A 69,511-nucleotide genomic window follows, 5' to 3' on the forward strand; every position below is an offset into this window, starting at 1 on the left:
CAGGACAGGGGAGAGAGAGGCTTGCGACGAGAGTTATGCAGGATATTAGAAAGAGTCCTGGGACGAGAGTCAGACAGGACAGGAGAGAGAGGGTTTGTACGAGAGTCAGGTATGAGAGGAGATAGAGGCTTGAGGTGAGAGTCAGTCAGGACTGGAGAGAAATGCTTGGAACGAGAGTCAGGCTGGAGAGGAGAGAGGGGCTTAGGACGAGATTCAGGCTAGACAGGAGAGAGAGGCTTGGGACTATAGTCAGGCAGGACAGAAGAGAGAAACTTGGGACGAGAGTCAGGCAGGATAGGTGAGAGAGGCTTGAGGAGAGAGTCAGGCACGACAGGAGAGAGAGACTTGGGACGAGAATCAGGCAGGAGAGGAGAGAGAAACTGAGACGAGAATCAGGCTGGAGAGGAGAGAGGGGCTTTGGATAAAAGTCAGGCTAGACAGGAGAGAAAGGCTTGCGACGAGAGTCAGGCAAAACAGGTAAGAAAGGCTTGGGACGAGAGTCAGGGAGGGTAGGAGAGAAGGGCTTTGGACGAGAGTCAGGCAAGTAGTAGAAAGAGGCTTAGGATGAGAGTCAAGCAGGGCAGGAGGGAGAGGCTTGGGACGAGATTCAGGCAGGAAAGAGAGAGAGGCTTCGGACGAGAATCAGGCTCGACAGGAGAGACACACTTGGGACGAGAGTCAGGCAAGGCAGTAGATAAAGGCTTGAGGAGATAGTCAGCCAGGATTGGAGAGAGAGGCTTGAGACGAGAGTCAGGCAGGGTAGGAGAGAGAGGCTTGCGCCGAGATTCAAGGAAGGCAGGAGAGAGAGGCTTAGGACGAGACTCAGGAAGGACAGGAGAGAGAGTCTTGGGACAAGAGTCAGGCAGGACAGGAAAGAAAAACCTGGGACGAGAGTCAGGCAGGACAGTAGAGAGAGGCTTAGGACTAGAGTCAGGTAGGAAAGGAGAGAGAGGCCTAGGACGAGAATCAGGCAGCAGAGGAGAGAGAAGTTTTGGAGGAGAGTCAGGAAGGACAAGAGAGAGAGGCTTGGGACGAGAGTCAGGCAAGGCAGTAGATAAAGGCTTGAGGAGAGAGTCAGGCAGGATTGTAGAGAGAGGCTTGAGACGGGAGTCAGGCAGGATAGGAGAGAAAGGCTTTCGACGATATTCAAGGAAGGCAGGAGAGAGAGGCTTAGGGTGAGACTGAGTAAGGACAGGAGAGAGAGGCTTGGGACAAGAGTCAGGCAGGACAGGACAGAGAGCCCTGGGACGAGAGTCAGGCAGGACAGTACAGAGAGGCTTTGGACGAGAGTCAGGCAGGAAAGGAGAGAGAGGTCTACGACGAGAATCAGGCAGGAGAGGAGAGAGAAGTTTCGGAGGAGGGTCAGGCAGGACAGTAGAGAGAGGCTTGGAATGAGAGTCAGGTAGGACCGGAGAGAAAGACTTTGGACGAGAATCAGGCAGGAGAGGAGATAGAGGCTTGGGACGAGAGTCAGGAAGGACAGGAGTGTTGGTACGACAGTCAGGCAGGACAGGAGAGAGAAGCTTGGGACGAAAATCAGAGAAGGGATTGGAACGAGAGTCAGTCAATTAGGAGAAAGATGTTTAGGGCGAGAGTCAGGCAGGACAGGAGAGAGAGGCTTGGGACGAGAATCAGGAAGGAGAGGAGAGAGAGGCTTGGGACGAAAGTCTGACTCGACAGGAGAGAGCCTTTTGACGAGAGTCAGGCAGAGTAGGAGAGAGGGGCTTCGGACGAGAGTCAGGCAGGACAGGTGAGAGAGGCCTGGAACGAGAATCATACAGGGTAGGAGAGAGGGTATTCGGGCGAGATTCAGGCAGGACAGGAGAGAGTGGCTTGGGACGACAATCACGCAGGACAGGAGATAGAGGCTTCGGTTGAGAACCAATCAAGACAAAAGAGGGAGTCATGGGACGAAAGTCAGTCAGGACAGGAGAGAGAGGCTTGGGAGGAGATTCAGGCAATACAGGAGAGAGATGCTGGGGACGAGAGTCAGGCAGGACAGGATATATAGGCTTTGTACGAGAGTCAGACAGGAGAGGAGAGAGAGGCTTTGGAAGAGAGTTAGGCAGGACAGGAGAGAGAGGCTTGTTACGACGGTTAGGCAGGGTAGGAGAGAGAGGCTTGGGAAGAGAGTCACGCAGGACAGGAGAGTGAGGGTTAGGCCGAGAGAAAGGCAGGACAGGAGATAGAGGCCTAGGAAGAATGTCAGGCGAGATAGGAGAGGGAAACTTGGGACGAGAGTCAGGCAAGATAGGAAAGAGAGGCTTATAACGAGAGTCATGCAGGACCAGAGAGAGAGTCTTGGGAAGAGAGTCATTTAGGACAGGCGAGAGAGGCTTGGGACGGAAGTTAGGACAGACAGGAGATAGAGGCTTTTCATAAGAGTCAGGCAGGAAAGGAGCGAGAGACATGGGACGAAATTCAGGCAGGACAGGAGAGAGAGGCTTCCCACAAGAGTCAGGCAGGAGAGGAGAGATAGGGTTGGGACAAGAGTCAGGCAGTTCGAGAGAGAGAGAGGCTTGGTATGAGAGTCAGACAAGACTGGAGAGAGAGCTGAGGACGAGAGTAAGGGTGGTTACGAGAAAGGGGCTTGGGACGAAAGACATGCAGGGCAGGAGAGAGAGGCTTGGGAACAGAGTCAGGCAGTACAGAACAGAGAGGCTTAAGACGAGAGTCAGGCCGGACGGGAGAGAGAGGCATGGGACGAGAGTCAGGCAGGACAGGAGAGAGAGGCTTGGGACGAGAGTCAGGCAGGAGAGGAGAGAGAGGCTTGGGACGAAAGTCAGACTCGATAGGAGAGAGTCAGGCAGGGTAGGAGAGAGGGGCTTGGGACGAGAGTCAGGCAGGACAGGTAAGAGAGGCCTGGAACGAGAATCATACAGGGTAGCAGAGAGGGGATTCGGGCGAGATTCAGGCAGGAGAGGAGAGAGTGGCTTGGGACGACAATCACGCAGGACAGGAGAGAGAGGCTTCGGATGAGAACCAATCAGGACAAAAGAGAGAGGCATGGGACGAAAGTCAGTCAGGACAGGAGAGAGAGGCTTGTGACGAGATTCAGGCAATACAGGAGAGAGAGGCCGGGGGACGAGAGTCAGGCAGGACAGGATAGATAGGCTTTGGACGAGAGTCAGACAGGAGAGGAGAGAGAGGCTTTGGACGAGAGTTAGGCAGGAAAAGAGAGAGAGGCTTAACGACAAAGTCATGCAGGACAGGAGAGAGAGGCTTGGGATGACGGTCAGGCAGGGTAGGAGAGAGAGGCTTGGGAAGAGAGTCAGGAAGGACAAGAGAGAGAGGGTTAGGCCGAGAGAAAGGCAGGACAGGAGATAGATTCCTGGGAAGAGTGTCAGGCGGGATAGGAGAGGGAAACTTGGGACGAGAGTCAGGGAAGACAGGAAAGAGAGGCTTGTGACGAGAGTCATGCAGGACCAGAGAGAGACGCTTGGGTAGAGTCAGGTAGGACAGGAGAGAGAGGCTTGGGACGGCAGTTAGGACAGACAGGAGAGAGAAGCTTTTGATAAGAGTCAGGCAGGACAGGAGAGAGTGGTATGGGACGAGATTCAGGGAGGACAGGAGAGAGAGGCTTACGAAAAGAGTCAGGTAGGACAGGATAGAGAGGGTTGGGACAAGAGTCAGGCAGTTTGAGAGAGAGAGAGGCTTTGTATGAGAGTCAGACAAGACTGTAGAGAGAGCTTAGGACGAGAGTAATGGTGGGTAGGAGAAAGGGGCTTGGGACGAAGACAAGCAGGGCAGGAGAGAGAGGCTTGGGACCAGAGTCAGGCAGTACAGTACAGAGATGCTTGGGACGAGAGTCAGGCCGGACGGGAGAGAGAGGCATGGGACGAGAGTCATGGAAGAAAGGAGAAAGAGACTTGGGACGATAGTCAGGGAGGACAGGAGAGAGAGGTTTGGGACGAGAGTCAGGCAGGACGGGAGAGATAGACTTGGGATGAGAGTCAGGCAAGACAGAAGAGAGGCATGGGATGAGAATCAGGCAGAACAGGAGAGAGAGGCTTGGGACGAGAGTCAGGTAGGGCAAGGTATAGAGGCTTGGGACGAGAGTCAGACAGGACAGGAGAGAGATGCTTGACGAGAGAGTCAGGCAGGACATGAGAGAGATGCTTGGGACGATGGTCATTCAGGGTAGGAGAGAGAGGCTTGGGAAGAGAGTCAGACAGGACATGAGAAAGAGGGTTAGGACGAGAGACAGATAGGACAAGAGATAGAGGCCTGGGACGAGTGTCAGGCAGGACAAGAGAGAGGAGCTTCGGACGAGAGTCAGGCAGGACAGGAAAGAGAGGTTTGTGACGAGAGTCAGCCAGGACCGGAGTTAGAGTCTTGGACGAGGGTCAGGCAGGAGAGGAGAGAGAGGCTTGGGACGAGAGTCGGGCTCGACAGGAGAGAGTATTTGGACGAGATTCAGGCAGGGTAGGAGGGAGGGGCTTGGGACGATATTCAGGCAGGGCAGGAGAGACAGCCTTTGGACGAGAATAATACAGGGTAGGAGAGAGAAGATTCGGACGAGAGTCACGCAAGACAGGAGTGAGAGTCTTTGGCCGAGAGTCAGGCAGAACAGGAGAGAGAGGCTGGTGCCGAAAGTCAGGCAGGACAGGAGAGCGATGTATAGGAGAGAGTCAGGCAGTACAGGAGAGAAAGGCTTTTGGCGACAGTCAGGCAGGAGAGGACAGAGAAACTTGGAACGAGAGTCAGGCAGGACAGGGGAGAGAGAGGCTTGCAACGAGAGTTATGCAGGACAGGAGAAAGAGGCCTGGGACGAGAGTCAGGGAGGACAGGAGAGAGAGGGTTTGTACGAGAGTCAGGTATAAGAGGAGATAGAGGCTTGAGGTGAGAGTCAGTCAGGACAGGAGAGAAATGCTTGGAACGAGAGTCAGGCAGGAGAGGAGAGAGGGGCTTGGGACGAGAGTCAGGCTAGACAGGAGAGAGAGGCTTGGGACTATAGTCAGGCAGGACAGAAGAGAGAGACTTGGGACGAGAGTCAGTCAGGATAGGAGAGAGAGGCTTGAGGAGAGATTCAGACACGACAGGAGAGAGAGACTTCCGACGAAAATCAGGCAGGAGAAGATAGAGAGCCTGGGACGAGAGTCAGACTGGAGAGGAGAGAGGGGCTTAGGATGAATGTCAGGCTAGACAGGAGAGAAAGTCTTGCGACGAAAGTCAGGCAAGACAGGTGAGAAAAGCTTGGGACGAGAGTCAGGCAGCGTAGGAGAGAAGGGCTTGGGACGAGAGTCAGACAAGTAGTAGAAAGAGGCTTAGGATGAGAGTCAGGCAGGACAGGAGAGAGAGGCTTGGGACGAAAGTCAGGCAGGAAAGAGAGAGAGGCTTCGGACGAGAGTCAGGCTCGACAGGAGAGAGACACTTGGGACGAGAGTCAGGCAAGGCAGTAGATAAAAGCTTTAGGAGAGAGTCAGGCAGGATTGGAGAGAGAGGCTTGAGACGAGAGTCAGGCAGGGTAGGAGAGAGAGGCTTGCGCCGAGATTCAAGGAAGGCAGGAAAGAGAGGCTTAGGACGAGACTCAGGAAGGACAGGAGAGAGAGGCTTGCGACAAGAGTCAGGCAGGACAGGACAGAGAGCCCTGGGACTAGAGTTAGGCAGGACAGTAGAGAGAGGCTTAGGACGAGAGTCAGGTAGGAAAGGAGAGAGAGGCCTAGGACGAGAATCAGGCAGGAGAGGAGAGAGAAGTTTCGGAGGAGAGTCAGGCAGGACAGCAGAGAGAGGCTTGGGACGAGAATCAGGCAGTACCGGAGAGAAAGACTTTGGACGAGAATCAGGAAGGAGAGGAGATAGAGGCTTGGGACAAGAGTCAGGCAGGACAGGAGAGAGAAGCTTGGGACAAAAATCAAAGAAGGGACTGGAACGAGAGTCAGGCAATTAGGAGAAAGATGTTTAGGACGAGAGTCAGGCAGGACAGGAGAGAGAGGCTTGGGATACGAGTCAGGCAGGAGAGGAGAGAGAGGCTTGGGACGAAAGTCAGACTCGACAGTAGAGAGCCTTGGGACGAGAGTCAGGCAGGGTAGGAGAGAGGCAGGGTAGGAGAGAGTGTCTTGGGACGAGAGTCAGGCAGGACAGGTGAGAGATGCCTTGAACGAGAATCATACAGGGTAGGAGAGAGGGGATTCGGGCGAGATTCAGGCAGGACAGGAAAGAGTGGCTTTGGATGACAATCGGGCAGGACAGGAGAGAGAGGATTCGGATGAGAACCAATTAGGACAAAAGAGAGAGGCATGGGAAGAAAGTCAGTCAGGACAGGAGAGAGAGGCTTGGGACGAGATTCAGGCAATACAGGAGAGAGAGGCTGGGGACGAGAGTCAGGCAGGACAGGATAGATAGGCTTTGGACGAGAGTCAGACAGGAGAGGAGAGAGAGGCTTAGAACGAGAGTCATGCAGGACAGGAGAGAGAGGCCTGGGACTAGAGTCAATCAGGACAGGAGAGAGAAGCTTGGGACGAGATCCAAGCATGACAGGAGAGAGAGTCATGGAACGGGAGTCATGCAGGACAGGAGAGAGAGGCTTGGGACTAGAGTCAGGCATGACAGGATATAGAGGCTTGGGATGAGATTCAGGCAGATTAGGAGAGAGAGGCTTTGGACGAGAGTCAGGCAGGATAGGAGAGAGGGGATTAGGATGAGAGTCAGGCAAGACAGGAGAGAAAAGCTTGGGACGATAGTCAGGCAGGACAGGAGACAGAGGCTTGGGACGAGAGTCAGGCAGGACAGGAGAGAGAGGTTTACGACAAGAGTCAGGCAGGACTGGAGCGAGAGGCTTGGGGCGAGAGTCAAGGAGGACAGCGGAGAGAGGCTTTGGACGAGAGTTAGGCAGGACAGGAGAGAGAGGCTTGACGAGCGAGTAATGCAGGACAGGAGAGAGAGGCTTGGGACGACGGTCACTCAGGGCAGGAGAGAGAGGCTTGGGAAGAGAGTCAGGCATGACAGGAGAGAGAGCTTTAGGAAGAGAGAAAGGCAGGACGGGAGATAGAGGTCTTGGGAAGAGTGTCAGGCGGTATAGGAGAGAGAAACTTGGGACGAGAGTCAGGCAAGACAGGAAAGAGAGGCTTGTGACAAGAGTCATAGAGGACCAGAGAGAGAGTCTTGGGAAGAGAGTCAGGCAGGACAAGAGAGAGAGGCTTGGGACGGCAGTTACGACGGAGAGGAGAGAGAGGCTTTTGATGTGAGTCAGGCAGGACAGGAGAGAGAGGTATTGGACGAGAGTCAAGCAGGACAGGAGAGAGAGGCTTATGACGAGAGTCAGGCAGGACAGGAGAGAGAGGGTTGGGGCAAGAGTCAGGCAGTTTGAGAGAGAGAGAGAGAGGCTTGGGGTGAGAGTCAGACAAAACTGGAAAGAGAGCTTAGGACGAGAGTAAGGGTGGGTAGGAAAGAGGGGCTTGGGACGAGAGACAAGCAGGGCAGGAGAGAGAGGCTTATGACCAGAGTCAGGCAGTACAGAACAGAGAGGCTTGGGACGAGAGTCAGGCCGGACGGGAGAGAGAGGCATGGGACGAGAGTCAGGGAGGACAGGAGAAAGAGACTTGGGACGATAGTCAGGGAGGACAGGAGAGAGAAACTTGGGACGAGGGTCAGGCAGGGTAGGAGAGAGAGGCTTGGGATGAGAGTCAATCAGGACATGAGAAAAAGGGTTAGGACGAGAGACAGGCAGGACTAGAGATAGAGGCCTGGGACGAGTGTCAGGCAGGGCAGGAGAGAGGAGCTTCGGACGAGAGCCAGGCAGGACAGGAGAGAGAGGCTTGTGACGAGAGTCAGCCAGGACCGGAGTTAGAGTCTTGGGACGAGAGTCAGGCATGAGAGGAGAGAGAGGTTGTGGACGAAAGTCAGGCAGGACAGGAGAGAGATGGATAAGGAGAGAGTCAGGCAGAACAGGAGAGAGAGGCTTTTGACGACAGTCAGGCAGGAAAGGACAGAGAGGCTTGGGACGAGAGTCATGCAGGACAGGGGAGAGAGAGGCTTTCGACGAGACTTATGCAGGACAGGAGAAAGAGGCCTAGGACGAGAGTCAGGCAGGACAGGAGAGAGAGGGTTTGTACGAGAGTCAGGTATGAGAGGAGATAGAGGCTTAAGGTGAGGGCCAGTCAGGACAGGAGAGAAATGCGTGGAACGAGAGTCAGGAAGGAGAGGAGAGAAAGGCTTGGGACTAGAGTCAGGCTAGACAGGAGAGAGAGGTTTGGGACTATGGTCAGGCAGGACAGAAGAGAGAGACTTGGGACGAGAGTCAGACAGGATAGGAGAGAGAGGCTTGAGGAGAGAGTCAGGCACGACAGGAGAGAGAGACTTGGGTCGAGAATCAGGCCTTAGAGGAGAGAGAAACTGGGACGAGAATCAGGCTTTAGAGGAGAGATTGGTTTTGGATGAAAGTCAGGCTAGACAGGAGAGAAAGGCTTGCGACGAGAGTCAGGCAAGACAGGTGAGAAAGGCTTGGGACGAGAGTCAGGCAGGGTAGGAGAGAAGGGCTTGGGACGAGAGTCAGGCAAGTAGTAGAAAGAGGCTTAGGATGAGAGTCAGGAAGGACAGTAGAGAGAGGCTTGGGACGAGAGTCAGGCAGGAAAGAGAGAGAGGCCTGGGACGACAGTCAGGCTCGACAGGAGAGAGACACTTGGGACGAGAGTCAGGCAAGGCAGTAGATAAAGGCTTGAGGATAGAGTCAGGCAGGATTGGAGGGAGAGGCTTGAGACGAGAGTCAGGCAGGTTAGGAGAGAGAGGCTTGCGCCGAGATTCAAGAAAGGCAGGAGAGAGAGGCTTAGCACGAGACTCAGGAAGGACAGGATAGAGAGACTTGGGACAAGAGTCAGGCAGGATAGGACAGAGAGCCCTGGGACGAGAGTCAGGCAGGACAGTAGAGAGAGGCTTAGGACGAGAGTCAGGCAGGAAAGGAGAGAGAGGCCTAGGACGAGAATCAGGCAGGAGAGGAGAGAGAAGTTTCGGAGGAGAGTCAGGCCGGACAGGAGAGAAAGGCTTTGGACGAGAATCAGGCAGGAACGGAGAGAAAGACTTTGGACGAGAATCAGGCAGGAGAGGAGATAGAGGCTTGGGACGAGAGCCAGACAGGACAGAAGAGAGTGTTGGTACGACAGTCAGTCAGGACAGGAGAGAGAAGCTTGGGACGAAAATCAGAGATGGGATTGGAACGAGTGTCAGGCAATTAGGAGAAAGATGTTTAGGACGAGAGTCAGGCAGGACAGGAGAGAGAGGTTTGGGACGAGAGTCATGTAGGAGGGGAGAGAGAGTCTTGTGACGAAAGTCAGATTCGACAGGAGAGAGCCTTGGGACGAGAGAGAGGCTTGGGACGAGATTCAAGCAATACTTGAGAGAGAGGCTGGGGACGAGAGTCAGGCAGGACAGGATAGATATCCTTTGGACGACAGTCAAACAGGAGAGGAGAGAGAGGCTTTGGACGAGAGTTAGGCAGGACAGGAGAGAGAGGCTTGACGAGAGAGTCATGCAGGACAGGAGAGAGAGTCTTGGGACGATGGTCATTAAGGGTAGGAGAGAGAGGCTTGGGAAGAGAGTCATGCAGGACAGGAGAGAGAGGGTTAGGCCGAGAGAAAGGCAGGACAGTAGATAGAGGCCTGGGAAGAGTGTCAGGCTTGATAGGAGAGGGAAACTTGGGGCGAGAGTCAGGCAAGACAGGAAAGAGAGGCTTGTAACGAGAGTCATGCAGGACCAGAGAGAGAGGTCTCGTAAGAGAGTCAGGCAGGACAGGAGAGAGAGGCTTGGGACGTCAGTTAGGACGGACAGGAGAGAGAGGCTTTTGATAAGAGTCAGGCAGGACAGGAGAGAGACGCATGGGACGAGAGTTAGGCAGGACAGGAGAGAGAGGTTTACGACAAGAGTCAGGCAGGACAGGAGAGAGAGGGTTGGGACAAGAGTCGGGCAGTTTGAGAGAGAGAAAGGCTTGGTATGAGAGTCAGACAAGACTAGAGAGAGAGCTTAGGACGAGAGTAAGGGTGGGTACGAGAAAGGGGCTTGGGACGAAAGACAAGCAGGGCAGGAGAAAGAGGCTTGGGACCAGAGTCAGGCAGTACAGAACAGAGAGGCTTGGGACGAGAGTCAGGCCGGACCTGAGAGAGAGGCATATGTCGAGAGTTAGGGAGGACAGGAGAAAGAGATTTGGGACGATAGTCAGGCAGGACAGTCAGGCAGGATAGGGGAGAGAGAGGCTTGCGACGAGAGTTATGCAGGACAGGAGAAAGATGCTTGGGACGAGAGTCAGGCATGACGGGAGAGAGAGGCTTTGTACGAGAGTCAGGTATGAGAGGAGATAGAGGCTTGAGGTGAGAGTCAGTCAGGACAGGAGAGAAATGCTTGGAACGAGAGTCAGGCAGGAGAGGAGAGAGGGGCTTCGGACGAGAGTCAGGCTAGACAGGAGAGAGAGGGTTGGGATTATAGTCAGGCAGGATAGAAGAGAGAGACTTGGGACGAGAGTCAGGAAGGATAGGTGAGAGAGGCTTGAGGAGAGAGTCAGGCACGACAGGAGAGAGAGACTTGGGATGAGAATCAGGCAGGAAAGAAGAGAGAAACTGGGACGAGAGTCGTGCTGGAGAGGAGAGAAGGGCTTTGGATGAAAGTCAGGGTAGACAGGAGAGAAAGGCTTGCGACGAGAGTCAGGCAAGAGAGGTGAGAAAGGCTTGGGACGAGAGTCAGGGAGGGTAGGAGAGAAGGGCTTGAGACGAGAGTCAGGCAAGTAGCAGAAAGAGGCTTAGGATGAGAGTCAGGCAGGACAGGAGAGAGAGGCTTGGGACGAGAGTCAGGCAGGAAAGACAGAGAGGCTTGGGACGAGAGTCAGGCTCGACAGGAGAGAGACACTTGGGACGAGAGTCAAGCAAGGCAGTAGATAAAGGCTTGAGGAGAGAGTCAGGCAGGATTGGAGAGAGAGGCTTGAGACGAGAGTCAGGCAGGGTAGGAGAGAGAGGCTTGCGACGAGATTCAAGGAAGGGAGGAGAGAGAGTCTTGGGACGAGACTCAGGAAGGACATGAGAGAGAGGCTTGGGACAAGAGTCAGGCAGGACAGGACAGAGAGCCCTGGGACGAGAGTCAGGCAGGAGAGGAGAGAGAGTCTTGTGACGAGAGTCAGGCAGGACCGGAGAGAAAGACTTTGGACGAGAATCAGGCAGGAGAGGAGTTAGAGGCTTGGGACGAGAGTCAGGCAGGACAGGAGAGAGTGTTGGTACGACAGTCAGGCAGGACAGGAGAGAGAAGCTTGGGACAAAATCAGAGAAGGGATTGGAACGAGTCAGGCAATTAGGAGAAAGATGTTTAGGACGAGAGTCAGGCAGGACAGGAGAGAGAGGCTTGGGACGAGAGTCAGGCAGGAGAGGAGAGAGAGGCTTGGGACGAAAGTCAGACTCGATAGGAGAGAGCCTTGGGACGAGAGTCTGGCAGGGTAGGAGAGAGGGGCTTGGGACGAGTGTCAGGAAGGACAGGTGAGAGAGGCTTGGTACGAGAATCATACAGGGTAGGAGAGAGGGGATTCGGGCGAGATTCAGGAAGGACAGGAGAGAGTGGCTTGGGAGGACAATCATGCAGTACAGGAGAGAGAGGCTTCGGATGAGAACTAATCAGGAGAAAAGAGAGAGGAATAGGACGAAAGTCAGTTAGGACAGGAGGGAGAGGCTTGGGACGAGATTCAGGCAACACAGGAGAGAGAGGCTGGGGACGAGAGTCAGGCAAGACAGGATAGATAGGCTTTGGACGAGAGTCAGACAGGAGAGGAGAGAGAGGCTTAGAACGAGAGTCATGCAGGACAGGAGAGAGAGGCCTGGGACTAGAGTCAGTTAGGACAGGAGAGAGAAGCTTGGGACGAGATCCAAGCATGACAGGAGAGAGAGTCATGGAACGGGAGTCATGCAGGGCAGGAGAGAGAGGATAGGGACTAGAGTCAGGCATGACAGGATGTAGAGGATTGGGATGAAATTCAGGAAGGGTAGGAGAGAGAGGCTTTGGACGAGAGTCAGGCAGGACAGGAAAGAGGGGCTTAGGACGAGAGTCAGTCAAGACAGGAGAGAGAAGCTTGGGACGATAGTCAGGCAGGACTGGACAAAGAGGCTTGGGACGAGAGTCAGGCAGGACAGGAGAGAGAAGGAGGGGACAAGAGTCAGGGAGGACAGGAGAGAGAGGCTTGGGACGAGAGTCAAGCAGGACAGCGGAGAGAGGCTTTGGACGAGAGTTAGGCAGGACAGGAGAGAGTTGTTTGACGACAAAGTCATGCAGGACAGGAGAGAGAGGCTTGGGACGACGGTCACGCAGGGTAGGAGAGAGAGACTTGGGAAGAGAGTCAGGCAGGACAGGAGAGAGAGGGTTAGGCCGAGAGAAAGGCAGGACAGGAGATAGAGGACTGGGAAGAGTGTCAGGCGGGATAGGAGAGGGAAACTTGGGACGAGACTCAGGGAAGACAGGAAAGACAGGCTTGTGACGAGATTCATGCAAGACGAGATAAATAGGCTTAGGAAGAGAGTCAGGCAGGACAGGAGAGAGAGGCTTGGGACGGCAGTTAGGACTGACAGGAGAGAAAGGCTTGGGACTTCAGTTAGGACGGACAGGAGAGAGAGGCATGGGACGAGAGTCAGTCAGGACAGGAGAGAGTGGCTTATTACGAGAGTCAGGCAGGACAGGAGAGAGAGGGTTGGGACAAGAGTCAGGCAGTTTGAGAGAGAGAGAGAAAGGCTTGGGATGAGAGTCAGACAAGACTGGAGAGAGAGCTTAAGACGAGAGTATGGGTGGTTAGGAGAGAGGGGCTTGGGACGAAAGACAAGCAGGGCAGGAGAGAGAGGCTTGAGACCAGAGTCAGGCAGTACAGAACAGAGAGGCTTGGGACGAGAGTCAGGCCGGACGGGAGAGAGAGGCATGGGACGAGAGTCAGGGAGGACAGTAGAAAGAGACTTGGGACGATAGTCAGGGAGGACAGGAGAGAGAGACTTGGGACGAGAGTCAGGTAGGACAATGTAAAGAGGCTTGGGACGAGAGTCAGGCAGGACAGGAGAGAGATGCTTGACGAGAGAGTCAGGCAGGACATGAGAGAGATGCTTGGGACGACGGTCAGGCAGGGAAGGAGAGAGAGGCTTGGGAAGAGAGTCAGACAGGACATGAGAAAGAGGGTTAGGACGAGAGTCAGGCAGGACAAGAGATAGAGGCGTGGGACGAGTGTCAGGCAGGACAGGATAGAGGAGCTTCGGACGAGAGTCAGGCAGGACAGGAAAGAGAGGCTTGTGACGAGAGTCAGCCAGGACCGGAGTTAGAGTCTTCTGACGAGGGTCAGGCAGGAAAGGAGAGAGAGGCTTGGGACGAGATTCAGGCTCGAGAGGAGAGAGTATTTGGACGAGAGTCAGGCAGGGTAGGAGAGAGGGGCTTGGGACGATACTCAGGCATTACAGGAGCGAGAGGCTTTTGGACGAGAATCATGCAGGGTAGGAGAGAGAGGCTTCGGACGAGAGTCATGCAAGACAGGTGGGAGAGTATTGGGAGGAGAGTCAAGCAGTACAGGAGAGAGAGGCTGGGGACGAAAGTCAGGCAGGACAGGAGAGAGAGGGATAAGTAGAGAGTCAGGCAGGACAGGAGAGAAAGGCTTTTGACGACAGTCAGGCAGGAAAGTACAGAGAGACTTGGGACGAAAGTCAGGCAGGACAGGGGAGAGAGACTTGGGACGAGAGTCAGGCAGGAGAGCAGAGAGGGGCTTGGGATGAGAGTCAGGCAGGACAGGAGAGAGAGGGCTTGTACGAGTATCAGGTATGAGAGGAGATAGAGGCTTGAGGTGAGAGTTAGTCAGGACAGGAGCGAAAGGCTTGCGACGAGAGTTATTCAGGACAGGAGAAAGAGGCCTGGGACGAGAGTCAGGCAGGACAGGAGAGAAAGGGCTTGTGGGAGAGTCAGGTATGAGAGGAGATAGAGGCTTGAGGTTAGAGTCAGTCAGGACAGGAGAGAAAATCTTGGGACGAGAGTCAAGCGGGAGAGCAGAGAGGGGCTTGGGATGAGAGTCAGGCTAGACAAGAGAGAGAGGCTTGGGACTATAGTCAGGCATAACAGAAGAGAGAGACTTGGGACGAGAGTGAGGCAGGATAGGAGAGAGAGGCTTGAGGAGAGAGTCAGGCACGACAGGAGAGAGAGACTTGGGACGAGAATCAGGCAGGAGAGGAGAGAGAGACTGGGACGAGAGTCAGGCTGGAAAGGAGAGAGGGGCTTTGGATGACAGGGGCTAGACAGGAGAGAAAGGCTTGGGACGAGAGATAGGCAGGACAGGTGAGAGAGGATTGGGACGAGATTCAGACAATGTAGGAGAGAAGTTCTTGGGACGAGAATCAGGCAAGTAGTAGAAAGAGGCGTAGGACGAGAGTCAGGCAGGACAGTGGGGAGTGGCTTGGGACAAGAGTCAGGTAGGAAAGATAGAAAGGCCTAGGGCCTAGGAGAGAGGGGCTTGGGACGATACTCAGGCATTACAGGAGCGAGAGGCTTTTGGACGAGAATCATGCAGGGTAGGAGAGAGACACTTGGGACGAGAGTCAAGCAAGGCAGTAGATAAAGGCTTGAGGAGAAAGTCAGGCAGGATTGGAGAGAGAGGCTTGAGACTAGAGTCAGGCAGGGTAGGAGAGAGAGGCTTGCGACGAGATTCAAGGAGGGCAGGAGAGAGAGGCTTAGGACGTGACTCAGGAAGGACAGGAGAGAGAGGCTTGGGACGAGAGTCAGGCAGGACAGGACAGAGAGCCCTGGGACGAGAGTCAGGCAGGACAGTAGAGAGAGGCTTAGGAGGAGAGTCAGGTAGGAAAGGAGAGAGAGGCCTAGGACGAGAGTCAGGCAGGAGAGGAGAGAGAAGTTTGGAACGAGAGTCAGGCAGGACAGGAGAGAGAGGCTTGGGACGAGAGTCAGGCAGGACAGGAGAAAGAGGCTTGGAACGAGATTCAGGCAGGAGAGGAGAGAGAAGCTTGAGACGAAAGTAAGACTCAACAGCAGAGAGCCTTGAGACGAGAGTCAGGCAGGGTAGGAGAGAGGGGCTTGGGACGAGAGTCAGGCAGGACAGCTGAGAAAAGCCTGGAACGAGATTATACAGGGTAGGAGAGAGGGTATTCGTGCGAGATTCAGGTCTAACAGGAGAGAGTGGCTTGGGACGACGGTTGGGCAGGTTAGGAGAGAGAGGCTTGAGAACAGAGTCAGACGGGACAGGAGAGAGAGGGTTAGGAAGAGAGTCAGGTAAGACAAGAGATAGAGGCTTGGGTCAAGAGTCAGTCAGGACAGGAGAGAGAGGCTTGGGACGAGAGTCAAACAGGACAGCGGAGAGATACTTCGGGCGAGAGTCAGGCAGGAGAGGAGAGAGAGGCTTGGGACGACGGTCAGGCAGGGTTGGAGAGAGAGGCTTGGGAAGCGAGTTACGCAGGAGAGTAGAGAGAGAGGGTTATGCCGAGAGAAGGCAGGACAGGAGATAGAGGCCTGGGAAGAGTGTCAGGCGGGATAGGAGAGGGAAACTTGGGACGACAGTCAAACAAGACAGGAAAGAGAGGCTTGTGACGAGAGTCAAGCAGGACCAGAGAGAGAGGCTTGTGAAGAGAGTCAGGCAGTACAGGAGAGAGAGCCTTAGGACGGCAGTTAGTACGGACACGAGAGAGAGGCTTTTGATAAGAGTCAGGCAGGACAGGAAAGAGAGGCATGGGACGAATGTCAGGCAGGAGAGGAGAAAGAGACTTACGACGAGAGTCAGGCAGGACAGGAGAGAGAGGGTTGGGACTAGAGTCAGGCAGTTTGAGAGAGAGACGCTTGGTATGAGAGTCAGACAAGACTGGAGAGAGAGCTTAGGACGAGAGTAAAGGTGGGTACGAGAGAGGGGCTTGGGACGAAAGACTAGCAGGGCAGGAGAGAGAGGCTTGGGACCAGAGTCAGGCAAGACAGAACAGAGAGGTTTGGGACGAGAGTCAGGCCGGACGGGAGAGAGAGGCATGGCATAAGAGTCAGGCAGTACAAGAGAGAGAGGCTTGGGACGAGTCAGGTAGGACAAGGTAGAGAGGCTTGGGACTAGAGTCAGGCAGGACAGGAGAGAGATGCCTGACGAGAGAGTCAGGTAGGACAGGAGAGAGATGCTTGGGACGACGGTCAGGCGGGGAAGGAGAGAGAGGCTTGGGAAGAGAGTCAGACAGGACATGAGAGAGAGGGTTAGGACGAGAGTCAGGCAGGACAAGAGATAGAGGCCTGGGACGAGAGTCAGGCAGGACAGGAGGGATAAGCTTCGGACGAGAGTCAGGCAGGATATCACAGAGAGGCTTGTGACGAGAGTCAGGCAGGACCGGAGAGAGAGTCTTTGGACGAGGGTCAGGCAGGAGAGGAGAGAGAGGCTTGGGACGAGAGTCAGTCTCGACAGGAGAGAGTATTGGGAAGAGAGTTAGGCAGGGTAGGAGAGAGGGGCTTGGGACGACATTCAGGCAGGACAGGAGAGAGCTTTGGACGAGATTCATGCTGGATAGGAGAGAGAGGTTTCGGACGAGAGTCAGGCAAGACAGAGGGAGAGTCTTGTGAGGTGAGTCAGGCAGGACAGGAAAGAGAGGCTTGGGACGAGAGTCAGGCGGGACCGGAGAAAGAGTCTTCGGACGAGAGTCAGGCAGGGCAGGAGAGAGAGGCTGGGGACAAGAGTCAGGCAAGACATGAAAGAGAGGGATGAGGAGAGAGTCAGGCAGGGCAGGAGAGAAAAGCTTTTTACGATGTCACGCAGGACAGGAGAGAGAGGCTTGGGACGAGAATCTGGCAGGACAGGAGAGAGAGGATTGGGACCGAGTCAGCGAGGATAGGAGAGAGAGGCTTGGGACGAGAATCAGGCAGGACAGGAGAGAGAGGCTTGGGACAAGAGTCAGGCAAGACAGAAGATAGCGGCATGGGACAAGAGTCAAGCAGGACAGCAGAGAAAGGCTTGGGACGAGAGTCAGACAGGACAGGAGAGAGAGGCTTGACGAGAAAGTCATGCAGGACAGGAGATATAGGTTTGAGACGACGGTCAGGCAGGGTAGGAGAGAGACCCTTGGGAAGAGAGTCAGGCAGGACAGGCGAGAGAGGGTTAGGAAGAGAGACAGGCAGGACTGGATATATAGGCCTCGGAAGAGTGTCAGGCGGGACAAGAGAGAGAAACTTGGGACGAGAGTCAGGCAAGACAGGAAAGAGAGGCTTGTGACGAGAGTCAGGCATGACATGATAGAGAGGCTTGGAAAGAGTCAGGCAGGACAGGAGAGAGAGGCTAGGGAAAGCAGTTAGGAAGGACAGGAGAGAGAGGGTTTTGATAAGAGTCAGGCAGGACAGGAGAGAGAGGCATGGGACGAATGTCAGGCAGGACTTGAGAGAGAAGCTTGACGAGAGAGTCATGCAGGACAGGAGAGAGATGCTTGGGACGACGGTCTGGCAAGGTAGGGGAGACAGGCTTGGGAAGAGAGTCAGGCAGGACAGGGGAGATAGGGTTAGGACGAGAGAAAGGCAGGCCAGGAGATAGAGGACTGGGAAGAGTGTCAGGCGGGATAGGAGAGGAAAACTTGGGACGAGAGTCAGGCAAGACAGGAAAGAGAGGCTTGTGATGAGAGTCATGCACGACAGGAGAGAGAGCCTTGGGTAGAGAGTCAGGCAGGACAGGAGATATAGGCTTGGGACGGCAGTTAGGACGGAGAACAGAGAGAGCCTTTTGATAAGAGTCAAGCAGGACGGGAGAGAGAGGCATGGGACGAGAGTCAGGCAGGACAGGAGAGAAAGGCTTACGACGAGAGTCAGGCAGGACAGGAGAGAGAGGGTTGGGACGAGAATCCTGCAGGTTAGGAGAGAGGGGCTTCGAACGAGAGGCAGGCAGGACAGGAGAGAGAATCTTTGGACGAGAGTCAGGCAGGACACCAGAGAGAGGCTTAGGATGAGAGTTAGGCAGGACAAAAGAGAGAGGCATGGGACAAGAGTCAGGCATGACAGAAGAGAGAGTCTTGGAACGAGAGTTAGGCAGGACTAGAGAGAGAGAGGCTTGAGACGAGAGTCAGGCAGGAGAGGAGAGAGAGGCTTGGGACGAGAGTCAAGCAGGAGAGAAGAGAGTGGCCTGGGACGACAGTCAGGCAGGACAGGAGAGAGAGGCTTGGGACGAGAGTCAGGCAGGACAGGAGAGAGAGCCTTACGATGAGATTCAGGCAGGACAGAAGAGAGAGGCTTGAGACAAGAGTCAGGCAGGACAGAAGAGAAAGGCTTGGGACGAAAGTCAGTCAGGACAGGGTAGAGAGGCTTGGGACGAGAGTCAGGCAGGACTGGAGAAAGAGGCTTGACGAGAGAGTCAGGAAGGACAGGAGAGAGAGGCTTGGGACGACGGTCAGGCAGGGTACGAGAGAGAGGCTTGGGACGAGAGTCAGGCAGGACAGGAGAGAGTGGCTTGGGACGAGAGTCAGGAATGACAGGAGAGAAAGGCTTAGGACGAAAGTCAGTCATGACAGGAGAGAGAGGCTGAGGACGGTAGTCAAGCAGAGCCGGATAGAGAGGCTTGTGATGAGAGTCAGGCAGGATAGAAGAGAGAGTCATGGGACGAGAGTTAATCAGGACAGGAGAGAGAGGCTTGACAAGAGAGTCAGGCAGGACAGGAGAGAGATGCTTGGGACGACGGTGAGGCAGGGTAGGAGAGAGAGGCTTGGGACGAGAGTCAGGCAGGACAGGAAAGAGATGCTTGGGACGAGAGTCAGGAATTACAGTAGAGAGAGGCTTAGGAAGAAAGTCAGGCAGGACAGGCGAAAGAGGCTTTGGACAGTAGTCAGGCAGAGCAGGAGAGAGAGGCTTCGGATGAAAGTCAGGTAGGATAGAAGAGAGAGTCATGGGACGAGAGTCAGGCAGGACAGGAGAGAGAGGCTTGAGACTAGAGTCAGGCAGGACAGGAGACAGAAGATTGGGACGAAAGCCAGACAGGATAGGAGAGAAAGGTTTGGGACGAGAGTTATTCAGGACAAGAGAGAGTGGCTTGGGGCCATAGTCAAGCAGGAATGGAGAGAGAGGCCTGAGACGAGAGTCAGGTAAGACGGGAGAGAGAGGCTTGGGACGAGAGTCAGGCAGGACATGACAGAGAGGCTTAGGATGAGAGACTGTCAGGACAGAAGAGAGAAGCGTGCGACAAGAGTCAGGCAGGACAGGAGAAAGACGCTTGGGACGAGAGTCATGCAGGACAGGAGAGAGAGGGTTAGGACGAGAGTCAGGCAGCATAGGAGATAAAGGCCTGGGACGAGTGTCAGGTAGGAGAGGAGAGCGAGGCTTAGGACGAGAGTCAGGGTGGACAGGAGAAAGTGTCTTGGGACGAGAGTCAGGCAGGACAAAAGAGAGATTCTTGGGAGGAGAGGCAGGCCGGACCGGAGCGAGAGGCATGAGACGAGAGTCAGGCAGGACAGGAGAGAGATTCTTTGGACGAGAGACAGGTAGGACAGGGGAGAGTGGCTTGGGACGAGAGTCAGCCATGACAGGAGACAGAGGCTTGGACGAGAGTCAGGCAGGACAGGAGAGAGAGGGTTAGGACAAGAGTCAGGCAGGATAGGAGATAGAGGCCTGGGACGAGTGTCAGGCAGGACATGAGAGCGAGGCTTGGCCCGAGAGGCAGGGGGGACAGGAGAAAGAATCTTGGGACGAGAGTCAGGAAGGACAGTAGAGATAGGCTTGGGAGGAGAGGCAGGCAGGACCGGAGAGGGAGGCATGGGACGAGAATCAGGAAGGACAGGAGAGAGAGGTTTGGGACGAGAGTCAGGCAGGACAGGAGAAAGAGGCTTGGGACGAGAGTCAGGCAGGACAGGAGAGAGAGGCTTGGGAGGAGAGGCAGGCAGGACCGGAGAGAAAGGCTGGGACGAGAGTCAGGCAGGAGAGGAGAGAGAAGCTAAGGATGAGAGTCAGTCAGGACAGAAGAGAGAAGCATGGGAGGACAGTCAGGCAGGACAGGAGAGAGAGGCTTTAGGCGAGAGAGGCTTGGGACGAGAGTCAGCCATGACAGGAGACAGAGGCCTGGGACGAGAGTCAGGCAGGACGGGAGAGAGAGGGTTAGGACGAGAGTCAGGCAGGATAGGAGATAGAGGCTTGTGACGAGTGTCAGGCAGGACAGGAGAGAGACGCTTGGGACGAGAGTCAGGCAGGACAGGAGAGAGAGGCTTGGGACGACAATCAGGAAGGACAGGAGAGAGAGGCATGGGACGAGAGTCAGGCAGGATAGGAGAAAGAGGCTTGGGAGGAGAGGCAGGCAGGACCGGAGAGAAAAGCTGAGACGAGAGTCAGGCAGGAGAGGAGAGAGAGGCTTGGGACGAGAGTCAGGCAGGACAGGAGAGAGACGCTTGGGACGAGAATCAGGCAGGACTGGAGAGAGAGGCTTGGGACGACAGTCAGGAAGGACAGGAGAGAGAGGCATGGGACGAGAGTCAGGCAGGATAGGAGAGAGAGGCTTGGGAGGAGAGGCAGGCAGGACTGGAGAGAAAGGCATGGGACGAGAGTCAGGCAGGACAGGAGAGAGACGCTTGGGACGAGAATCCTGCAGGGAAGGAGAGGGGCTTCCGACGAGAGGCAGGCAGGACAGGCTGGAAAATCTTGGGACGAGAGTCTGGCAGGAGAGGAGAGAGAGGCCTGTGATGAGAGTCAGGCAGGATAGAAAAAAGAGGCATGGGACGAGAGTCAGGCAGGACAGGAGAGAGAGTCTTCGAACGAGAGTCAAGCAGGACAGGAGAGAGAGGCTTGAGACGAGATTCAGGCAGGACAGTAGAGAGAGGCTTGGGAGGAGAGCCAGACAGGTTAAGAGAGAAAGGCTTAGGACGAGACTTATTAAGGACAGGAGAGAGAGGTTCGGGCCAGAGTGAAGCAGGCCACGATTGAGAAGCGTGGGACGAGAGTCATGCAAGACAGGAGAGAGACGCTTTAGACGAGAGTCAGGTAGGACAGGAGAGAGAGGCTAAGGATGAGAGTCAGTCAGGACAGAAGAGAGAAGCATGGGAGGACAGTCAGGCAGGACAGGAGAGAGAGGCTTGGGACAAGAGTCAGGTAGGACAGGGGAGAGAGGCTTGGGACGAGAGTCAGCCATGACAGAAGACAGAGGCTTGGGACGAGAGTCATGCAGGACAGGAGAGAGAGGGTTAGGACGAGAGTCAGGCAGGATCGGAGATAGAGTCCTGGGACGAGTGTCACGCAGGACACGAGAGTGAGGCTTGGCCCGAGAGTCAGGAGGGACAGGAGAAAAAATCTAGGGACGAGAGTCAGGCAGGAAAGTTAGAAAGAGGCTTGGGAGGAGAGGCAGGCAAGACCGGAGAGGGAGGCTTGGGACGAGAGTCAGGAAGGACAGGAGAGAGAGGCTGGGGACGAGAGTCAGCGGGGACAGGAGGAAGAGTCTTGGGACGAGAGTCAGGCAGGACAGAAGAGAGAGGCTTGGGAGGAGAGACAGGCAGGACAGAAAAGAGAGTCATGGGACGAGAGTCAAGCAGGACTGGAGAGAAAGGCTTGGGACGAGAGTAAGGCAGGACAGGAGAGTGAGGCTTCGGACGACAGTCAGGAAGGACAGGAGAGAGAGGCTTAGGACGAGAGTCAGGACATGAGAGAGAGGCTTCGGAGGAGAGGCAAGCAGGAACGGGGAGAGAGGCATTGGACGTGAGTAAGGCAGGACAGGAGAGAGAGGCTTGGGACGAGAGTCAGGCAGGTTAGGAGAGAGAGGCTTGGGACGAGAGTCAGGCAGGACAGGAGAGAGAGATGCTTGACACGAGTCAGGCAGGACAGGAGACAGAGGCTTCGGATGAGAGTCAGGCAGGACAAAAGAGCGAGGCATGGGACGAGAGTCAGGCAGGAGAGTAGAGAGAGTCTTGGGACGAGAGTTAGGCAGGACTGGAGAGAGAGATGCTTAAGACGAGAGTCAGGCAGGGCAGGAGAGAGGGGTTTGGGACGAGATTCAGGCAGGAGAGGAGAGAGAGGCTTGGGACGGCAGTCAGTCAGTGCCGGATAGAGAGGATTGGGACGAGAGTCAGGAAGGAAAGAAGAGAGAGTCATGGGACGAGAGTCAGGCAGGACAAGAGGGAGACTTTTCGGACGAGAGTCAAGCAGGACAGGAGAGAGAGGCTTGAGACGAGAGTCAGACAGGACAGGAGAAAGAGGCTTAGGACGAGAGCCAGACACGAGAGGAGAGAAAGGCTTGGGACGATAGTTATTCAGGACAGGAGACAGAGGCTTTCGGCCAGAGTCAAGCAGCAATGGAGGAAGAGGAATGGGACGAGAGTCAGTCAAGACAGGAGAGAGAGGCTTGCGACGAGAGTCAGGCAGGACAGGAGAGAGATGCTTGGGAGAAGAGGCAGGAAGGACCGGAGAGACAGGCCTGGGACAAGAGTCATGCAGGACAGGAGAGAGAGGCTTGGGACGAGAGTCAGGCAAGACAGGAGAGAGAGGCTTCGGATGACAGTCAGGAAGGACAGGAGAGAGAGGCTTGGGACGAGAGTCAGGAATGACTTGAGTGAGAGGCTTGGGATGAGAGGCAGGCAGGACAGGAGAGAGAGGCATGGAACGAGAGTCAGGCAGGACAGGAGAGAGAGGCTTGCGACGAGAGTCAGGTAGGACAGGAGAGAAAGGCTTGGGACGAGAATCCTGCAGGGTTGGAGAGAGGGGCTTCGGAGGAGAGGCACGCAGGACAGGAGAGAGAGTCTTGGGACGAGAGTCAGGCAGGACACGAGAGAGAGGCTCTGGATGATAGTCAGGCACGACAGAAGAGAGAGGCATGGGACGTGAGTTAGGCAGGACAGGAGAGAAAGGCTTGGGGCAAAAGTAAGGCAGGACAGGGGAGAGACGCTTTGGGCGAGAGTCAGCCAGGACAGGAGAAAGGCTTGGGACGACGGTCAGGCAGGGTAGGAGAGAGAGGCTTGGGACGAGAGTCAGGCAGGGCAGGAGAGAGAGGGTTAGGACGAGAGTCAGGCAGGGCAGGAGATAGATGCCTGGGACGAGTGTCAGTCATGACAGGAGAGTGAGGCTTGAGACGAGAGCCAGAAAGGACATAAGAGATATTCTTGGGACGAGAGTCAGGCAGGACAGGAGAGATAGGCTTGGGAGAAGAGGCAGGAAGGACCGGAGAGACAGGCCTGGGACAAGAGTCATGTAGGACAGGAGAGAGAGGCTTGGGACGAGAGTCAGGCAAGACAGGACAGAGAGGCTTGGGATGACAGTCAGGAAGGACAGGAGAGAGAGGCTTGGGACGAGAGTCAGGCAGGGCAGGAAAGAGAGGTTTAGGACGAGAGTCAGGCAGGGCAGGAGATATATGCCTGGGACGAGTGTCAGTCATGACAGGAGAGTGAGTCTTGAGGCGAGAGCCAGGAAGGACATAGGAGATATTCTTCGGACGAGAGACAGGCAGGACAGGAGAGAGAGGCATGGAACGACTGTCAGGCAGGACAGGAGAAATAGCCTTGGGACGAGAGTCAGGAATGACAGGAGAGAGAGGCTTGGGAAGAGAGTCAGGCAGGACAGGAGAGAGAGGCTTAGGACGAGCGTCGGGCAGTCCCGGATAGAGAGGCTTGGGACGAGAGTCAGGCAGGACAGGAGAGAGAGGCTTGGGACGAGATTCAGACTCGAGAGTAGAGAGGCTTCGTACAAGTGTCAGCCAGGGTAGGAGAGAGGGAGTTGGGACGAGGGTCAGGCAGGACAGGAGAGTGAGGCTTGGGACGAGAATCATGCAGTTAGGAGAGAGGGGCTTCGGAGGAGAGTCAGGAAGGACAGGAGGGAGACTCTTGGGACGAGAGGCAGGCAGGACAGGAGAGAAAGCCTTGGGATGAGAGTCAGGCAGGATAGAAGGGAGAGTCATGGGACGAGAGTGAGGCAGGACAGGAGGGAGAGTCTTCGGAGGTGAATCAAGCAGGATAGGAGAGAGAAACTTCAGACGAGAGTCAGGCAGGACAGGAGAGAAAGGATTGGGACGAGAGTTGTACGGGACAGGAGAGGGAGGCTTGGGGCCAGAGTTAAGCAGGAATGGGGAGAGAGGCCTGGGACGAAAATCAGGCAAGACAAGAGAGAGAGGCTTGGGACGAGAGTCAGGCAGGTACAGAGAGAGATTCTTGGGAGGAGAGGTAGGCCGGACCGGAGTGAGAGGCATGGGACGAGAGTCAGGAAAGACAGGAGAGAGATGCTTTGGACGAGAGTCAGGTAGGATAGGGGAGAAAGGATTGGGACGAGAGTCAGGAACGACAGGAGAGAGAGGCTTGGAATGAGAGTCAGGCAGGACATTAGGGAGAGGCTTGGGACGACAGTCAGGAAGGACAGGAGAGAGAGGCTTGGTAGGAGAGGCAGGCATGACCGGAGAGAAAGGCATGGGACGAGAGTCAGGCAGGACAGGAGAGAGACGCATGGGACGAGTATCCTGCAGCGTAGGAGAGGGGCTTCCGACGAGAGGCAGGCAGGACAGGATGGAAAATCTTGGGACGAGAGTCAGGCAGGAAAGGAGAGAGAGGCCTGTGATGAGAGTCAGGCAGGATAGAAAAGAGAGGCATGGGACGAGAGTCAGGCAGGACGGGAGAGAGAGTCTTCGAACGAGAGTCAAGCAGGACAGGAGAGAGAGGCTTGAGACGAGAGTCAGGCAGGACAGGAGACAGAGGCTTGGGAGGAGAGCCAGACAGGTTAAGAGAGAAAGGCTTGGGACGAGACTTATTCAGGGCAGGAGACAGAGGTTTGGGGCCAGGGTGAAGCAGGCCAGGAGAGAGAGGCGTGGGACGAGAGTCATGCAAGACAGGAGAGAGACGCTTGAGACGAGAGTCAGGTAGGACAGGAGAGAGAGGCTAAGGATGAGAGTCAGTCAGGACAGAAGAGAGAAGCATGGGAGGACAGTCAGGCAGAACAGGAGAGAGAGGCTTTGGACGAGAGTCAGGTAGACAGGGGAGAGAGGCTTGGGACGAGAGTCAGCCATGACAGGAGACAGAGGGTTGGGACGAGAGTCAGGCAGGACAGGAGAGAGAGGGTTAGGACGAGAGTCAGGCAGGATCGGAGATAGAGGCCTGGGACGAGTGTCAGGCAGGACATGATAGCGAGGCTTGGCCGGAGAGTCAGAGGGGAGAGGAGAAAGAATCTTTGGACGAGAGTCAGGCAAGACAGTAGAGAGAGGCTTGGGAGGAGAGGCAGGCAGGACCGGAGAGGGAGGCCTGGGACGAAGGTCAGGAAGGACAGGAGAGAGAGGCTTGGAACGAGAGTCAGGCAGGACAGGAGAGAGATGCTTGGGACGAGAGTCAGGCAGGACAGGAGGGAGAGGCTTGGGAGGAGAGGTAGGCAGGATATTAGATAGAGGCCTTGGACGATTGTCAGGCAGGAGAGGAGAGCGAGGCTTGGGACGAGATTCAGGGGGGACAGGAGAAAGAGTTTTGGGACAAGAGCCAGGCAGGACAGGAGAGAGAGGCTTCGGAGGAGAGACAGGCAGGACCGGAGAGAGAGGCATGTGACGAGTCAGGCAGGACAGGAGAGAAAGGCTTAGGACGAGAGTAAGGCAGGACAGGAGAGTTAGGCTTCGGACGACAGTCAGGAAGGACAGGAGAGAGAGGCTTTGGACGAGAGTCATGACATGAGAGAGAGGCTTCGTAGGAGAGGCAGGCAGGAACGGGGAGAGAGGCATTGGACGAGAGTAAGGCAGGAGAGGAGAGAGAGGCTTGGGACGAGAGTCAGGCAAGACAGGAGAGAGAAGCTTTGTACTAGGGTTAGGCAGGACTTGTGAGATGCTTGAGACGAGAGTCAGGCAGGACAGGAGAGAGAGGCTTCGGATGAGAGTCAGGCAGGACAGAAGAAAGAAGCATGGGACGAAAGTCAGGCAGGAGAGGAGAGTCTTGGCCCGAGAGTTAGGCAGGAATGGAGAGAGAGATGCTTGAGACGAGAGTCAGGCAGGACAGGAGAGAGAGGCTTGGGACGAGAGTCAGGCAGGAGAGGAGAGAGAGGCTTGGGACGCCAGTCAGTCAGTGTCGGATAGAGAGGGTTGGGACGAGAGTCAGGCAGGAAAGAAGAGAGAGTCATGGGACGAGAGTCAGGCAGGACAAGAGGGAGACTCTTCGGACGAGAGTCAAGCAGGATAGGAGAGAGAGGCTTGAGACAATATTCAGGCAGGACAGGAGAGAGAGGCTTGGGACGAGAGCCAGATACGAAAGGAGAGAAATTCTTGGGACGAGAATTCTTCAGGACAGGAGACAGAGGCTTTCGGCCAGAGTCAAGGAGGAGTGGAGGGAGAGGCCTGGGACGAGGGTCAGGCAAGACAGGAGATAGAGGCTTGGGACGAGAGTCAGGCAGGACAGGAGAGAGAGGCTTGGGACGAGATTCAGGCAGGAGAGGAGAGAGAGGCTTGGGACGGCAGTCTGTCAGTGCCGGATGGAGAGGATTGGGACGAGAGTCAGGCAGGAAAGAAGAGAGAGTCTTGGGACGAGAGTCAGGCAGGACAAGAGGGAGACTCTTCGGACGAGAGTCAAGCAGGACAGGATAGAGAGGCTTGAGACGAGAGTCAGGGAAGACAGGAGAGAGAGGCTTAGGACGAGAGCCAGATACGACAGGAGAGAAAGGCTTGGGACGAGAATTATTCAGGACAGGAGACAGAGGCTTTCGGCCAGAGTCAAGCAGGAATTGAGGGAGACAGGAGAGAGAGGCTTGGGACGAGAGTCAGGCAGGACAGGAGAGAGATGCTTAGGAGAAGAGGCAGGAAGGACCGGAGACACAGGCCTGGGACAAGATTCATGCAGGACAGGAGAGAAAGGCTTGGGACGAGAGTCAGGCAAGACAGGAGAGAGAGGCTTGGGATGACAATCAGGAAGGACAGGAGAGAGAGGCTTGGGACGAGAGTCAGGAAGGACATACGAGAGAGGCTTGGGATGACAGTCAGGAAGGACAGGAGAGAGAGCCTTGCGAAGAGAGTCAGGCAGGACAGGAGAGAGAGGCTTGGGACGAGAATCCTGCAGGGTAGGAGAGAGGGGCTTTAGATGAGAGGCACGCAGGACCGGAGAGAGAGTCTTGGGACGAGAGTCAGGCAGGACACGAGAGAGAGGCTTAGGATGATAGTCAGGCATCACAGAAGAGAGAGGCATGGGACGTGAGTTAGGCAGGACAGGAGAGAAAGGCTTGGGAGAAGAGTAAGGCAGGACAGGGGAGAGACGCTTTGGACGAGGTTCAGGCAGGACAGGGGAGAGAGGCTTTGGACGAGAGTCAGGCAGGACATGAGATAGGCTTGGGACGACGGTCAGGCAGGGTAGGAGAGAGAGGCTTGGGACGAGAGTCAGGCAGGACAGGAGAGAGTGGGTTAGGACGAGAGTCAGGCAGGGCAGGAGATTGATGCCTGGGACGAGTGTCAGTCATGACAGGAGAGTGAAGCTTGGGACGAGAGCCAGGAAGGACATAAGAGATATTCTTGTGACGAGAGTCAGGTAGGACAGGAGAAAGATGCATGGAAAAACAGTCAGGCAGGACAGGAGAGAGAGGCTTGGGACGAGAGTCAGGATTGACAGGAGAGAGTAGGCTTGGGAAGAGAGTCAGGCAGGACAGGAGAGAGAGGCTTAGGACGAGCGTCACGCATTCCCGGATAGAGAGGCTTGGGGCGAGAGTCAGGCAGGACAGGAGAGAGAGGCTTGGGACGAGAGTCAGGCAGGACAGGAGAGAGAGGCATTGGACGAGAGTAAGGCAGGAGAGGAGAGAGAGGCTTGGGACGAGAGTCAGGCAAGACAGGAGAGAGAAGCTTTGTACTAGGGTTAGGCAGGACTTGTGAGATGCTTGAGACGAGAGTCAGGCAGGACAGGAGAGAGAGGCTTCGGATGAGAGTCAGGCAGGACAGAAGAAAGAAGCATGGGACGAAAGTCAGGCAGGAGAGGAGAGTCTTGGCCCGAGAGTTAGGCAGGAATGGAGAGAGAGATGCTTGAGACGAGAGTCAGGCAGGACAGGAGAGAGAGGCTTGGGACGAGAGTCAGGCAGGAGAGGAGAGAGAGGCTTGGGACGCCAGTCAGTCAGTGTCGGATAGAGAGGGTTGGGACGAGAGTCAGGCAGGAAAGAAGAGAGAGTCATGGGACGAGAGTCAGGCAGGACAAGAGGGAGACTCTTCGGACGAGAGTCAAGCAGGATAGGAGAGAGAGGCTTGAGACAATATTCAGGCAGGGCAGGAGAGAGAGGCTTGGGACGAGAGCCAGATACGAAAGGAGAGAAATTCTTGGGACGAGAATTCTTCAGGACAGGAGACAGAGGCTTTCGGCCAGAGTCAAGGAGGAGTGGAGGGAGAGGCCTGGGACGAGGGTCAGGCAAGACAGGAGATAGAGGCTTGGGACGAGAGTCAGGCAGGACAGGAGAGAGAGGCTTGGGACGAGATTCAGGCAGGAGAGGAGAGAGAGGCTTGGGACGGCAGTCTGTCAGTGCCGGATGGAGAGGATTGGGACGAGAGTCAGGCAGGAAAGAAGAGAGAGTCTTGGGACGAGAGTCAGGCAGGACAAGAGGGAGACTCTTCGGACGAGAGTCAAGCAGGACAGGATAGAGAGGCTTGAGACGAGAGTCAGGGAAGACAGGAGAGAGAGGCTTAGGACGAGAGCCAGATACGACAGGAGAGAAAGGCTTGGGACGAGAATTATTCAGGACAGGAGACAGAGGCTTTCGGCCAGAGTCAAGCAGGAATTGAGGGAGACAGGAGAGAGAGGCTTGGGACGAGAGTCAGGCAGGACAGGAGAGAGATGCTTAGGAGAAGAGGCAGGAAGGACCGGAGACACAGGCCTGGGACAAGATTCATGCAGGACAGGAGAGAAAGGCTTGGGACGAGAGTCAGGCAAGACAGGAGAGAGAGGCTTGGGATGACAATCAGGAAGGACAGGAGAGAGAGGCTTGGGACGAGAGTCAGGAAGGACATACGAGAGAGGCTTGGGATGACAGTCAGGAAGGACAGGAGAGAGAGCCTTGCGAAGAGAGTCAGGCAGGACAGGAGAGAGAGGCTTGGGACGAGAATCCTGCAGGGTAGGAGAGAGGGGCTTTAGATGAGAGGCACGCAGGACCGGAGAGAGAGTCTTGGGACGAGAGTCAGGCAGGACACGAGAGAGAGGCTTAGGATGATAGTCAGGCATCACAGAAGAGAGAGGCATGGGACGTGAGTTAGGCAGGACAGGAGAGAAAGGCTTGGGAGAAGAGTAAGGCAGGACAGGGGAGAGACGCTTTGGACGAGGTTCAGGCAGGACAGGGGAGAGAGGCTTTGGACGAGAGTCAGGCAGGACATGAGATAGGCTTGGGACGACGGTCAGGCAGGGTAGGAGAGAGAGGCTTGGGACGAGAGTCAGGCAGGACAGGAGAGAGTGGGTTAGGACGAGAGTCAGGCAGGGCAGGAGATTGATGCCTGGGACGAGTGTCAGTCATGACAGGAGAGTGAAGCTTGGGACGAGAGCCAGGAAGGACATAAGAGATATTCTTGTGACGAGAGTCAGGTAGGACAGGAGAAAGATGCATGGAAAAACAGTCAGGCAGGACAGGAGAGAGAGGCTTGGGACGAGAGTCAGGATTGACAGGAGAGAGTAGGCTTGGGAAGAGAGTCAGGCAGGACAGGAGAGAGAGGCTTAGGACGAGCGTCACGCATTCCCGGATAGAGAGGCTTGGGGCGAGAGTCAGGCAGGACAGGAGAGAGAGGCTTGGGACGAGAGTCAGGCAGGACAGGAGAGAGAGGCATTGGACGAGAGTAAGGCAGGAGAGGAGAGAGAGGCTTGGGACGAGAGTCAGGCAAGACAGGAGAGAGAAGCTTTGTACTAGGGTTAGGCAGGACTTGTGAGATGCTTGAGACGAGAGTCAGGCAGGACAGGAGAGAGAGGCTTCGGATGAGAGTCAGGCAGGACAGAAGAAAGAAGCATGGGACGAAAGTCAGGCAGGAGAGGAGAGTCTTGGCCCGAGAGTTAGGCAGGAATGGAGAGAGAGATGCTTGAGACGAGAGTCAGGCAGGACAGGAGAGAGAGGCTTGGGACGAGAGTCAGGCAGGAGAGGAGAGAGAGGCTTGGGACGCCAGTCAGTCAGTGTCGGATAGAGAGGGTTGGGACGAGAGTCAGGCAGGAAAGAAGAGAGAGTCATGGGACGAGAGTCAGGCAGGACAAGAGGGAGACTCTTCGGACGAGAGTGAAGCAGGATAGGAGAGAGAGGCTTGAGACAATATTCAGGCAGGACAGGAGAGAGAGGCTTGGGACGAGAGCCAGATACGAAAGGAGAGAAATTCTTGGGACGAGAATTCTTCAGGACAGGAGACAGAGGCTTTCGGCCAGAGTCAAGGAGGAGTGGAGGGAGAGGCCTGGGACGAGGGTCAGGCAAGACAGGAGATAGAGGCTTGGGACGAGAGTCAGGCAGGACAGGAGAGAGAGGCTTGGGACGAGATTCAGGCAGGAGAGGAGAGAGAGGCTTGGGACGGCAGTCTGTCAGTGCCGGATGGAGAGGATTGGGACGAGAGTCAGGCAGGAAAGAAGAGAGAGTCTTGGGACGAGAGTCAGGCAGGACAAGAGGGAGACTCTTCGGACGAGAGTCAAGCAGGACAGGATAGAGAGGCTTGAGACGAGAGTCAGGGAAGACAGGAGAGAGAGGCTTAGGACGAGAGCCAGATACGACAGGAGAGAAAGGCTTGGGACGAGAATTATTCAGGACAGGAGACAGAGGCTTTCGGCCAGAGTCAAGCAGGAATTGAGGGAGACAGGAGAGAGAGGCTTGGGACGAGAGTCAGGCAGGACAGGAGAGAGATGCTTAGGAGAAGAGGCAGGAAGGACCGGAGACACAGGCCTGGGACAAGATTCATGCAGGACAGGAGACAGAGGCTTGGGACGAGAGTTAGGCAGGACAGGACAGAGAGGCTTGGGATGACAGTAAGGCAGGACAGGAGAAAGAAGCTTCGGACGAGTCAGGCAGGACAGAAGAGATAGGCTTTTGACGACAGTCAGGCAGGACAGGAGAGAGAGGCATGGGACGAGAGTCTTGCAGTAGAGGAGAGAGAGGCTTGGGACCGAGTCAGGCAGGATAGGAGGGAGAGGCTTGGGACGAGAGTCAAGAAGGACAGGAGAGAGAGGCCTGGGACGAGAGTTAGGCAGGACAAGAGAGGGAGTTTTGTGACGAGAGTGAGGCAAGACAGGAGTGAGAGGCTAGGGACGACAGTCAGGCAGGACACGAGAGAGAGGCTTGGGAGGAGGGTCAGGCAGAACAGGAGACAGAGTCATGGGACGAGAGTCAGGAGGACAGGAGAGAGAGTCTTCGGACGAGAGTCAGACGGGACAGGAGAGAGAGGCTGGGGACGAGAGTCAGGCAGGACAGGAGAGAGAGGGATGAGGAGAGAGCCAGGCAGGACAGGAGAGATAGGCTTTTGACGACAGTCAGGCAGGACAGAAGAGGACGAGAGTTTGGCAGGAGAGTAGATGGAGGCTTGGGACCGAGTCAGACAGCATAGGAGAGAGAGGCTTGGGACGAGAGTAAAGAAGGACAGGAGAGAGAGGCTTGGGACGAGAGTTAGGCAGAACAGGAGAGACAGGCTTGGGATGACAGTAAGGCAGGATAGGAGGGAGAGGCTTCGGACGAGTCAAGCAGGACAGGAGAGATAGGCTTTTGACGACAGTCAGGCAGGACAGTAGAGAGAGGCTTGGGACGAGAGTCTGGCAGGAGAGGAGAGAGAGGCTGGAGACGAGAGTCAGCCAAGACAAGAGAGGGAGTTTTGTAACGAGAGTCATGCAAGACAAGAGTGAGAGGCTTGGGACGACAGTGGGGCAGGACAAAAGAGAGAGGCTTGGGAGGAGGGTCAGGCAGAACAGGAGAGAGACGCATGGGACGAGAGTAAGGCAGGACAGGAGAGAGAGGCTTGGGACGAGAGTCAGGCAGGACAGGAGATAAAGGCCTGGGACGAATGCCAGGCAAGATAGGAGAGAAAAGCTTGCGACGAGAGTCAGACAGGACAGGAGAGGGAAGCTTGGGACGAGAGTCAGGGAGGACAGCAGAGAGAGGCTTGGGACGAGAGTCAGGTAGGACCGGAGAGAGACACTTGGGACGAGAGTCAGGCAAGAGAGGAGATAGACTCTTGGGACGAGAGTCAAGCTGGACAAGGGAGAGAGGCTTCGGACAACAGTCAGGCAGGACAGGAGAGAGAGGCTTGGGACAAGTCAGCAAGGGTAGGAGAGAAGGGCTTGGAACGAGAGTAAGGCAATTTGGAGAAAGAGGCTTGGGAGGAAAGCCAGTCATGACAGGAGAGAGAGGACTGGGACGAGAGTCAGCAGGAGAGAAGAGAGAGGCTTTGGATGAGAGTCAAGCTTGACAGGAGAGAGGCTTGGGACGAGAGTCAGGCAGAATAGGAGAGAGGCGCTTGGGACAGAAAAGAGAGGCTTAGGACGAGAATCCTGAATTGTAGGAGAGAAGGGCTTCGGACGATATTCAGGCAGTACAGGAGAGATTGGCTTGGGACGAGAGTCAGGCAGTACAGGAGAGGAAGGCATGGGACGAGAGTCAGGCATGGGAAGAGAGAGAGGCTTTGGACGAGAGTCAGGCAGGATAGGAGAGAGGGGCTTAGGACGAAATTCAGGCAGGACGGGAGAGAGAGGCTTGAGACGATAGTCTGGCAGGACAGGAGAGAGAGGCTTGTGATGAGAGTCAGGCAGTACGGGAGAGAAAGGCATAGGACGAGAGGCAGGCAGGACACGAGGAAGAGGCTTAGGGCCAGAGTCAGGCAGGACAGGAGATAGAGGCTTGGGACGAGTGTAAGGCAAGATAGGAAAGATAAGCTTGCGACGAGAGTCAGGTAGGACAGGAGAGGGAGGCTTGGGACGAGAGTCAGGCAGGACAGGAGAGAGAGGCTTAGGACGATATTCAGGCAGGACAGAAGAAAGAGACTTTGGACCAAAGTCAGGTAGGATAGGAGAGAGAGGCTTGAGAAGACAGTTAGGCACGACAGGAGAGAGAGACTTGGGACGAGAATCAGGCAGGAGAGGAGAGAGAGGTTTGGGACGAGAGTCAGGAGGACAGGAGAGAGAGGCTTGGGATGACCCTAAGGCAGGACAGGAGAAAGAGGCTTCGGACGAGAGTCAGGGAGGACAGGAGAGAGAGTCTTGGGATTAGAGTCAGGCAGGGCCGGAGAGAGAGACTTGGGACGAGAGTCAGGCAAGAGAGGAGATAGACGCTTGGGACAAGAGTCAAACAGGACAGGAGAGAGAGGCTTCGGACGACAGTCAGGCAAGACAGGAGAGAAAATCTTGGGACGAGATCAGCAAGGGTAGGAGAGATGGGCTTGGAACGAGAGTAAGGCAATTAGGAGAAAGAGGCTTGGGACGAGAGTCAGTCATGACAGGAAAGAGAGGACTGGGACGAGAGTCAGGCAGGAGAGAAGAAAGAGGCTTCGGACGAGAGTAAAGCTCGACAGGAGAGAGACTTGGGACGAGAGTCAGGAAGGGTAGGAGAGAGGCGCTTGGGACGAGAGTAATTCAGGACAGAAAAGAGAGGCTTAGGACGAGAATCATACATTGTAGGAGAGAAGGGCTTCGGACGATATTCAGGCAGTACAGGAGAGATTGGTTTCGGACGAGAGTCAGGCAGTACAGGAGAGGGAGGGTCTGGACGAGAGTCAGGCAGGGTAGGAGAGTCTTCGGACGAGAGTCAGGCAGGACAGGAGAGACAGGCCTGCGATGAGAGTCAGGGAGTAAGGGAGATAAAGGCATGGGACGAGAGGTAGGCAGGACAGGAGAGAAAGACTAGGGACGAGAGTCAAGCAGAACAGGAGAGAGATGCTTGGACGAGAGTCAGGCAGTGTGAGAGAAAGAGGCTTGGGATAATAGTCAGACAGGACTGGAGAGAGAGCTTAAGACGATAGTAAGGCTGGGTAGGAGAGAGGGGCTTGGGACGGAAGACAGGCAGGGCAGGAGAGAGAGGCTTGTGACGAAAGGCTTGCAGGACGGTAGAGAGAGGCATAGGACGAGAGTCATGGAGGATAGGAGAGAGATGCTTGGGACGATAGTCAGGCAGGAAAGGAGAGAGAGGCTTGGGACGAAAGACAGGCAGGACAGGAAAGAGAGGCTCTGTATGTGAGTCAGGCAGGACAGGAGAGAAAGGCTTGGGATGAGAGTCAGGAAGGACAGGAGAGAGAGGCTTGACGAGAGAGTCAGGCTTGACAGGAGAGAGAGGCTTGGGACGACGGTCAGGCAGGTTAAGAGAGAGAGGCTTGAGAAGAGAGTCAGGCAGGACAGGAGAGAGATGGCTAGGACGAGAGTCAGGCAAGACAAGAGATACAGGCTTGGGACGAGTGTCAGGTAGGACAAGAGAGGAAAGTTTCGGACGAAAGTGAGGCAGTACAGGAAAGAGAGGCTTATGACGATAGTCAAGCAGGACCGAAGAGAGAGGCTTGGGACGAGAGTCAGGCATGACAGAGGAGAGAGTCTTGGGACAAGAGACAGGCAGGATCGAACAGAAAGGCTTGGAACGAGAGTCAGGCAGGACGGGAGAGAGATCCATGTGACGAGAGTCAGGGGGGACAGGAAAGAGAGGCTTGGTACGATAGTCAGGAAGGAGAGGAGAGAGAGTCTTGTGACGACTGACAGGCAGGACAGAAGAAAAAGGCTCTCTATGTGAATCAGGCAGGACAGAAGAGAGAGGCTTGGGACAAGAGTCTGGAAGGACAGGAGGGAGAAGCTTGGGACGAGAAAGTCAGGCAGTACAGGAGACAGAGGCTTGGGACGACGGTCAGGCAGGTTAGGAGAGAGAGGCTTGAGAAGAGAGGCAGACAGGAGAGGAGAGAGAGGGTTAGTGCCAGAGTCAGGCAAGACAAGAGATAGAGGCTTGGGACGAGTGTCAGGCAGGACAGGAGAGGAAAGTTTCGGACGAGAGTCCGGCAGGACATGAAAGAGAGTCTTGAGACGAGAGTCAGGCAGGACAGGAGAGAGAGGCTTGTGACGAGAGTCAGGCAGGCCAGGAGAAAGAGGCTGGAGACAAGAGTCAGGTAGGATAGGAGAGAGAGGCTTGGGACGAGAGTCAAGCAGGACAGCGGAGAGAGCCTTTAGACGAGAGTTAGGCAGGACAGGAGCGAGAGGCTTGACGAGAGAGTCATCCAGGACAGGAGAGAGAGGCTTGGGACGACGGTCAGGCTTGGTAGGAGAGAGAGGCTTCGGAAGAGTCAGGCAGGACAGGAGAGAGAGGGTTAGGCCGAGAGAAAGGAGGGACAGGAGATAGAGGCCTGGAAAGAGTGTCAGGCGGGATAGGAGAGGGAAACATGGGACGAGAGTCAGGCAAGACAGGAAAGAGAGGCTTGTGACGAGAGTCATGCGGGACCAGAGAGAGAGGCTTGGGAAGAGAGTCAGGCAGGACAGGAGAGAGATGCTTAGGACGGCAGTTAGGACGGACTGGAGAGAGAGGCTTTTGATAAGAGTCAAGAAGGACAGGAGAGAGATGCATGAGACGAGAGTCAGGCAGGACAGGAGAGAGAGAGTCTTACGACGAGAGTCAGGCAGGAGAGGAGAGAGAGGCTTGGGACGAGAGTCAGGCCGGACGGGAGAGAGAGGCATGTGACGAGAGTCAGGGAGGACAGGACAGAGAGGCTTGTGACGATAGTCAGGGAGGGCAGGAGAGAGAGGCTTGGGACGAGAGTCAGGCAGGAGAGGAGAGAGAGGCTTGGGATGAGTCAGGCAAGAAAGAAGAAAGAGGCATGGGATGAGAGTCAGGGAGGACAGTAGAGAGAGGTTTGGGACGAGAGTCAGGTACGACAAGGTAGAGAGGCTTGGAACGAGAGTCAGGCAGGACAGGAGAGAGATGCTTGACTAGAGAGTCAGGCAGGGCATCAGAGAGTTGCTTGGGACGACGGTCAGGCAGGGTAGGAGAGAGAGGCTTCGGAAGAGAGTCAGACAGGACATGAGAGAGAGGGTTGGGACGAGAGTCAGGCAGGACAAGAGATAGAGGCCTGGGACGAGTGTCAGGCAGGACAGGAGAGAGGAGCTCCGGACGAGAGTCAGGCAGGACAGGGAAGAGAAGCTTGTGACGAGAGTCAGCAAGGACCGGAGATAGAGTCTAGGGACGAGGGTCAGGCAGGAGAGGAGAGAGAGGGTGAGGATAAGAGTCAGGTAGAACAGGAGAGAGAGGCTTGGGACGAGAGTCAAGCAGGACAGCGGAGAGAGGCTTTGGACGAGAGGTGGGTAGGAGACGAGGAGACAAAGTCATGCAGGACAGGAGAGAGTGGCTTGGGACGACGGTCAGTCAGGGTAAGAGAGAGAGGCTACGGAAGAGAGTCAGGCAGGACAGGAGATAGAGGGTTAGGCCGAGAGAAAGGCAGGACAGGAGATAGAGGCCTGGGAAGAATGTCAGCCGCGATAGGAGAGGGAAACATGGGACGAGAGTCAAGCAAGACAGGAAAGAGAGGCTTGTGACGAAATTCATGAAGTACTAGAGAGAGAGGATTGGGAAGAGAGTCACGCAGGACAGAAGAGAGAGGCTTGGGACGGAGGTTAGGACGGTTAGGAGAGAGAGGCTTTTGATAAGAGTCAGGCAGGACAGGAGAGAGATGCATGGGACGAGAGTCAGGCAGGACAGGAGAGAGAGGCATACGACGTGAGTCAGGCAGGACTGGAGAGAGAGGCTTGGGACGAGAGTTAGGCCGGACAGAGAAGAGAGGCTCGTCACGAGAGTCAGCAAGGACCAGAGATAGAGTCTTGTGACGAGGGTCAGGCAGGAGAGGAGATAGAGGCTTGGGACGAGAGTCAGGCTCGACAGGAGAGAGTATTGAGACGAGAGTCAGGCAGAGTAGGAGGGAGGGGCTTGGGACGATATTCAGGCAGGACAGGAGAGAGAGGCTTTGGACGAGAATCATGCAGGGTAGGAGAGAGGGGCTTCGGACGAGAGTCAGGCGGGGCAGGAGAGAGAGTCTTCGGACTAGAGTCAGGCGGGACAGGAGAGAAAGGCCGGGGACTAGAGTCAGGCAGGACAGGATAGAGAGGGATGAGGAGAGAGTCAAGCAGGACAGGAGAGATAGGCTTTTAACGACAGTCAGGAAGGACAGGAGAGAGAGGCTTGGGAAAAGAGTCTGGCAGGAGAGGAGAGAGAGGCTTGGGACCGAGTCAGGCAGGATACGAGAGATAGGCTAGGGACGAGAGTTAAGAAGGACAGGAGAGAGAGGCCTGTGACGAGAGTTAGGTAGGACAGGAGAGAGAGGCTGGGGACGAGAGCCAGCTAGGACAAGAGATGGAGTTTTGTGACGAGAGTCAGGCAAGACAGGAGTGAGAGACTAGGGACGAGAGTCAGGCAAGACAGGAGTGAGAGGCTAGGGACGACAGTCAGGCAGGACACGAGAGAGAGAGGCTTGGGAGGAGGGTCAGGCAGAACAGGAGAGAGAGGCATGGGACGAGAGTCAGGCACGACAGGAGAGAGAGTCTTCGGACGAGAGTCAGGCGGGATAGGAGAGAGAGGCTGGGGACGAGAGTCAGGCAGGACAGGAGAGAGAGGGATGAGGAGAGAGTCAGGCAGGACAGGAGGGATAGGATTTTGACGACAGTCAGGCAGGACAGAAGAGGAGTGGGAGGCTTGGGATCGAGTCAGGCATGACAGGAGAGAGAGGCTTGGGACGAGAGTCAAGAAGGACAGGAGACAGAGGCTTGGGACGAGAGTTAGGCAGCACAGGAGAGAGAGGCTTGGGATGACAGTAAGGCAGTACAGGAGAAAGAGGCTTCGGACGAGTCAGGCAGGACAGGAGAGATAGGCTTTTGACGGCAGTCAGGCACGACAGGGGAGAGAGGCTTGGGATGAGAGTCTGGCAGGAGAGGAGGGATAGGCTTGGGACCGAGTCAAGAAGGACAGGAGAGAGAGGCCTGGGACGAGAGTTAGGCAGGACAAGAGAGGAAGTTTTGTGACGAGAGTCAGGTAAGACAGGAGTGAGAGGCTAGGGACGACAGTCAGGCAGGACACGAGAGAGAGGCTTGGGAGGAGGTTCAGGCAGAACAGGAGAGAGAGTCATGGGACGAGAGTCAGGCAGGACAGGAGAGAGAGTCTTCGGAGGAGAGTCAGACGGGACAGGAGAGAGAGGCTGGGGACGAGAGTCAGGCAGGACAGGAGAGAGAGAGGGATGAGGAGAGAGTCAGGCAGGACAGGAGAGATAGGCTTTTGACGACAGTCAGGCAGGACAGAAGAGGACGAGAGTCTGGCAGGAGAGGAGAGGGAGGCTTGGGACCGAGCCAGGCAGGATAGTAGAGAGAGGCTTGGGACGAGAGTCAAGAAGGACAGGAGAGAGAGGCTTGGGACGAGAGTTAGGCAGAACAGGAGAGACTGGCTTGGGATGACAGTAAGGCAGGACAGGAGGGAGAGGCTTCGGACGATTCAGGCAGGACAGGAGAGATAGGCTTTTGACGACAGTCAGGCAGGACAGGAGAGAGAGGCTTGGGACGAGAGTCTGGCAGGAGAGGAGAGATAGGCTTGGGACCGAGTCAGGCAGGGTAGGAGAGATGCGCTTGGGACGAGAGTAATTCAGGACAGAAAAGAGAGGCTTAGGACGAGAATCATACATTGTAGGAGAGAGGGGCTTCGGACGATATTCAGGCAGTACAGGAGAGATTGGTTTGGGACGAGAGTCAGGCAGTACAGGAGAGGGAGGCTCTGGACGAGAGTCAGGCAGGGTAGGAGAGAGAGTCTTCGGACGAGAGTCAGGCAGGACAGGAGAGAGAGGCTTGCGATGAGAGTCAGGCAATAAGGGAGAGAAAGGCATGGGACGAGAGGCAGGCAGGACAGGAGAGAAAGACTAGGGACGAGAGTCAAGCAGAACAGGAGAGAGATGCTTGGGACGAGAGTCAGGCAGTGTGAGAGAAAGAGGCTTGGGATAATAGTCAGACAGGACTGGAGAGAGAGCTTAAGACGATAGTAAGGCTGGGTAGGAGAGAGGGGCTTGGGACAGAAGAAAGGCAGGGAAGGAGAGAGAGGCTTGTGACGAAAGGCTGGCAGGACGGTAGAGAGAGGCATGGGACGAGAGTCAGGGAGGATAGGAGAGAGATGCTTGGGACGATAGTCAGGCAGGAAAGGAGAGAGAGGCTTGGGACGAGAGACAGGCAGGACAGGAAAGAGAGGCTCTGTATGTGAGTCAGGCAGGACAGGAGAGAAAGGCTTGGGATGAGAGTCAGGAAGGACAGGAGAGAGAGGCTTGACGAGAGAGTCAAGCAGGACAGGAGAGAGAGGCTTGGGACGACGGTCAGGCAGGTTAAGAGAGAGAGGCTTGAAAAGAGAGTCAGGCAGGACAGGAGAGAGATGGCTAGGACGAGAGTCAGGCAAGACAAGAGATACAGGCTTGGGACGAGTGTCAGGTAGGACAGGAGAGGAAAGCTTCGGACGAAAGTGAGGCAGTACAGGAAAGAGAGGCTTATGACGATAGTCAAGCAGGACCGAAGAGAGAGGCTTGGGACGAGAGTCAGGCATGACAGAGGAGAGAGTCTTGGGACAAGAGACAGGCAGGATCGAACAGAGAGGCTTGGGACGAGAGTCAGGCAGGACAGGAGAGAGAGTCTTGGGACAAGAGACAGGCAGTATCGAACAGAGAGGCTTGGGACAAGAGTCAGGCAGGACGGGAGAGAGATCCATGTGACGAGAGTCAGGGGGGACAGGAGAGAGAGGCTTGGTACGATAGTCAGGAAGGAGAGGAGAGAGAGGCTTGTGACGACAGGCAGGCAGGACAGAAGAAAAAGGCTCTGGATGTGAATCAGGCAGGACAGAAGAGAGAGGCTTGGGACAAGAGTCTGGAAGGACAGGAGAGAGAAGCTTGGGACGAGAAAGTCAGGCAGTACAGGAGACAGAGGCTTGGGACGACGGTCAGGCAGGTTAGGAGAGAAAGGCTTGAGAAGAGAGTCAGACAGGAGAGGAGAGAGAGGGTTAGTGCCAGAGTCAGGCAAGACAAGAGATAGAGGCTTGGGACGAGTGTCAGGCAGGACAGGAGAGGAAAGCTTCGGACGAGAGTCCGGCAGGACATGAAAGAGAGTCTTGGGACGAGAGTCAGGCAGGACAGGGGAGAGAGGCTTGTGACGAGAGTCAGGCAGGACAGGAGAGAGAGGCTGGAGACGAGAGTCAGGTAGGATAGGAGAGAGAGGCTTGGGACGAGAGTCAAGCAGGACAGCGGAGAGAGCCTTTGGACGAGAGTTAGGCAGGACAGGAGCGAGAGGCTTGACGAGAGAGTCATCCAGGACAGGAGAGAGAGGCTCGGGATGACGGTCAGGCATGGTAGGAGAGAGAGGCTTCGGAAGAGAGTCAGGCAGGACAGGAGAGAGAGGGTTAGGTCGAGAGAAAGGAAGGACAGGAGATAGAGGCCTGGAAAGAGTGTCAGGCGGGATAGGGGAGGGAAACATGTGACGAGAGTCAGGCAAGACAGGAAAGAGAGGCTTGTGACGAGAGTCATGCGGGACCAGAGAGAGAGGCTTTCGAAGAGAGTCAGGCAGAACAGGAGAGAGATGCTTCGGACGGCAGTTAGGACGGACTGGAGAGAGAGGCTTTTGATAAGAGTCAAGAAGGACAGGAGAGAGATGCATGAGACGAGAGTCAGGCAGGACAGGAGAGAGAGAGTCTTAAGACGAGAGTCAGGCAGGAGAGGAGAGGGATGCTTGGGACGAGAGTCAGGCCGGACGGGAGAGAGAGGCTTGTGACGATAGTCAGGGAGGACAGGAGAGAGAGGCTTGGGACGAGAGTCAGGCAGGAATGGAGAGAGAGGCTTGGGATGAGAGTCAGGCAAGAAAGAAGAGAGAGGCATGGGATGAGAGTCAGGGAGGACAGTAGAGAGAGGTTTGGAACGAGAGTCAGGTACGACAAGGTAGAGAGGCTTGGAACGAGAGTCAGGCAGGACAGGAGAGAGATGCTTGACGAGATAGTCAGGCAGGGCATGAGAGAGATGCTTGGGACGACGGTCAAGCAGGGTAGGAGAGAGAGGCTTCGGAAGAGAGTCAGACAGGACATGAGAGAGAGGGTTGGGACGAGAGTCAGGCAGGACAAGAGATAGAGTCCTGGGATGAGTGTCAGGCAGGACAGGAGAGAAGAACTTCGGACGAGAGTCAGGCAGGACAGGGAAGAGAAGCTTGTGACGAGAGTCAGCAAGGACCGGAGATAGAGTCTAGGGACGAGGGTCAGGCAGGAGAGGAGAGAGAGGCTGGGGACAAGAGTCAGGTAGAACAGGAGAGAGAGGCTTGAGACGAGAGTCAAGCAGGACAGCGGAGAGAGGCTTTGGACGAGAGATGGGTAGGAGACGAGGAGACAAAGTCATGCAGGACAGGAGAGAGAGGCTTGGGACGACGGTCAGTCAGGGTAGGAGAGAGAGGCTACGGAAGAGAGTCAGGCAGGGCAGGAGATAGAGGGTTAGGCCGAGAGAAAGGCAGGACAGGAGATAGAGGCCTGGGAAGAATGTCAGCCGCGATAGGAGAGGGAAACATGGGACGAGAGTCAGGCAAGACAGGAAAGAGAGGCTTGTGACGAAAGTCATGAAGTACTAGAGAGAGAGGATTGGGAAGAGAGTCACGCAGGACAGGAGAGAGAGGCTTGGGACGGAGGTTAGGACGGTTAGGAGAGAGAGGCTTTTGATAAGAGTCAGGCACGACAGGAGAGAGATGCACGGGACGAGAGTCAGGCCGGGCAGAGAAGGGAGGCTTGTCACGAGAGTCAGCAAGGACCAGAGATAGAGTCTTGTGACAAGGGTCAGGCAGGAGAGGAGAGAGAGGCTTGGGACCAGAGTCAGGCTTGAGAGGCTTTGGACGAGAATCATGCAGGGTAGGAGAGAGGGGCTTCGGACGAGAGTCAGGCGGGGCAGGAGAGAGAGTCTTCGGACTAGAGTCAGGCGGGACAGGAGAGAGAGGCCGGGGACTAGAGTCAGGCAGGACAGGATAGAGAGGGATGAGGAGAGAGTCAAGCAGGACAGGAGAGACAGGTTTTTAACGACAGTCAGGAAGGACAGGAGAGAGAGGCTTGGGAAAAGAGTCTGGCAGGAGAGGAGAGGGACGCTTGGGACCGAGTCAGGCAGGATACGAGAGAGAGGCTATGGACGAGACTTAAGAAGGACAGGAGAGAGAGGCCTGTGACGAGAGTTAGGCAGGACAGGAGAGAGAGGCTGGGGACGAGAGCCAGCTAGGACAAGAGATGGAGTTTTGTGACGAGAGTCAGGCAAGACAGGAGTGAGAGACTAAGGACGACAGTCAGGCAAGACAGGAGTGAGAGGCTAGGGACGACAGTCAGGCAGGACACGAGAGAGAGAGGCTTGGGAGGAGGGTCAGGCAGAACAGTAGAGAGAGGCATGGGACGAGAGTCATGCAGGACAGGAGAGACAGGCTTGGGACGAGAGTCAGGCAGGCGAAGAGATAGAGGCCTGGGATGAGTGCCAGGCAAGATAGGAGAGAAAAGCTTGCGACGAGAGTCAGGCATGACAGGAGAGGGAGGCTTGTGACGAGATTCAGGCAGGACAGGAGAGAGAGGCTTTGGGACGATATTCAGGCAGGACAGGAGAAAGAGAGATTTGGGACCAAATTCAGGTAGGATAGGAGAGAGAGGCTTGAGGAGACAGTCAACCAGAAAATGAGAGAGAGGCTTGGGACGAGAAGCAGGCAGGAGAGGAGAGAGAGGTTTGGGACGAGAGTCAGGCAGGACAGGGGAGAGAGGCTTGGGATGACAGTAAGGCAGGATAGGAAAAAGAGTTTTCGGACGATAGTCAGGGAGGACAGCAGAGAGAGGCTTGGGACGAGAGTCAGGCAGGACCGGAGAGAGACACTTGGGACGAGAGTCAGGCAAGAGAGAAGATAGACTCTTGGGACGAGAGTCAAGCAGGACAGGAGAGAGAGGCTTCGGACGACAGTCAGGCAGGACAGGAGAGAGAGGCTTGGGGCGAGTCAGCAAGTGTAGGAGAGAAGTGCTTGGAACGAGAATAAGGCAATTAGGGGAAAGAGGCTTGGCACGAGAGTCAGTCATGACAGGAGAGAGAGAGAGGACTGGGACGAGAGTCAGGCAGGAGAGAAGAGAGAGGCTTTGGATGAGAGTCAAGCTTGACAGGAGAGAGGCTTGTGACGAGAGTCAGGCAGAGTAGGAGAGAGGCGCTTGGGACGAGAGAAATTCAGGACAGAAAAGAGAGGCTTACGACGAGAATCATGCATTGTAGGAGACAGGGGCTTCGGACGATATTCAGGCAGTACAGGAGAGATTGGCTTGGGACGAGAGTCAGGCAGTACAGGAGAGGAAGGCTTTGGACGAGAGTCAGGCAGGGTAGGAGAGAGAGACTTTGGGCGAGAGTCAGGCAGGACAGGAGAGAGGGGCTTAGGACGAAAGTCAGGCAAGACGGGAGAGACAAGCTTTGGACGATAGTCTGGCAGGACAGGAGAGAGAGGCTTGTGATGATAGTCAGGCCTTACGGGAGAGAAAGGGATGTGACGAGAGGAAGGCAGGACAGGAGAGAAAGGCTTAGGACGAGAGTCAGGCAGGACAGGAGATAGAGGCCTGGGACGAGTGTAAGGCAAGATAGGAGAGAAAAGCTAGCGACAAGAGTCAGGCAGGACATGAGAGGGAGGCTTAGGACAAGAGTCAGGCAGGACAGGAGAGAGAGACTTGGGACGATATTCAGGCAGGACAGGAGAAAGAGACTTGGGACCAAAGTCAGGTAGGATAGGAGAGAGAGGCTTGAGGAGACAGTCAGGCACGACAGGAGAGAGAGACTTGGGACGAGAATCAGGCAGGAGAGGAGAGAGAGGTTTGGGACGAGAGTCAGGAGGACAGGAGAGAGAGGCTTGGGATGACAGTAAGGCAGGTCAGCAGAAAGAGGCTTCGGACGAGAGTCAGGGAGGACAGGAGAGAGAGTCTTGTGACGAGAGTCAGGCAGGACCTGAGAGAGAGACTTGGGACGAGAGTCAGGCAAGACAGGAGATAGACGCTTGGGACGAGAGTCAAGCAGGACAGGAGAGAGAGGCTTCGGACGACAGTCAGGCAGGACAGGAGAGAGAGGCTTAGGACGAGTCAACAAGAGTAGGAGAGAAGGGCTTGGAACGAGAGTAAGGCAATTAAGAGAAAGAGGCTTGGGACGAGAGTCAGTCATGACAGGTGTGAGAGGACTTGGACGAGAGTCAGGCAGGAGAGAAGAAAGAGGCTTTGGACGAGAGTCAAGCTCGACAGCAGAGAGGCTTTGGACGAGAGTCATTCAGGGTAGGAGAGAGGCGCTCGGCACGAGAGTAATTCAGGACAGAAAAGAGAGGCTTAGGACGAGAATCATACATTGTAGGATAGAGGGGCTTCGAACGATATTCAGGCAGTACATGAGAGAATGGTTTGGGACGAGAGTCAGGCAGGACAGGAGAGAGAGGCTAGGGACGAGAGTCAGGCAGAACAGGAAAGAGAGTCTTTGGACGAGAGTCAGGCAGTGTGAGAGAGAGAGAGGCTTGGGATAAGAGTCAGACAGGACTGGAGAGAGAGCTTAAGACGAGAGTATGGCTGGGTAGGAGAGAGGGGCTTGAGACGGAAGACAGGCAGGGCAGGAGAGAGAGGCTTGTGACGTGAGGCAGGCAGGACGGTAAAGAGAGGCATGGGACGAGAGTCAGGGAGGACAGGAGAGAGAGGCTTGGGACGATAGTCAGGCAGGAAAGGAGAGAGAGGTTTGGGACGAGAGACAGGCAGGACAGGAAAGAGAGGCTCTGGATGTGAGTCACGCAGGAGAGGAGAGAAAGGCTTGGGACGAGAGTCAGGCAGGACAGGAGAGAGAGGCTTGAAGAGAGAGTCAGGCAGGACAGGAGAGAGAGGCTTGGGACGACGGTCATGCAGGTTAAGAGAGAGAGGCTTGAGAAGAGAGTCAGGCAGGACAGGAGAGAGAGAGAGAGCTAGGACGAGAATCAGGCAAGACAAGAGATATAGGCTTGGGACGAGTGTCAGGTAAGAGAGGAGAGGAAAGCTTCGGACGAAAGTGAGGCAGTACAGGAAAGAGAGGCTTATGACGATAGTCAAGCAGGACCGGAGAGAGAGGCTTAGGACGAGAGTCAGGCCGGACAGGAGAGGCTTTGGACTAGAGTCAGGCAGGACAGAACAGAGAGGCTTGGGACGAGAGTCAGGCAGTACGGGAGATAGAGGCATGGGACGACAGTCAGGGAAGACAGGAGAGAGAGGCTTGGTACGGTAGTCAGGCAGGAAAGGAGAGAGAGGCTTGTGATGACAGACAGGCAGGACAGTAGAAAGAGGCTGGGGACGAGAGTCAGGTAGGACAGGAGAGAGAGGCTTGGGACGAGAGTCAAGCAGAACAGCCGAGAGAGGCTTTGGACGAGAGTTAGGCAGGACAGGAGAGAGAGGCTTGCCGAGAGAGTCATCCAGGACAGGAGAAAGAGGCTTGGGAAGACGGTCAGGCAGGGTAGGAGACAGACGCTTCGGAAGAGATTCAGGCAGGACAGGAGAGAGAGGGTTAGGCCGAGAGAAAGGCAGGACAGGGGATAGAGGCCTGGGAAGAGTGTCAGGCGGGATATGAGAGGGAAACATGGGGCGAGAGTCAGGCAAGACAGGAAAGAGAGGCCTGTGACGAGAGTCATGCAGGACTAGAGAGAGAGGCTTGGGAAGAGAGTCAGACAGGACATGAGAGAGAGGGTTAGGACGAGAGTCAGGCAGGGCAAGAGATAGAGGCCTGGGACGAGTGTCAGGCAGGACAGGAGAGAGGAGCTTCGGACGAGAGTCAGGCAGGACAGGAGAGAAGAGCTTCGGACGAGAGTCAGGCAGGACAGGAAAGAGAGGCTAATCACGAGAGTCAGCAAGGACCGGAGGTAGAGTCTTTTGACGAGGGTCAGACAGGAGAGAAGAGAGAGGCTTGGGACGAGAGTCAGGCTCGACAGGAGAGAGTATTGGGACGAGAGTCAGGCAGAGTAGGAGGGAGGGGCTTGGGACGATATTCAGGCAGGACAGGAGAGAGAGGCTTTGGACGAGAATCATGCAGGGTAGGAGAGAGATGCTTCGGACGAGAGTTAGGTGGGGCCGGAGAGAGAGTCTTTGGACGAGAGTCAGACGGGACAGGAGAGAAAGGCCGGGGACGAGAGTCAGGCAGGACAGGATAGAGAGGGATGAGGAGAGAGTCACGCAGGACAGGAGAGATAGGCTTTTGACGACAGTCAGGAAGGACAGGAGAGAGAGGCTTGGGAAGAGAGTCTGGCAGGAGAGGAGAGGTAGGCTTGGGACCGAGTCAGGCAGGATAGGAGAGAGACGCTGGGGACGAGAGTTAAGAAGGACCGGAGAGATAGGCCTGTGACGAGAGTTAGGCAGGACAGGAGAGAGAGGCTGGGGACGAGAGCCAGCCAGGACAAGAGATTGAGTTTTGTGACGAGAGTCAGGCAAGGCAGGAGTGAGAGGCTAGGGACGACAGTCATGCAGGACACGAGAGAGAGGATTGGGAGGAGGATCAGGCAGAACAGGAGAGAGAGGCATGGGACGAAAGTCAGGCAGGACAGGAGAGAGAGTCTTCGGACGAGAGTCAGGCGGGACAGGAGAGAGAGGCTGGGGACGAGAGTCAGGCATGACTTGAGAGAGAGGGATGAGGAGAGAGTCAGGCAGGAAAAGCGAGATAGCCTTTTGACGACAGTCAGGCAGGACACAAGAGGAGAGGGAGGCTTGGGTCCGAGTCAGGCAGGATAGGAGAGAGAGGCTTGGGACGAGAGTCAAGAAGGACAGGAGACAGAGGCTTGGATGACAGTAAGGCAGGACAGGAGAAAGAGGCTTCGGACGAGTCAGGTAGGACAGTAAGGATAGGCTTTTGACGGCAGTCAGGCAGGACAGGAGAGAGAGGCTTGGGACGAGAGTCTGGCAGGAGAGGAGAGAGAGGCTTGGAATCGAGTCAGGCAGGATAGGAGAGAGAGTCTTGGGACGAGAGTCAAGAAGGACTGGAGAGAGAGGCCTGGGACGAGAGTTAGGCAGGACAAGAGAGGGAGTTTTGTGACGAGAGTCAGGCAAGACAGGAGTGAGAGGCTAGGGACGACAGTCAGGCAGGACACGAGAGAGAGGCTTGGGAGGAGGGTCAGGCAGAACAGGAGAGAGAGTCATGGGACGAGAGTCAGGCAGGACAGGAGAGAGAGTCTTCGGACGAGAGTCAGGCAGGACAGGAGAGAGAGGGATGACCAGAGAGTCAGGCAGGACAGGAGAGATAGGCTTTTGACGACAGTCAGGCAGGACAGAAGTGGACGAGAGACCGGCAGGAGAGGAGAGGGAGGCTTGGGACCGAGTCAGGTAGGATAGGAGAGAGAGGCTTGGGACGAGAGTCAAGAAGAGCAGGAAGAGAGGCTTGGGACGAGAGTTAGGCAGGACAGGAGAGTGAGGCTTGGGATTACAGTAAGGCAAGACAGGAGGGAGAGGCTTCGGACGAGTCAGGCAGGACAGGAGAGGTAGGCTTTTGACGACAGTCAGGCAGGACAGGAGAGAGAGGCTTGGGACGAGAGTCAGGCAGGAGAGGAGAGAGAGGCTTGGGACCGAGTCAGGCAGGATAGGAGAGAGAGGCTTGGAACGAGAGTCAAGAAGTACAGGTGAGAGAGGCCTGGGACACGAGTTAGGCAGGACAGGAGAGAGAGGCTGGGGACGAGAGTCAGGCAGGACAAGAGAGGGAGTTTTGTGACGAGAGTCAGGCAAGACACGAGTGAGAGGCTTGGGACGACAGTGGGGCAGGACAAAAGAAAGAGGCTTTGGAGGATGGTCAGGCAGAACAAGAGAGAGAGGCATGGGACGAGAGTCAGGCAGGACAGGAGAGTGAGGCTTGAGACGAGAGTCAGACAGGACAGGAGATAGAGGCCTGCGACGATTGCCAGGCAAGAAAGGAGAGAAAAGACTGCGACGAGAGTCAGGCAGGACAGGAGAGGGAGGCTTGGAACGAGTGTCAGGCAGGACAGGAGAGAGAGACTTGGGACGATATTCAGGCAGGACAGGAGAAAGAGACTTGGGACCAAATTCAGGTAGGATAGGAGAGAGAGGCTTGAGGAGACAGTCAGACACGACAGGGGAGAGAGGCTTGGGACGAGAAGCAGGCAGGAGAGGAGAGAGAGGTTTGGGACAAGAGTCAGGCAGGACAGGGAGAGAGGCTTGGGATGACAGTAAGGCAGGATAGGAGAAAGAGTTTTCGGACGATAGTCAGGGAGGACTGCAGAGAGAGGCTTCGAACGAGAGTCAGGCAGGACCGGAGAGAGAGACTTGGGACGAGAGTCAAGCAAGAGAGGAGATAGACTCTTGGGACAAGAGTGAAGCAGGACAGGAGAGAGAGGCTTCGGACGACAGTCAGGCAGGACAGGAGAAAGAGGCTTGGGACGAGTCAGGAAGGGTAGGAGAGAAGGGCTTGGTACGAGAACAAGGGAATTAGGAGAAAGAGGCTTGGGACGAGTTAGTCATGACAGGAGAGAGACGACTGGGACGAGAGTCAGGCAGGAGAGAAGAGAGAGGCTTTGGACGAGAGTCAAGCTCGACAGGAGAGAGGCTTGGGACGAGAGTAATGCAGGGTAGGAGAGAGGCGCTTGGGACGAGAGTAATTCAGGACAGAAAAGAGAGGCTTAGGACGAGAATCATACATTGTAGGAGAGAGGGGCTTCGGACGATATTCAGGCAGTACAGGAGAGATTGGTTTGGGACGAGAGTCAAGCAGTACAGGAGAGGGAGGCTTGGGACGAGAGTCAGGCAGGGTAGGAGAGAGAGGCTTTGGACGAGAGTCAGGCAGGACAGGAGAGAGAGGCTTGCGATGAGAGTCAGGCAGTAAGGGAGAGAAAGGCATGGGACGAGAGGCAGGCAGGAGAGGAGAGAGAGATTAGGGACGAGAGTCAGGCAGAACAGGAGAGAGAGGTTTGGGACGAAAGTCAGGCACTGCGAGAGAGAGAGGCGTGGGATAAGAGTAAGACAGGACTGGAGAGAGAGCTTAAGACGAGAGTAAGGCTGGGTAGGAGAGAGGGGCTTGGAACGGAAGACAGGCAGGGCAGGAGAGAGAGGCTTGTGACGAGAGGCAGGCAGGATTGGAGAGAGAATCATGGGACGAGAGTCAGGGAGGACAAGAGAGAGAGGCTTGGTACGATAGTCAGGCAGGAAAGGAGAGAGAGGCTTGTGACGACAGACAGGCAGGACAGAAGTAAAAGCATCTTGATGTGAATCAGGCAGGACAGAGGAGAGAGGCTTGGGACAAGAGTCTGGAAGGACAGGAGAGAGAAGCTTTGGACGAGAAAGTCAGGCAGTACATGAGAGAGAGGCTAGGGACGACGGTCAGGCAGGTTAGGAGAGAGAGGCTTGAGAAGAGAGTCAGACAGGAGAGGAGAGAGAGGGTTAGTGCGAGAGTCAGGCAAGACAAGAGATAGAGGCTTGGGACGAGTGTCAGGCAGGACAGGAGAGGAAAGCTTCGGACGAGAGTCCGGCAGGACATGAAAGAGAGGCTTGTGACGAGAGTCAGGCAGGACCGGAGAGAGACGCTTAGGACGAGTGTCAGGCAGGACAGGAGAGAGAGGCAGGGGACAAAAGTCAGGTAGGAGACGAGAGAGAGGCTTGGGACGAGAGTCAGGCAGGACAGGAGAGAGAGGCTGGGAACAAGACTCAGGTAGGACAGGAGAGAGAGGTTTGGGACGAGAGTCAAGCAGGACAGCGGAGAGAGGCTTTGTACGAGAGTTAGGCAGGATAGGAGAGAGAGGCTTGACGAGAGAGTCATGCAGGACAGGAGAGAGAGGCTTGGGACGACGGTCAGGCAGGGTAGGAAAGAGAGGCTTGGGAAGAGAGTCAGGCAGGACAGGAGAGAGAGGGTTAGGCAGAGAGAAAGGCAGGACAGGAGATAAAGGCCAGGGAAGAGTGTCAGGCGGGATAGGAGAGGGAAACATGGGACGAGAGAAAGGCAAGACAGGATAGAGAGGCTTGTGACGAGAGTCATGCAGGACTAGAGAGAGAGGCTTCGGACGGCAGTTAGGACGGAGAGGAGAGAGAGGTTTTGATAAGAGTTAGGCACGAAAGGAGAGATATGCATGGGAGGAGAGTCAGGCAGGACAGGAGAGAGGCTTACGACGAGAATCAGACAGGACAGGAGAGAGAGGCTTGGGACGAGAGTCAGGCCGAACGGGAGGGAGAGGCATGGGACGAGAGTCAGGGAAGACAGGAGAGAGAGGCTTGGGACGATAGTCAGGGAGGACAGGAGAGACAGACTGGGAACAAGACTCAGGTAGGACAGGAGAGAGAGGTTTGGGACGAGAGTCAAGCAGGACAGCGGAGAGAGGCTTTGTACGAGAGTTAGGCAGGACAGGAGAGAGAGGCTTGACGAGAGAGTCATGCAGGACAGGAGAGAGAGGCTTGGGACGACGGTCAGGCAGGGTAGGAAAGAGAGGCTTGGGAAGAGAGTCAGGCAGGACAGGAGAGAGAGGGTTAGGCAGAGAGAAAGGCAGGACAGGAGATAAAGGCCAGGGAAGAGTGTCAGGCGGGATAGGAGAGGGAAACATGGGACGAGAGAAAGGCAAGACAGGAAAGAGAGGCTTGTGACGAGAGTCATGCAGTACTAGAGAGAGAGGCTTCGGACGGCAGTTAGGACGGACAGGAGAGAGAGGTTTTGATAAGAGTTAGGCACGAAAGGAGAGACATGCATGGGAGGAGAGTCAGGCAGGACAGGAGAGAGGCTTACGACGAGAATCAGACAGGACAGGAGAGAGAGGCTTGGGACGAGAGTCAGGCCGGACGGGAGGGAGAGGCATGGGACGAGAGTCAGGGAGGACAGGAGAGAGAGGCTTGGGACGATAGTCAGGGAGGACAGGAGAGAGAGGCTTGGGACGAGAGTCAGGCAGGACAGGAGAGAGAGGCTTGGGATGAGAGTCAGGCAAGACAGAAGAGAGAGGCATGGGATGAGAGTCAGGCACGACAGGAGAGAGAGGTTTTGGACGAGAGTCAGGTACGACAAGGTAGAGGGTCTTGGAACGAGAGTCAGGCAGGACAGGAGAGAGATGCTTGACGAGAGAGTCATGCAGGACATGAGAGAGGTGCTTGGGACGACGGTCAGGCAGGGTAGGAGAGAGAGGTTTGGGAACAGAGTCAGACAGGACATGAGAGAGAGGGTTAGGACGAGAGTCAGGCAATACAAGAGATAGAGGCCTGGGACGAGTGTCAGGCAGGACAGGAGAGAGGAGCTTCGGACGAGAGTCAGGCAGGACAGGAAAGAGAGGCTTGTGACGAGAGTCAGCAAGGACTGGAGATAGAGTCTTGTGACGAGGGTCAGGCAGGAAAGGAAAGAGAGGCTGGGGACAAGAGTCAGGTAGGACAGGAGAGAGAGGCTTAGGACGAGAGTCATGTAGGACTAGAGAGAGACGCTTGGGAAGAGAGTCAAGCAGGACAGGAGAGAGAGTCTTCGGACGGCAGTTAGGACGGACAGGAGAGAGAGGCTTTTGATAAGAGTCAGGCACGAAAGGAGAGACATGCATGTGAGGAGAGTCAGGCAGGACAGGAGACAGAAGCTTACGACGAGAGACAGGCAGGACAGGAGAGAGAGGCTTGGGACGAGAGTCAGGCCGGACGGGAGAGAGAGGCATGGGACGAGAGTCAGGGAGGACAGGAGAGAGAGGCTTGGGACGATAGTCAGGGAGGACAGGAGAGAGAGGCTTGGGACGAAAGTCAGGCAGGACAGGAGAGAGAGGCTTGGGATGAGAGTCAGGCAGGACAGGAGAGAGAGGTTTTGGACGAGAGTCAGATACGACAAGGTAGAGAGGCTTGGAACGAGAGTCAGGCAGGACAGGAGAGAGATGCTTGACGAGAGAGTCATGCAGGACATGAGAGAGATGCTTGGGACGACGGTCAGGCAGGGTAGGAGAGAGAGGTTTGGGAACAGAGTCAGACAGGACATGAGAGAGAGGGTTAGGACGAGAGTCAGGCAATACAAGAGATAGAGGCCTGGGTCGAGTATCAGGCAGGGCAGGAGAGAGGAGCTTCGGACGAGAGTCAGGCAGGACAGGAAAGAGAGGCTTGTGACGAGAGACAGCAAGGACTGGAGATAGAGTCTTGTGACGAGGGTCGGGCAGGAAAGGAAAGAGAGGCTGGGGACAAGAGTCAGGTAGGACAGGAGAGAGAGGCTTACGACGAGAGTCATTCAGGACAGGAGAGAGTGCTTGGGACGAGAGTCAGGCCGGACGGAAGAGAGAGGCATGGACGAGAGTCAGGGAGGACAGGAAAGAGAGGCTTAGGACGATAGTCAGGGGAGGACAGGAGAGAGAGACTTGGGGCGAGAGTCATGCAGGACAGGAGAGAGATGCTTTGGATGAGAGTCAGTCCAGACAGAAGAGAGAGGCATGTTATGAGAGTCAGGCAGGACAGGAAAGAGAGGTTTTGGACGAGAGTCAGGCACGACAAGGTAGAGAGTCTTGGAACGAGAGTCAGGCAGGACAGGAGAGAAATGCTTGACGAGAGAGTCAGACAGGACATGAGAGAGATGATTGGGACGACGGTCAGGCAGGGTAGGGGAGAGAGGCTTGGGAAGAGAGTCAGACAGGACATGAGAGAGAGAGTTAGGACGAGAGTCAGGCAGGACAAGAGATAGAGGCCTGGGACAAGTGTCTGGCAGCACAGGAGAGAGGAGCTTCGGACGAGAGTCAGGCAGGACAGGAAAGAGAGGCTTGTGACGAGAGTCAGCAAGGACCAGAGATAGAGTCTTGTGACGAGGGTCTGGCAGGAGAGGAGAGAGAGGCTTGGGACGAGAGTCAGGCTCGACAGGAGAGAGTATTGGGACGAGAGTCAGGAAGAGTAGGAGGGAGGGGATTGGGACGATATTCGGGCAGGACAGGAGAGAGAGGATTTGGACGAGAATCATGCAGGGTAGGAGAGAGAGGCTTCGGACGAGGGTCACGCAAGACCGGAGGGAGAGTCTTCGGACGAGAGTCTGGCAGGACAGGAGAGAGAGGCTGGGGACGAAAGTCAGAAAGGACAGGAGAGAGAGGGATAAGGAGGGAGTGAGGCAGGACAGGAGGGAGAGGCTTTTGACGACAGTCAGGCAGGAGAGGACAGAGAGACTTGGGACGAGAATCAGGCAGGACAGGAGAGGTAGGCTTGCGATGAGAGATACGCAGGACAGGAGAAAGAGGCTTAGGACGAGATTCAGGCAGGACAGGAGAGAGAGGGTTTGTACGAGAATCAGGTATGTGAGGAGATAGAGGCTTGAGGTGAGAATCAGTCAGGACAGGAGAAAAAGGCTTGTGACGAGAGTCAGGCAGGAGAGGAGAGAGGGGCTTGGGACGAGAGTACAGCAGGACAGGAGAGAGAGGCTTGGGACGAGAGTGAGGCAGGACAGGAGAGAGAGACTTGGGACGAGAGTCATGCAGGACAGGAGAAAGAGGCTTGAGACGAGAACCAGGCAGGAGAGGAGAGAGAGACTGTGACGAGAGTCAGGCTGGAGAGGAGAGAGGGGCTTTGGATGAGAGTCAGGCTAGACCGGAGAGAAAGGCTTGCGACGACAGTCAGGCAGGACACGTGAGAGAGGCTTGGGACGATAGTCAGGCAGGGTAGGAGAGAAGGGCTTGGAACGAGAGTCAGACAAGTAGTAGAAAGAGGCTTAGGACGAGAGTCAGGCAGGAAAGGAGAGAGAGGCCTAGGACGAGAGTCAGGCAGGAGAGGAGAGAGAAGTTTGGGACGAGAGTCAGGCAGGACAGGAGAGAGAGGCTTGGGACGAGAGTCAGGCAGGACAGGAGAGAGAGACTTGGGACGAGAGTCAGGCAGGACCGGAGAGAGAGACTTTGGACGAGAATCAGGCAGGAGAGGAGATAGAGGCTTGGGACGAGAGTCAGGTAGGATAGGAGAGTGTTGGTACGACAGTCAGGCAGGACAGGAGAGATAAGCTTGGGACGAAAATCAGAGAAGGGATTGGAACGAGAGTCAGGCAATTAGGAGAAAGATGTTTAGGGTGAGAGTCAGGCAGGACAGGAGAGAGAGCCTTTTGACGAGAGTTTGACAGGAGAGGAGAGAGAAGCTTGGGACCAAAGTCAGACTCGACAGATGAGAGCCTTGGTACGAGAATCAGGCAGGGTAGGAGAGAAGGGCTTGGGACGAAAGTCAGGCAGGACAGGTGAGAGAGGCCTGGAACGAGAATCATACAGGGTACGAGCGAGGGGATTCGGGCGAAATTCAGGCAGGACAGGAGAGAGTGGCTTGGGACGACAATCAGGCAGGACAGGAGAGAGAGGCTTCGGATGAGAGACAATCAGGACAAAAGAGAGAGGCTTGTGACGAAAGTCAGTCAGGACAGGAGAGAGAGGCTTGGGAAGGCAACTAGGACGGACAGGAGAGAGAGGCTTTTGATAAGAGTCTGGTGGGACAGGAGAGAGAAGCATGGGAGGAGAGTCAGGCAGGACAGGAGAGAGAGGCTTACGACGAGAGTCATTCAGGACAGGAGAGAGTGCTTGGGACGAGAGTCAGGCCGGACGGAAGAGAGAGGCATGGACGAGAGTCAGGGAGGACAGGAAAGAGAGGCTTAGGACGATAGTCGGGGAGGACAGGAGAGAGAGACTTGGGGCGAGAGTCATGCAGGACAGGAGAGAGATGCTTTGGATGAGAGTCAGTCCAGACAGAAGAGAGAGGCATGTTATGAGAGTCAGGCAGGACAGGAAAGAGAGGTTTTGGACGAGAGTCAGGCACGACAAGGTAGAGAGTCTTGGAACGAGAGTCAGGCAGGACAGGAGAGAAATGCTTGACGAGAGAGTCAGACAGGACATGAGAGAGATGATTGGGACGACGGTCAGGCAGGGTAGGGGAGAGAGGCTTGGGAAGAGAGTCAGACAGGACATGAGAGAGAGAGTTAGGACGAGAGTCAGGCAGGACAAGAGATAGAGGCCTGGGACAAGTGTCTGGCAGCACAGGAGAGAGGAGCTTCGGACGAGAGTCAGGCAGGACAGGAAAGAGAGGCTTGTGACGAGAGTCAGCAAGGACCAGAGATAGAGTCTTGTGACGAGGGTCTGGCAGGAGAGGAGAGAGAGGCTTGGGACGAGAGTCAGGCTCGACAGGAGAGAGTATTGGGACGAGAGTCAGGAAGAGTAGGAGGGAGGGGATTGGGACGATATTCGGGCAGGACAGGAGAGAGAGGATTTGGACGAGAATCATGCAGGGTAGGAGAAAGAGGCTTCGGACGAGGGTCACGCAAGACAGGAGGGAGAGTCTTCGGACGAGAGTCTGGCAGGACAGGAGAGAGAGGCTGGGGACGAAAGTCAGAAAGGACAGGAGAGAGAGGGATAAGGAGGGAGTGAGGCAGGACAGGAGGGAGAGGCTTTTGACGACAGTCAGGCAGGAGAGGACAGAGAGACTTGGGACGAGAATCAGGCAGGACAGGAGAGGTAGGCTTGCGATGAGAGATACGCAGGACAGGAGAAAGAGGCCTAGGACGAGATTCAGGCAGGACAGGAGAGAGAGGGTTTGTACGAGAATCAGGTATGTGAGGAGATAGAGGCTTGAGGTGAGAATCAGTCAGGACAGGAGAGAAAGGCTTGTGACGAGAGTCAGGCAGGAGAGGAGAGAGGGGCTTGGGACGAGAGTACAGCAGGACAGGAGAGAGAGGCTTGGGACGAGAGTGAGGCAGGACAGGAGAGAGAGACTTGGGACGAGAGTCATGCAGGACAGGAGAAAGAGGCTTGAGACGAGAACCAGGCAGGAGAGGAGAGAGAGACTGTGACGAGAGTCAGGCTGGAGAGGAGAGAGGGGCTTTGGATGAGAGTCAGGCTAGACCGGAGAGAAAGGCTTGCGACGAGAGTCAGGCAGGACAGGTGAGAGAGGCTTGGGACGATAGTCAGGCAGGGTAGGAGAGAAGGGCTTGGAACGAGAGTCAGACAAGTAGTAGAAAGAGGCTTAGGACGAGAGTCAGGCAGGAAAGGAGATACAGGCCTAGGACGAGAGTCAGGCAGGAGAGGAGAGAGAAGTTTGGGACGAGAGTCAGGCAGGACAGGAGAGAGAGGCTTGGGACGAGAGTCAGGCAGGACAGGAGAGAGAGACTTGGGACGAGAGTCAGGCAGGACCGGAGAGAGAGACTTTGGACGAGAATCAGGCAGGAGAGGAGATAGAGGCTTGGGACGAGAGTCAGGTAGGATAGGAGAGTGTTGGTACGACAGTCAGGCAGGACAGGAGAGATAAGCTTGGGACGAAAATCAGAGAAGGGATTGGAACGAGAGTCAGGCAATTAGGAGAAAGATGTTTAGGGTGAGAGTCAGGCAGGACAGGAGAGAGAGCCTTTTGACGAGAGTTTGACAGGAGAGGAGAGAGAAGCTTGGGACCAAAGTCAGACTCGACAGATGAGAGCCTTGGTACGAGAATCAGGCAGGGTAGGAGAGAAGGGCTTGGGACGAAAGTCAGGCAGGACAGGTGAGAGAGGCCTGGAACGAGAATCATACAGGGTACGAGCGAGGGGATTCGGGCGAAATTCAGGCAGGACAGGAGAGAGTGGCTTGGGACGACAATCAGGCAGGACAGGAGAGAGAGGCTTCGGATGAGAGACAATCAGGACAAAAGAGAGAGGCTTGTGACGAAAGTCAGTCAGGACAGGAGAGAGAGGCTTGGGAAGGCAACTAGGACGGACAGGAGAGAGAGGCTTTTGATAAGAGTCTGGCGGGACAGGAGAGAGAAGCATGGGAGGAGAGTCAGGCAGGACAGGAGAGAGAGGCTTACGACGAGAGTCATTCAGGACAGGAGAGAGTGCTTGGGACGAGAGTCAGGCCGGACGGAAGAGAGAGGCATGGACGAGAGTCAGGGAGGACAGGAAAGAGAGGCTTAGGACGATAGTCAGGGAGGACAGGAGAGAGAGACTTGGGGCGAGAGTCAGGCAGGACAGGAGAGAGATGCTTTGGATGAGAGTCAGTCCAGACAGAAGAGAGAGGCATGTTATGAGAGTCAGGCAGGACAGGAAAGAGAGGTTTTGGACGAGAGTCAAGCACGACAAGGTAGAGAGGCTTGGAACGAGAGTCAGGCAGGACAGGAGAGAAATGCTTGACGAGAGAGTCAGACAGGACATGAGAGAGATGATTGGGACGACGGTCAGGCAGGGTAGGGGAGAGAGGCTTGGGAAGAGAGTCAGACAGGACATGAGAGAGAGAGTTAGGACGAGAGTCAGGCAGGACAAGAGATAGAGGCCTGGGACAAGTGTCTGGCAGTACAGGAGAGAGGAGCTTCGGACGAGAGTCAGGCAGGACAGGAAAGAGAGGCTTGTGACGAGAGTCAGCAAGGACCAGAGATAGAGTCTTGTGACGAGGGTCTGGCAGGAGAGGAGAGAGAGGCTTGGACGAGAGTCAGGCTCAACAGGAGAGAGTATTGGGACGAGAGTCAGGAAGAGTAGGAGGGAGGGGATTGGGACGATATTCGGGCAGGACAGGAGAGAGAGGCTTTGGACGAGAATCATGCAGGGTAGGAGAGAGAGGCTTCGGACGAGGGTCACGCAAGACAGGAGGGAGAGTCTTCGGACGAGAGTCTGGCAGGACAGGAGAGAGAGGCTGGGGACGAAAGTCAGAAAGGACAGGAGAGAGAAGGATAAGGAGGGAGTGAGGCAGGACAGGAGGGAGAGGCTTTTGACGACAGTCAGGCAGGAGAGGACAGAGAGCTTTGGGACGATAATCAGGCAGGACAGGAGAGGTAGGCTTGCGATGAGAGATACGCAGGACAGGAGAAAGAGGCCTAGGACGAGATTCAGGCAGGACAGGAGAGAGAGGGTTTGTACGAGAATCAGGTATGTGAGGAGATAGAGGCTTGAGGTGAGAATCAGTCAGGACAGGAGAGAAAGGCTTGTGACGAGAGTCAGGCAGGAGAGGAGAGAGGGGCTTGGGACGAGAGTACAGCAGGACAGGAGAGAGAGGCTTGGGACGAGAGTGAGGCAGGACAGGAGAGAGAGACTTGGGACGAGAGTCATGCAGGACAGGAGAAAGAGGCTTGAGACGAGAACCAGGCAGGAGAGGAGAGAGAGAGTCTGTGACGAGAGTCAGGCTGGAGAGGAGAGAGGGGCTTTGGATGAGAGTCAGGCTAGACCGGAGAGAAAGGCTTGCGACGAGAGTCAGGCAGGACACGTGAGAGAGGCTTGGGACGATAGTCAGGCAGGGTAGGAGAGAAGGGCTTGGAACGAGAGTCAGACAAGTAGTAGAAAGAGGCTTAGGACGAGAGTCAGGCAGGAAAGGAGAGAGAGGCCTAGGACGAGAGTCAGGCAGGAGAGGAGAGAGAAGTTTGGGACGAGAGTCAGGCAGGACAGGAGAGAGAGGCTTGGGACGAGAGTCAGGCAGGACAGGAGAGAGAGACTTGGGACGAGAGTCAGGCAGGACCGGAGAGAGAGACTTTGGACGAGAATCAGGCAGGAGAGGAGATAGAGGCTTGGGACGAGAGTCAGGTAGGATAGGAGAGTGTTGGTACGACAGTCAGGCAGGACAGGAGAGATATGCTTGGGACGAAAATCAGAGAAGGGATTGGAACGAGAGTCAGGCAATTAGGAGAAAGATGTTTAGGGTGAGAGTCAGGCAGGACAGGAGAGAGAGCCTTTTGACGAGAGTTTGACAGGAGAGGAGAGAGAAGCTTGGGACCAAAGTCAGACTCGACAGATGAGAGCCTTGGTACGAGAATCAGGCAGGGTAGGAGAGAAGGGCTTGGGACGAAAGTCAGGCAGGACAGGTGAGAGAGGCCTGGAACGAGAATCATACAGGGTACGAGCGAGGGGATTCGGGCGAAATTCAGGCAGGACAGGAGAGAGTGGCTTGGGACGACAATCAGGCAGGACAGGAGAGAGAGGCTTCGGATGAGAGACAATCAGGACAAAAGAGAGAGGCTTGTGACGAAAGTCAGTCAGGACAGGAGAGAGAGGCTTGGGACGAGATTCAGGCAATACAGGAGAGAGAGGCTGAGGAAGAGAGTCAGGCAGGACAGGATAGATAGGCTTTGGACGAGAGTCAGACAGGAGAGGAGAGAGAGGCTTAGAAGGAGAGTCATTCAGGACAGGAGAGAGAGGCCTGGGACTAGAGTCAGTTAGTACAGGAGAGAGAAGCTTGGGACGAGATCCAAGCATGACAGGAGAGAGAGTTTTGGGACGGGAATCATGCAGGACCGGAGAGAGAGGCTTGGGACTAGAGTCAGGCAGGACAGGAGAGAGAGGCTTGGGACGAGAGTCAAGCAGGACAGCGGAGATAGGCTTGGGACGAGAGTCAGACTGGACAGGAGAGAGAGGCTTGACGAGAGAGTCATGGAGGACAGGAGAGAGAGGCTTGAGACGACGGTCAGGCAGGGTAGGAGAGAGATGCTTGGGAAGAGAGTCAGGCAGGAAAGGAGAGAGAGGGTTAGGAAGAGAGACAGGCAGGACTGGATATAGAAGCCTGGGAAGAGTGTCAGGCGGGACAAGGGAAACTTGGGACGAGAGTCAGGTAAGACAGGAAAGAGAGGCTTGTGACGAGAGTCAGGCAGGACCGGAGAAAGAGGCATCGGACGAGAGTCAGGGAGGACAGGACAGAGAGTCTTGGGACGAGAGTCAGGCAGGACCGGAGAGAGAGACTTGGGACGAGAGTCAGGCAAAGGAGGTGATAGACGCTTGGGACGAGAGTCAAGCAGGACAGGAGAGAGTGGCTTCGGACGACAGTCAGGCAGGACAGGAGAGAGAGGCTTAGGACGAGTCAGCAAGGGTAGGAAAGAAGGGCTTGGAACGAGAGTAAGGTAATTAAGAGAAAGAGGCTTGGGACGAGAGTCAGTCATGACAGGAGAGAGAGGACTGGGACGAGAGTCAGTCAGGAGAGAAGAAAGAGGCTTTGGACGAGAGTCAAGCTCGAAGGGAGAGAGGCTTAGGACGAGAGTCAGGCAGGGTAGGAGAGAGGCGCTTGGGACGAGAGTAATTCAGGACAGAAAAGAGAGGCTTAGGACGAGAATCATACATTGTAGGAGAGCGGGGCTTCGGACGATATTCACGCAGTACAGGAGAGATTGGTTTGGGACGAGAGTCAGCAATACTGGAGAGGGAGGCTTGGGACGAGTCATTGCAGGGTAGTAGAGAGAGGCTTTGGACGAGAGTCAGGCAGGACAGGAGAGAGAGGCTTGCGATAAGAGTCAGGCAGTAAGTTAGAGAAAGGCATGGGATGAGAGGCAGGCAGGACAGGAGGGAGATGCTTGGGACGAGAGTCAGGCGATGTGAGAGATAGAGGCTTGGGATAAGAGTCAGACAGGACTGGAGAGAGAGTTAAGACGAGAGTAAGGCTGGGTAGGTCAGAGGGGCTTGGGATGGAAGACAGGCAGGGCAGGAGAGAGAGGCTTATGACGAGAGGCAGGCAGGACGTTAGAGAGAGGCATGGGACGGGAGTCAGGGAGGACAGTAGAGAGAGGCTTGGTATGATAGTCAGGCAGGAAAGGAGAGAGAGGCTTGGGACGAGAGACAGGCAGGACAGGAAAGAGAGGCTCTGGATATGAGTCAGGCAGGACAGGAGAGAACGGCTTGGGACGAGAGTCAGGAAGGACAGGAGAGGGAGGCTTGACGAGAGAGTCAGGCAGGACAGGAGAGAGAGGCTTGGGACGACGGTCAGGCAGGTTAAGAGAGAGAGGCTTGAGAAGAGAGTCAGGCAAGACAGGAGAGAGAGGGCTAAGACGACAGTCAGGCAGGACAAGAGATATAAGCTTGGGACGAGTGTCAGGTAGGACAGGAGAGGAAAGCTTTCGACGAGAGTCAGGCAATACAGGAAAGAGAGGCTTATGGCGATAGTCAGGCAGGACCGGAGAGAGAGGCTTGTGATGAGAGTCAGGCTGGAAGAGAGATGCTTAGGACAAGAGTCAGGCAGGACAGAACAGAGAGGCTTGGGACGAGAGTCAGGCAGGACGGGGGAGTGAGGCATGGGACGAGAATCAGGGAGGACAGGAGAGAGAGGCTTGGTAAGATAGTCAGGCAAGAAAGGAGAGAGAGGCTTGTGACGACAGACAGGCAGGACAGAAGAAAAAGGCTCTTGATGTGAATCAGGCTGGACAGAAGAGAGAGGCTTGGGACAAGAGTCTGGAAGGACAAGAGAGAGAAGCTTGGGACGAGAAAGTCAGGCAGGTTAGGAGAGAGAAGCTTGGGACGACGGTCAGGCAGGTTAGGAGTAAGAGGCTTGAGACGAGAGTCAGACAGGAGAGGAGAGAGAGGGTTAGTGGGAGAGTCAGGCAAGACAAGAGATAGAGGCTTGGGACGAGTGTCAGGCAGGACAGCAGAAGAAAGCTTCGGACGAGAGTCAGGCATGACATGAAAGAGAGGTTTGTGACCAGAGTCAGGCAAGACCGGAGAGAGAGGCTTGTGATGAGAGTCAGGCTGGAAGAGAGATGCTTAGGACAAGAGTCAGGCAGGACAGAACAGAGAGGCTAGGGACAAAAGTCAGGTAGGACAGGAGAGAGAGGCTTGGGACGAGAGTCAAGCAGGACAGCGGAGAGAGGCTTTGGACGAGTTAGGCAGGGCAGGAGAGAGAGGCTTGACGAGAGAGTCATGCAGGACAGGAGAGAGAGAGGCTTGGGACGACGGTCAGGCAGGGTAGGAGAGAGAGGCTTCGGAAGAGAGTCAAGCAGGACAGGAGAGAGAAGCTTGGGACGGCAGTTAGGGCGGACAGGATAGAGAGGCTTTTGATAAGAGTCAGGCACGAAAGGAGAGAGATGCATGGGACGAGAGTCAGGCAGAACAGGAGAGAGAGGCTTACGACGAGAGTCAGTCAGGACATAAGAGAAAGGCTTTGGACGAGAGTCAGGCCGGACGGGAGAGAGAGGCATGGGACGAGAGCCAGGGAGGACAGGAGAGAGAGGCTTGGGACGAGAGTCAGGGACGACAGGAGAGAGAGGCTTGGGGCGAGAGTCAGGAGAGGAGAGAGAGGCTTGGGATGAGAGTGAGGCAAGACAGAAGAGAGAGGCATGGGATGAGAGTCAGGCAGGACAGGAGAGAGAGGTTTGGGACCAGAGTCAGGTAGGAAAAGGTAGAGAGGCTTGGAACGAGAGTCAAGCAGGACAGGAGAGAGATGCTTGGGACGACGGTCAGGAAGGGTAGGAGAGAGAGGCTTGGGAAGAGAGTAAGACAGTACATGAGAGAGAGGGTTAGGACGAGAGTCAGGCAGTACAGGAGATAGAGGCCTGGGAAGAGCAAGGAAGGACAGGACAGAGAGGCTTGTGACGAGAGTCAGCAAGGACCGGAGATAGAGTCTTGTGACGAGGGTCAGGCAGGAGAGGAGAGAGAGGCTTGGGACGAGAGTCAGGCTCGACAGGAGAGAGTATTGGGACGAGAGTCAGGCAGAGTAGGAGGGAGGGGCTTGGGACGATATTCAGGCAGGACAGGAGAGAGAGGCTTTGGACGAGAATCATTCAAGGTAGGTGAGAGAGGCTTCGGACGAGAGTCACGCAAGACAGGAGGGAGAGTCTTCAGACGAGAGTCAGGCAGGACAGGAGAGAGAGGCTGGGGATGAAAGTCAGGCAGGACAGGAGAGAGAGGGATAAGAGGAGAGTCAGGCAGGACAGGAGAGAGAGGCTTTTGACGACAGTCAGGCAGGAGAGGACAGAGAGGCTTGGGACGAGAGTCAGGCAGGACAGGAGAGGGACGCTTGCAATGAGAGTTATGCAGGACAGGAAAACGAGGCCCGGGACGAGATTAAGGCAGGACAGGAGAGAGAGGGTTTGTACTAGAGTCAATTATGTGAGGAGATAGAGGCTTGAGGTGAGAGTCAGTCAGGACAGGAGAGAAAGGTTTGGGACGAAAGTCAGGCAGGAGAGGAGAGAGGGGGTTGGGACGAGAGTCGGGCTAGACAAGAGAGAGAGGCTTGGGTCTATAGTCAGGCAGGACAGAAGAGAGAGACTTGTGACGAGAGTCAGGCAGGATAGGAGAGAGAAGCATGGGGAGAGAGTCAGACACGAGAGGAGAGAGAGGCTCGGGACGACGGTCAGGCAGGTTGGGAGACAGAGGCTTGAAAAGAGAGTCATTCAGGACAGGAGAGAGAGGGTTAGGACGAGAGTCAGGCTATAACGGAAAGGCTTGCGACGAGAATCAGGCAGGACAGGTGAGACAGGCTTGGGACGATAGTCATTCATTTTAGGAGAGATGGACTTAAGACGAGAGTCAGGCAAGTAGTAGAAAGAGGCTTAGGACGAGAGTCTGGCAGGACAAGAGAGAGAGGCTTGGGACGAGAGTCAGGCAGAAAAGAGAGAGAGGCTTGGGACGAGAGTCAGGCTCGACAGGAGAGAGGCACTTGGGACGAGAGTCAGGCAAGGCACCAGATAAAGGCTAGACGAGAGAGTCAGGCAGGATTGGAGAGTGAGGCTTGGGACGAGAGTCAGGCAGGGTAGGAGAGAGAGGCTTGCGACGAGATTCAAGGAGGGCAGGATAGAGAGGCTTAGGACCGGACTCAGGAAGGACAGGAAAGAGAGGCTTGGGACGAGAGTCAGGCAGGACAGGACAGAGAGCCCTGGGACGAGAGTCAGGCAGGGCAGTAGAGAGAGGCTTAGGACGAGAGTCAGGCAGGAAAGGAGAGAGAGGCCTAGGACGAGAGTCAGGCAGGACAGGAGAGAGAAGTTTGGGACGAGAGTCAGGCAGGACAGGAGGGAGAGGCTTGGGACGAGAGTCAGGCAGGACAAAAGAGAGAAACTTGGGACGAGAGTCAGGCAGGACCGAAGAGAAAAACTTTGAATGAGAATCAGGCAGGATCAGAGATAGAGGCTTCGGACGAGAGTCAGGAAGGACAGGAGAAAGTGTTGGTACGACAGTCAGGCAGGACAGGAGAGAGACGCTTGGGACGAAAATCGAAGAAGGGATTGGAACGAGAGTTAGGCAATTAGGAGAAAGATGTTTAGGACGAGAGTCAGGCAGGACAGGAGAGAGAGGCTTGGGACGAGAGTCAGGCAGGAGAGGAGAGAGAGGCTTGGGACGAAAGTCAGACTCAACAGATGAGAGCCTTGTGACGAGAATCATGCAGTGTAGGAGAGAAGGGCTTGGGATGAATGTCAGGCAGGACAGGTGAGAGAGGCCTGGAACGAGAATCATACAGGGTAGGCGTGAGGGGATTCGGGCTAGATTCAAGCAGGACAGGAGAGAGTGGCTTGGGACGACAATCAGGCAGGACAGGAGAGAGAGGCTTCGGATGAGAGCCAATCAGGACAAAAGAAAGAGGCTTGTGACGAAAGTCAGTCATGACAGGAGAGATAGGCTTGAGAGGAGATTTAGGCAATACAGGAGAGAGAGGCTGGGGACGAGAGTCAGACAGGACAGGATAGATAGGCTTTGGACGAGAGTCAGACAGGAGAGGAGAGAGAGGCTTAGAACGAGAGTCATTCAGGACAGGAGAGAGAGGCCTTGGACTAGAGTCAGTCAGGACAGGAGAGAGAAGCTTGGGACGAGATCCAAGCATGACAGGAGAGAGAGTCAAGGGACGGGAGTCATGCAGGACAGGAGAGAGAGGTTTGGGACTAGAGTCAGGAAGGACAGGAGAGAGAGGCTTGGGACGAGAGTCAAGCAGGACAGCGGAGATAGGTTTCGGACGAGAGTCAGACAAGACAGGAGAGAAAGGATTGACGAGAAAGTCATGGATGACGAGAGAGAGGCTTGAGACGACGGTCAGGCAGGGTAGGAGAGAGAGGCTTGGGAAGAGAGTCAGGCAGGAAAGGAGAGAGAGGGTTAGGAAGAGAGACAGGCAGGACTGGATATAGAGGCCTGGGAAGAGTGTCACGCGGTACAAGAGAAACTTGGAACGAGAGTCAGGTAAGACAGGAAAGAGAGGCATGTGACGAGAGTCAGGCACGACCGGAGAGAGAGGCTTGGAAAGAGAATCAGGCAGGACAGGAGAGAGAGTCTGGGGATGGAAGTTAGGAAGGACAGGAGAGAGAGGGTTTTGATAAAAGTCAGGCAGGACAGGAGAGAGAGGCATTGGACGAATGTCAGGCAGGACAGGAGAGAGAAGCTTGACGAGAGAGTCATGCAGGACAGGAGAGAGAGGCTTGGGAAGACGGTCAGGCAGGGTAGGAGAGAGAGGCTTGGGAAGAGAGTCAGGCAGGCCAGGAGAGAGAGGGTTAGGACGAGAGAAAGGCAGGACAGGAGATAGAGGCCTGGGAAGAGTGTCAGGCGGGACAGGAGAGGGAAACTTGGGACGAGAGTCAGGTAAGACAGGAAAGAGAGGCTTGTGACGAGAGTCAGGCAGAACGAGAGAGAGAGCCTTGGGAAGAGAGTCAGGCAGGACAGGTGAGAGAGGCTTAGGACGGCAGTTAGGATGGAGAGACAGGAAAGAGAGCCTTTTGATAAGAGTCAGGCAGGACAGGAGAGAGAGGCTTACGACGAGAGTCAGGCAGTACAGAAAGAGAGAGGGTTTGGGACGAGAATCATACAGGTTAGGGGAGAGGCGCTTCGGACTAGAGGCAGGCAGGACAGGAGAGAGAGTCTTTGGACGAGAGTCAGGCAGGACACGAGAGAGAGGCTTAGGATGAGAGTCAGGCAGGATAAAAGAGAGAGACATGGGACAAGAGTCAGGCTGGACAGGAGAGAGAGTCTTGGAACGAGAGTCAAGCTGGAGAGAAGAGAGTGGCTTGGGACGACAGTCAGGCAGGACAAGAGGGAGAGGCTTGTGACGAGAGTCAGGCAGGACAGGAGAGAGAGGCTTAGGATGAGAGTCAGGCAGGACAGAAGAGAGAGGCATGGGACGAGAGTCAGCCAGGACGAGGGTCAGGCAGGACAAGAGAGAGAGGCTTGGGACGAGAGTCAGGCTCGACAGGAGAGAGTATTGGGACGGGAGTCAGGCAGGGTAGGAGGGAAGGGCTTGGGACGATATTTAGGCAGGACAAGAGAGAGAGGCTTTGCACGAGAATCATGCAGGGCAGGAGAGAGAGGCTTCGGACGAGAGTCACGCAAGACAGGAGGGAGAGTCTTCGGACGAGATTCAGGCAGGGCGGGAGAGAGAGGCTTTGGACGAAAGTCAGGCAGGATAGGAGAGAGAGGGATAAGGAGAGTTAGACAGGACAGGAGAGAGAGACTTTGGACGACAGTCAGGCAGGAGAGGACAGAGAGGCTTGGGACGAGAGTCAGGCAAGACATAAGAGGGAGGCTTGCGACGAGAGTTATGCAGGACAGGAGAAAGAGTCCTGGGACGAGAGTCAGGCAGGACAGGAGAGAGAGGGTTTGAACGAGAGTCAGCTATGAGAGGAGATAGAGGCTTGAGGTGAGAGTCAGTCAGGACAGGAGAGAAAGGCTTGGGACGAGAGTCAGGCAGGAGAGAAGAGAGGAGCTTGGGACGAGAGATAGGCTAGACAGGAGAGAGAGGCTTGTGTCTATAGTCAGGCAGGACAGAAGAGAGAGACCTGGGACGAGAGTCAGGCAGGATAGGAGAGAGAAGCTTGCGGAGAGAGTCAGGCACGACAGGAGAGAGAGGCTTGGCACGACAATGAGGCAGGACAGGAGAGAGAGGCTTCGGATGAGAGAAGATCAGGACAATAGAGAGAGGCATGGGACGAAAGTCAGTCAGGACAGGAGAGAGAGGCTTGGGACGAGATTCAGGCAATACAGGAGAGAGAGGCTAGGGAAGAGAGTCAGGCAGGACATTATAGATAGCATTTGGACGAGAGTCAGATAGGAGAGGAGAGAGAGGGTTAGAACGAGAGTCATACAGGACAGGAGAGAGAAGCCTGGGACTAGAGTCAGTTAGGACAGAAGAGAGAAGCTTGGGACGAGATTCAAGCATGAGAGGAGAGAGAGTCATAGGACGGGAGTCATGCTGGACAGGAGAGGGAGGCTTGGGACTAGAGTCAGGCAGGACAGGAGAGAGAGGCTTGGGACGAGAGTCAGTCAGGACAGGAGAGAGAGGCTTGGGACGAGATTCAGGCAATAAAGGAATGAGAGTTTGAGGAAGAGAGTCAGGCAGGACAGGATACATAGTCTTTGGACGAGAGTAAGACAGGAGAAGAGAGAGAGGCTTAGAACGAAAATCATTCAGGACAGGAGAGAGAGGCCTGGGACTAGAGTCAGTTAGGGCAGGAGAGAGCATCTTGGACGAGATCCAAGCATGACAGGAGAGAGAGTAATGGCACGGGAGTCATGAAGGACATAAGAGAGAGGCTTGGGTACTATAGTCAGCAAGACAGAAAGAGAGAGACTGGGACGAGAGTCAGGCAGGACTAGAAGAGAGAGGCTTGAGGACGAAGAGTCAGGCAGACAGGAGAGAGAGGCTCTGGACGAGAGCAGGCAGGAGAGGAGAGAGAGACTGGGACGAAGTCAGCAGGACAGGAAAGAGAGGCTTGGATGAGAGTCAGGCAGGACAGGAGAGAAAGCTTGGACGAGAGTCAGGCAGGACAGAGATGAGGCAGGCGGGAAGAGAAAGTTTGGACGGAGTAAACAGGAGAGAAAGGCTTATGGAGAGATCAGGCAGGACAGAGGAGAGAGGTGGGACAAGAGTCAGCAGGACAGGAGAGAAACTTGGACGAGATCCAGGACAGGAGAGAGAAGCTTGGACGAGAGTCAGGCAGGACTGGAGAAGAGGCTTGACGAGAGTCAGGCAGGAAAAGAGAGAGAGGCTTGGGAAGACGGTCAGGCAGGAGGAAGAGAGGCTTGGAAGAGAGTCAGGCAGCAGGAGAGAGAGGTTGGACGAGAGATAGGCAGGAGAGGAGAGAGCTGGAGAGTCAGCGGGAAGGAGGGAAACTTGGACGAGAGTCAGGTAGAAGAAGAAGAGGCTTGAGAGAGGTCAGGCAGACGGAGAGAGAGCTTGGAAGAGTCAGGAGGAGGGAGAGAGCTGGGACGGATTAGGATGAGAGTAGAAAGAGAGCTTTGAGAGAGTCAGGCAGGACAGGAGAGAGAGCTTGACGAGAGTCAGGCGGGAATGAGAGAGGGTTGGGACGAGATCAGGTAGGGAGAGGGACTTGGACAGAGCAGGCAGGACAGGAGAGAGAGTCTTGGACGAGAGTCAGGCAGACAGAGAGAGAGGCTTGGAGAGAGTCAGGCAGGAAAAGAGAGAGACTTGGACAAGAGTCAAGCTGGACAGGAGAGAGAGTCTTGGACGAGAGTCACGGAGGAAGAGAGGGCTTGGACGAAGTCAGCAGGACAGAGGGCAGGACAGGAAGAGGGCTTGGACGGGGGTTTAGGACGGGAGGAGAGAGAGCCTTTGAAAAGAGTTCAGGCAAGACAGGAGAGGAGGCATGGTACGAGATCAGGCGGGACAGGAGAGAGGCTTCGACGAGAGTCAGGCAGGACAGGAGAGAGAGGATGGACGAGAATGATGCGGGTTGGGGGAAATGGGCCTCGGACGAGCGGCAGGCAGGACAGGAGAGAGAGTCTTTGGACGAGAGTCAGGCAGGACTGGAGAAAGAGGCTTGACGAGAGAGTCAGGCAGGACAGGATAGATAGGCTTTGGACGAGAGTCATTCAGGAGAGGAGAGAGAGGCCTGAGACTAGAGTCAGTTAGGACAGGAGAGAGAAGCTTGGGACGAGAATCAAGCAAGACAGGAGAAAGAGTCATGGGACGGGAGTCATGCAGGACAGGAGAGAGAGGCTTGGGACTAGAGTCAGGCAGGACAGGAGAGAGAGGCTTCGGACTAGAGTCAAGCAGGACAGCGGAGAGAGGTTTCGGACGAGAGTCAGACAAGACAGGAGAGAAAGGATTGACGAGAAAGTCATGGAGGACGAGAGAGAGAGGCTTGAGACGACGGTCAGGCAGGGCAGGAGAGAGAGGCTTGGGAAGAGAGTCAGGCAGGAAAGGAGAGAGAGGGTTAAGAAGAGAGACAGGCAGGACTGGAAATAGAGGCCTGGGAAGAGTGTCACGCGGTACAAGAGAAACTTGGAACGAGAGTCAGGTAAGACAGGAAAGAGAGGCATGTGACGAGAGTCAGGCACGACGGAGAGAGAGGCTTGAAAGAGATCAGGAGGACAGGGAGATGAGACGTGGGGACGGCAGTTAGGGCAAGGACAGGAAGAGAGAGGGTTTTGAATAATAGGTCAGCAGGACAGCAGAGAGAGGCATTGGACGAATGTCAGGCAGGACAGGAGAGAGAAGCTTGACGAGGAGTCACTGCAGGACAGGAGAGGAGGCTTGGGATGACGGGTCAGGAGGGTATGGGAGATAGAGGGCTGGGGAGAGAGTCAGGCAGGCCAGGAGAGGGAGGGTTAGGACGAGAGAGAATGGCAGGACAGGAGATAGAGGACGGAAGAGTTTGTAGGCGGGACAGGAGAGGGAACTTGGGACGAGAGTCAGGTAAGATGGAAAGAGAGGCTTGTGACGAGAGTCCAGCAGAACGAGAGAAGAGCCTTGGGAAAAGAGAGTCAGGCAGGGACAGGCGAGAGAGGCTTAGGGACGGCAGTTAGGATGGAAAGACAGGAAAGAGAGCCTTTTGATAAGGTCAGGCCAGGACAGGAGGAGAGAGGCTTACGCCGAGAGTCAGGCAGTACAGAAAGAGAGAGGGTTTTTGGGACGAGAATCATACTGGCTTAGGGGAGAGGCTCGCTTCGGGACTAAAAGGCAGGCAGGACAGGCTGAGATAGTCTTTGGGACGAGAGTCAGGCAAAGGACACGATGAAGAGAGGCTTAGGATGAGAGTCAGGCAGGTTAAAGACCGAGAGACTGGGACAAGAGTCATGGCTGGTCGGAGACGTCGCGCGATTGGACCGAGAGGAAGGGAAAGTATGGAGAGAAGAGAGTGGCTTGGGACGAACAGGTCAGGCAGGACAAGAGGGTGAGGCTTGTGACGAGAGTCAGGCAGACAGGATCAGAGAGAG

The sequence above is a fragment of the Panulirus ornatus genome, chromosome 70 (assembly GCF_036320965.1).
Source record: "Panulirus ornatus isolate Po-2019 chromosome 70, ASM3632096v1, whole genome shotgun sequence".
Taxonomy (NCBI): Eukaryota; Metazoa; Arthropoda; class Malacostraca; order Decapoda; family Palinuridae; genus Panulirus; species Panulirus ornatus.